General features: G+C 38.2%; 1 protein-coding gene across 1 annotated transcript; it reads left to right on the top strand.

Moving 5' to 3' along the window:
• The first annotated feature begins 10,184 nt into the window (after positions 1-10,184).
• Positions 10,185-50,709, top strand: CLVS2 (clavesin 2). Its single transcript, XM_015819411.1, has 5 exons — positions 10,185-10,573; positions 19,576-19,750; positions 45,854-45,964; positions 47,681-47,901; positions 50,622-50,709. Exons 1-5 carry the CDS (start codon positions 10,185-10,187, stop codon positions 50,707-50,709), a joined length of 984 nt encoding a protein of 327 aa, XP_015674897.1.
• The last annotated feature ends 4,484 nt before the right edge of the window (positions 50,710-55,193 follow it).

The raw sequence follows: 55,193 nt of genomic DNA, 5'->3' as shown, positions 1-55,193 counted from the left end.
GCTTAACATCAAACTTAAAAAAGTACTTTTGCCAAACTCTTAACAAAGCAGCCCTTATTATATGATTTCTAAAAGTTTTATCAATCTTTTTCTGCATAAAAAGATAAGCATGCCACCCAAAGTACAAGTCCCATCCTTCAACGTTCAATATCCTTTTGTTGGACAAGTTAATCCAATCCGTCATCCATGTTAATGCACAGGAATCATAATAGAGTGTCAAGTTTGGTGCTTTAAGTCCTCCACGTTCTCTAATGTCTTGAATAATCTTAAATCTAACTCTGGCCAAATGGCTTCCTTTTATTTCACATTATTTAAAGAAAATGGAGACCATAATTAATCTCAAAATAACAGTGCAAGTAAGTTGAACAAACAGGGAAATAGATTAAGAGCTTTCCAGTTTGTTACAGAAGGTTACAGTTCACAAACTACTCATACTATAGCATTATTTAAGATTTGAAATAACCTTAAAGATCTGAAACAATCCCATTCCATCAACTATAACTTAAGAAGACTATATACATAAAAGAAACATACGGCATCAAAAGAGAAGAGGGGAAAAAGTTTTTTCTTTCTTTCTGAAAGTTAATGCTAATTTCTTTTCCTGACAAATGGGAATGGGAAGAAGCAGCAATAGGGAATTGTTCTTAAAGCAATGGAGTGGACTTTCTACCTATTCACTAAACAAGAAAGCAAATCCCTCCGTATTCAATAAATAGGGCTAAGGAACAGCATCTAATAATTCTCCGTAAAGAATTGTCCCCGTAACTCTCAGTGTTTGTAACAATGTACATTATCATTTCCTTAATTGTTCTTAATATTGGGAATAATAGTCTTGAGAGGTTCTTAGGATCTAATGCAATGATATATGTTGCTGTTATTTTAATTATCTAGTAAAATTATTTCTATATTTATTTTTCATATTTTAAACTCCCCATATCCCTTTTTTATTTATTTACATAGGAAAATACTTTTGAATATACAAACCAGAAGACCGTGAATTCTAGTCCCACCTTAGGCATGAAACCAGCTGGTGATTTTGGGCCAGTCACTCTCTCTCAGCCTTAGGAAGAAGACAAGAACAATCCACTTCTGAAATCTTACCAAGAAAACTACAGGGACTAGTCCAGGCATTTGTCAGGAATCAACAAGGAGTTGAAGGAATTAAAATAATACTAAAGTGTTGCACAGAAAGTAGAGATTAAGGCTTTCTCGGGAAATAAAATCCTAAACCTACAAGTGAACACCATTTTCTTTTCATGCACAAAGATGCGCCTGACCACATGAAAACATGTTGACAATGTTTAAATGTTCTGTCTTATGAAAAATAGATCTTGCAATTAAAGAATGCCATGTGCGTTGTACTGTTCTGTGTACTTTCAGAAAATGTTTCAACAACTGAGTGTTAAGAATAATAATATAGACAACTGGAACTGGATCAAAGGCATCCTGGCTCAGATGCAGATGGGAAATAGGTTAAGGAATCATATTGGTGCAACAGCTGATAAAAATGTAAATAAAAGAGAATTTGGGAAAACTGATTGCCAACAAATGCAGGTCTTGCTATTCTGCCTTGATAGCATTAAAAACAGTTACAGGTTTTACTTGTAAGTTTGGACCAGTTTAGTAACCAGGACTGTAAATGAAGCAAGTTATTCAAAAGGTAATATAGGCTACAAAGCTCTCCAGAAGATTTATATTGTAATGTTGGTAAAAGGACAAAGAGAGGCTCTTTATAAAATAAGTGTAAAGTATGCATATTGGAATAAAAATACTAAAACCATATGTGCATTGATGGAATCTGAACTGTAGGGACTACAAAGAAAAAATATTTTTGAGATAGTGGCACGTAGCTTACTGAAAATGTCACATCATTTGGAAAGGGAGAATGAAAACAGAAAGGCTGTGCTAGGATGTGTTCTGAGAACAACTGAAAGTAAATGCAAATATAAATTGTAGTGTGGCTGCATTTGTAATAGATGTAGAAATTGGAATGACTAGACTCAGGAAGAGGACTAAGATGTTAAAAAGAACATCCAAAATTATAAAAGGAGTGGACACCTGTCCTCTAAATAAAGGTCATAAAGCCTTCAAGACATTTCAGTTATCAGTTTGACAATATTAATCTGCAATGTTATAAAAACAGATTTTTTTCCCAACTTAATCACTAAGGTTTCAACAGGCAGGAATGCCTAAATGATGCTGGCTGTTAAAGTAGCAAAATGCTGTTGTATGGGAAACCACTAAGAAATTTCATGGCTAGAGACTAAACTGCAATTTAAAAAAAAAATCCAGAAAACAACTCCCTTCTACTTTATTTATGTATTCATTCATTCATTCATTTTCTATAGCTATCTACTGTATCTCAGTAAATGACTCTGGGTGGCTTATAATTAAAAAAATAGATTATAATTAAGACACTAAATCATTTTAAAATAATAAAAAAACAAAAACAATAACAACATCCAAAATAAATATATACTATATTGTTGCGAAGAAAATGGCGTGAACTTGACTATAGATACATCAGAAATAGAGTTTGATTTAAGGAAAATGTTACTTTACTGTAGATATTATTATAATTAGGTTCCTCAATAACATTTCTTTTTTCTGGATTCAGGTTTCAACTTTATAGAGAAACCATGGTCTGCCTATTATCTAATCAAAATTAGATATTTTGAAGATTACTACATCTGAAAGCAATTGAATATCCAGACATATTTTTATCTGAAATGTACTTGAATTAATTTTTACTGAATGCAGTGATATTTGTTCCCTGACAATTAATCTATGACTGCAGCCTAATTACAAATATGTTTCCATAAGGAAGATTTCCTTTATCTGATGTCAAATCAAGTTTTGAGATTCTTACTTTCCTCTATTTAAGTTCTACTTCATAATTGTAGTTCTGAATGAAGAATATAGTTAAACAAAATGCATAATTCAGAGTTTGACAGACAGCCAATTCATTATTAAGGTCCAACCTAAAGATATTGAAATATTGAACATATACAAGAATCGGCTATGAAATTCCTGTAGTTTTAAAAATTTGTAGAATCTTGTAAGAAGTTCAAATGGATATATATGTGTGTGTGTGTGTGTCTCTGTGTGTGTGTGTACACACACACATACATACACATGGAATTTTGATTATGGAATTCATTTATATAATCAATCATTGGTTGGATTTGTTTTTAGCTTTGGACTTTAAATGACAAGGTTAGATATCACAAAAAGAGTTTAACAACTTGGCCACCAATAACAAAAATGACAGCAGGCTGCGTTTCAATTACATTATAAACATGTACAAGTAAAGGTCAGCAAGAACTGGTGACATTTAGATATATATATATATTTATTATGGAATCTGTCCTTTGACATTACATGAATGTATGTCCATGTTTGAAGATATATTCATTATGTTTTGAGGAGTGGGACAAATTTGTGAAACCAACAGTTACCTTCTTTTCTGAAGTTATGTAACAAAACACTAGTTTTTCTAGCACATTAAGGAATGGGTGTTGGTTTTTAAAGTTTTTGAACTATTTGAACTATTCAGAAATGTATGCATCATCAATAAACATTCCGGGAAAACATAGTTCTTAAAGTCACTGTATAAATGTTGGACATTAACTAGAAATTTTGGTTTAGCACTTTTCTGAAAGAGCGGGGTTTTTTTTAAGATGGATTTAGCCTCTGTGAGCTGGGAGTCAGATTAGCAGGTGCAGAGGAAGGGTGTAGGAGAAAGGAGAAGATGCACTGGCTGGCTCCATTCCATTTACTCCATGCCCTTCCCCTATACCTGAAACCGGTTAATTTGATTAATAGTTCCCTGTACCTCAGGGATCCCCAACCCACGATCCGTGGATCGGCACCGAGCCGCAGCATGCCAAAAACCGGGCCGCAGAAACAAGCCCCATCTGCGAGATGCAGGCAGCATGCAAAACCATGCCCCTTTCAGTCCACGGAAAAACATCTCCCTATGGAACCGGTCCCTGGTGCCCAAAAGGTTGGGGGCCACTGCTCTACCCCACTTCCTGTCTCTGATTTGCTTTCTGTCGTTCTTGCTTGTAGCCTCTTGGCTTCTCAGTTGTATTCCACCTTGCTAATATCTGCCTTTCACTTGCCTTTCTCACCCTCTCTCACTTTCGTCCATCTTGTCTTTTGTCTTCCTCTCTCTCTCAGCCTTGCTCATCCTTCAAATAATTCAAAAGATCAGCAATTTTATTTTTTAAACACAAAGATAGTGTTCTTTCAAACGAATTAATGTAATATCTGAGGAACACTTCAGAAAGTATGTGTGTTAGACATTACATGAGTAGATGCCTCTGGGCTAGCCAGGTGCCTGGTCAGTTCTTGTGGAGAACAAGGAAGATGACCTTGATGAAGACTGGCCAAATTCATTATCAAAGAGATGAGGGGAAAACATGACTTAAATCCAAAACAAGCAGAAGGAATGGGAAAGCAGATCAGGAGGAGACTTCTCTAATTCACATAACTATAGAGGTGGGGGAGTAAAGCATAACTGGGCTTGCAAAAATAACAGAATAATAGAGTTGGAAGGGAACTTGGAGGTCTTCTAGTCCAATCCTCTGCTCAAGCAGGAGACCCTATACCATTTCAGACAAATGGTTGTCCAATCTCTTCTTAAAAACTTCCAATGATGGAGCACCCACAACTTCTGAAAGCAAGCCATTCGACTGGTCAATTGTTCTAACCGTCAGGAAATTTCTCCTTATTTCTAGGTTGGTTTTCTCTTTGATTAGTTTCCATCTATCGCTCCTTGTTCTGCCTTCCCTTACTATGGCCAATCTTAATACAGGTAATTCTAGCCTTCTTATGTAGTTTATTTCTTAGTCTGGTTTATGCAGTAGGGCAAACAGTTCAGCAGCCTAAGCCAAAATGGCCATGTACAATAAAGTGGAGGGAGGACTTATACAGCTTAAAATGACCAATAAAAGCTGAGCTGTGTCAATGATAGATTCTAGATTGTGTTGATGGCAACAATTGGGTAGGGAGAAGAGGAAAAACACTATTTTTAAATTGGAACAGATGGAAAAGATCTATTCTTCTGCTGTGGATTGGTATCGGAAAGAAGGCAACTTCATGAGGACGTCATTTAAAATTATTACAACTGGAGCCTTTCACAATACTAATTAGGTTGGAACCTTTGCAAGGGTTATTCAAAGGTTTATGTCTTCAAGCTGTCCAAACATGAAATTATACTTAATAATTAATAACCAATCAATACATGTTATTAAATGGTATTTAAAACTAATTATATGCAAGGCAATCAGTAAGCATCTGACAACTTACAGTGAATTTACCACAAAGAATATGTGAGGGAAGCAATCAGGTAAGAAGCAGTAAATAATCTACCGAGAATTTAATACATTCAGTTCAGTGGGAGAAAAACAAAGACTGAATTTAAAAAAAAAAGCTGGTTAACTTTAACGAAGCATGCACAGAGTTCAGCTATAGCTGCAGAAAACAATAAATAAATAAATAAATATGTAATGTTAAAGCTTCTTGCTGCAGCAACTAAGGAGAAAAGGTTTCAAATGTCTTGTCACTCAGATAAGGGTAAAACATTCCCACACACATGCACACCTTTTGAGCAAGTTGTGGGACACAGCTTAACTTGGCAAAGAAAAAAAAGGTTACCTTCTTGGTAACTAAAGTGGAAAAGGATTTCTGGTTTAAGAAGCAGGAAACAGTGGCTTTTCTTTTGCTGCAATGGAATATATTTGCTGGTTTGCGATGGAGACACTTTAGCTCCGTGGTGGCGAACCTATGGCACGTGTGCCACAGGTGACATGCAGAGCCCTCTCTATGGGCATGCGCGCCGTCGCCCCAGTCCTAGGCCTTCAGCTGGGTTTTATAAAACCTTTTCACTTTAGGCCTCCGCTGCTGTGTGCAAAAAAAAAAAAGTTTCAATCAATCAATCAATTTCAACTTCTCGTGGGAAAAAAAAAGATCTCGCAAAGTTGGAATTAATTGAAATTTTTAGTCCCACCCAGTCTGCCGTTACCATCACAGCCACGCCCACCCAATGGGCCACACCCACCCAATGGGCCACACCCACTCGGCACCCAATGATACATAAGTGGATTTTGGGTTGCAGTTTGGACACTCGGTCTTTAAAAGATTCGCCATCACTGCTTTAGCTTCTTTCTGATTCAGAAGGAAATAAAACTAGGAAAAAGAGTTGTTAACTGAGAAGAATTCCTCCTCCTCCACCCTGAATACTATATTTGAGAAACATTTTTACACTTTTCTTGGGCAAATCTTAGCAAATTAAAATAAACCAAAACCAACTTCCCACCTAGGATTTGAAAAATAAACATTAAATGACAAGTTGAAAGGGGAGGGAATGGTTTTTTTCCCCTCCCTTCTTTTGCCTGGACTGAAAGGGAGAGGGAAAAGAATGGAGATTCTTTAAGATGATGATTGGTGAGAGGCAGGAAATTGTTCAGGATGACCCCCAAACAAATGGTACTGTTCGATCAACAGCAGCTGGAGATGATAAATTGAACTACAGGATTATCAATCATCTAATGACTCTATAGACTTTTTTTCATGTTTGGCATCAAAACATTATAACTATCTAGCTAGTTACAGATCTTACTTAGTAACTACAGGGAGTCCTTAACTTACAGCCAACAATTGGGACCAAAATTTCTGTTGCTAAGCAAGGCAGTTATTAAGTGAATCGTGGCCCATTTTATGACCTTTTCTGCCATTTTAAGTGATCACTAAACAAATGGTTGTAAGTTGAGGACTGCCTGTAGTACATTTTTTGCCCTTTGAGCATATCTTCAAATTGACAAATGCCATTCAATGGATAGGAAAAAAAAACTTTCAGGAAAGCAGGTAGGGACAGAGAATCCTGGGAATCCTTGCCAAAGCTTTGTATTTTTTGCCAAGCAAAATGGAGTCTCTCTTTTAAATTGCTGTCAATCTTTACCCAATATATCTGGAAGCTTCCTGTCAAATTCCCTTTCTAAAAATCTCTCTCTACAACAAGAGAGAGCTAATGCTATACCCGAGAAGTAGCTTTCAGCAAGACCTCATTAGTTTGGCTAAAATATGGGCTATCACTGTCTCCATTCCTATTTCTTTAATCTTTTCTTGCTGAAGGAAAGTGCATAAGTAAGGGTAAATAGAAAGTAAACTAACATGCATCAGTTTGGGAATATTAAAGAAATATTGGAAGGATGGTGAAAGACCATCTTTAGAATGAGGTTAAAAAAGGAATCTAAAATTACAGAAGCACAACAAAAAAGACACGTTTAAAAGGCATATGATAGAAGATGCAGGGCTATACATAATATATAATGGAGTCTAGCAGCATCAGCTTTGGTTAAAAACCTTTCCTCTGGGCATGAAGAAAGGATGGGCAGAGAATGTGGATATTTGTTTAATTCCTTATATTTAATGCATGCAAATATCCTTCTGTAGATCTTCCACTGTCTTTTAATACTGTATTTCAACAATCAGCTATGCAAATAGGGAGGTTGAGAGGATATTTAAACAACCTTTGGGAGGGGCTTCAAATTTCTTCCTTTTCATTTTATTCCTGGCTTTGCCACAGTCAAACCCTGAACTGAACTGGGGTACTATCTAGAAAGAGCAAACCATCTTTGTGCTGCAATTAGATGGAGGTGAGGATCAATGCAAAATAAGCCCACATTGCTTAATCTTGTCACTGAACCCAGTGTTTGAATGTACAATATTTATTTCTTAGTATATTCTGTGTTTCATTCAGGAGTTTGAGGCAGCCTACATAATGCTCCCTCTTCTTCTTCTCACAACAAGCCAGTAAGGTAGGATGAGCTGAGAGAGTGAAGAGTAAATTTCATGTGTATCACATGTGTATCTAGTGGAGACAGTAGGAGACAAGGGTGAAGTAGATTTGGCTCAATTTATGGTAGCAGTGTATGGCTTTGCCCCAGATACCATTTCTGAAAGATTACAAACAAGAAGCTGTCAATGAGAATTTCCCTTGTAATATTTCCACATGTGTTGCTGGTTGGAACGGGCTTGAACAATATACCGCCCACTTCACAGTATTGAATGGGGGCGGGGAGGGAGACTTGCTTTCCTTATTAGAAACACCCCGATAAGATTATTCGACCAGGCCTCGCTTCACCCAATGCCCCCAAACAGCTTTGAGCAACTAGATGTCCCGCAGTTGGGGCATCGCAAGCAAATGGGCGACTGGGCGGTGAGAGTCGATGGGGGCGAGGGAGGGGAGGAATCTGGGGTGACTCTGGGGAATGGATTGACGGTATAGATATACAAGTGCTCCGCTGATCGAATAAGAAGAAGTGCCGGAGAAAGCAATGCGGTGGAAGGCCAAGCTGTGGTGGGACTCGGGGGCTATTATTGGAAAACTGCTCTTCCCCCCCCCCCCGCGCTGTTCCGCCGAGGCGTCCTCCTCCCCGCACCACAAACCCAGCCTCTGGAGCCAGAGAGGAAAGATCGGGCTGGGTAACAACAATGCGAGGGGCTCGGGCGGGGGATTTGATCTGAAGTAACTTGCCCCGGCGGCTGCAGCCGCCCAGGGAGCCTTGATTGACGTAGACCTGCTGGAAGCGGCGCATCCATCACCAGGCTGAGCCACAGCAGAAGTCACCGGCCGCTCCTGCAGGAACACAAAGGCGGGCGGGTAGCGGGGAAGCGCTTGGCTACCGCCGGCCGCCCAGCTTCACCTTTCCTCTGGCAGTAGCTCTGCATCCCCCGAAGAGACCGGCGAGGAGGACACGCCGCCTCCACGCCCTGGTGCCTGGACAACCATTGCAGAAGAGGGGAGAGGGGAGGGGACGGGAGAGAGAAGACGGGAGCCCTGAGCCCACAGGCCCGTCCTTGATTCATCGGCTGCTCCTTTCTGACCGCCGCTGCCTCCCATCCAAAGGAGTTGCTGTCTTGGCTGATGGATGCCGGAAGGTGCCGCATTGCCTGGTGTATGTTTGTTGGCTGCTTGGCTGGTAGGCATTACTTGGCTGTTCCTTTTTGTCTCTGAATGCCTTTCTTCCGGCGGATGGCTGGGATCCCTGCGAGGCGAAAAGACCTGCTCCGTCAGTGAGTGAAAAGGACCCAGATTTCACCCCCGGCCTCTCCCCGCTCTCTCTCCCCCCCCTTTTTTTTTCTAGAGGCGACGGAGAGGGACAGACGGCAGCCTTGCTGGTACTAGATGAGGTCACTGTGTAAGTGGGCAGGGGGAGTGAAAGACGCGGTAGAGGAATACATCCCCTGCTCCGGAGATTAAAAAGCTTGGGGGTATCAGAAGCAGCAGCTAATTGATTAAAAAATAATAATAATCCAACTTATCCAGCTGATCAGCACATGCCTCTTGAACCCCTACCACACATTGGTTTTTAAATGCTATACAGGAATTGCTCAGAGAGAGGGAGGGAGGCAGGGAAAACACCTTTATTGAAAGCTTGGCATTAGATCGTATTTATTGAAATTGCAGTTCTTTAGCTATTTCAGCAGCGCCAAGGTGAAGATCTCTAATTTGCAGGGAGAAGTGGGTGGAAATATTAGAGTGTGCCTATGGTGGAGGAATTAATTACCTCAACCTCTTCTGCACTCCCGGCAAAGTCACTGTACGGCTGTTTGGCCTTGTTCTCTCTGGCATCATAATGCTGATCTGTATCTGCTGATCAAGGCATTTTATTTTAGTGCTGTTTTTTTTCCCCCTCGCCCAATTGTTTAAATCACTATTGAATGGGAAGGAGGACGCCCCATTCTCTCTGCTTGGGCCCTGTCAGAGCCATTATTTCTAGTCATCAACAGGCAATTGCTGCAGAAGGAGAATAATTGGGCTCAATTAAACGTGAGTTATAGTTTTCCTGAAGCTTCAAGCTGTGGACAGGTGTTTGAAGGCTGGGATTTGGGGTTCAGAAAGGAGAGCAGAGCAACAGCATTGTGTGTGTCTGTGTAGTTAATTGGGAGATGGAAAGGGCAGATTGGAATTGAGGTGCATATATTAATTGAACTATATTAGGCTTTAGTGTTGGAGAGATTGGTAGCAAAGAATTACCTAACTTGTCGGATACTAGAAATGGAAGGGAGGGTTTCATAAATCAAAACCAAGAGACTGAATTTCAAGCTTTGTGGCAGTTTGGAGGTTCCACCCCTTCTTCTGTGCAAAAAGAACCACTATCGGACCAAGTGGCACAATGACTCATTTGCAGGCAGGCCTGTCTCCAGAGACCCTGGAGAAGGCCCGATTGGAACTGAATGAGAACCCAGACACTCTGCACCAAGACATCCAGGAAGTTCGGGACATGGTGATCACCCGACCCGACATTGGCTTTCTTCGCACAGATGATGCCTTTATTCTTCGCTTCCTGAGGGCCAGAAAGTTCCAGCATTTTGAAGCGTTTCGCTTGTTGGCCCAATACTTTGAGTATCGTCAGCAGAACCTTGATATGTTCAAGAGCTTCAAAGCCACTGATCCAGGCATCAAGCAAGCACTCAAGGATGGCTTCCCTGGAGGGTTGGCCAACCTTGATCATTATGGCAGGAAGATCCTGGTGCTATTTGCTGCCAACTGGGACCAAAGCAGGTAAAGATTTTAACTCATGGGGGGAAGGTGGGATAGGCTAAGTTGCTCATCTGAATCTACCATGGTGCTGCAGTCTATATGTTTGATGTCATCATAATGGGTTCAAATCCCCTTTTGACCTAAGTGATATTCCATTCCAAACTTATGATAGGAATGACATAAGAATCTTTATTCTTATATTGGCTCCTGCTCATTAGAAACTTTGATTCTAATGTGCAGGAGTGAAATTGTTTTTTCAATTCAGCGGAAGGAGCTAGATTAATTTTTAAAAAGTTCTTCCCAAACTTGAAATTCTGTGATGGGAAAAAAAACAATGTGCAGAGATTAGGTGTGCCTATAGAGCAGCGGTCTTCAAACTTGGCCCTTTTATGACTTGTGGACTTCAACTCCCAGAATTCTTCAGCCAGGCATGCTGGCTGAGGAATTCTGGGAGTTGAAGTCCACAAGTCATAAAAGGGCCAAGTTTGAAGACCCCTGCAATAGAGCTTCGATTACAAGATAATGGTGAAAACAATGAATGGAAACAATGAATGGTGAAAACAATGAATGGCTCAAGGTAGCTTGCTACTTGAAATGAAATGGTAAATATCATGTTTTCCCACTAGCTCCCCATCAAGGGGGGGGGGAGATTTGTTTCTCATCAGTGACTAATCAGAAGTTCATTCTCAATTACTCTTTCTTGGACCCTGAACAGAAGGTGCTAATGCAATTAGCAATTTGTCCCCTGACCTGGTTTGCCAACCTATTTATTTATTCAAAATCTTTCTAACTTATCTTAGGTCCAACTGATTCCAGGCTAATAGACAACAACAACAATAACAAAATATTGAAACTAAAGTACAAGTACAAAAAAACCCACAATGGCAATGGCAAATTAAAAGACAACCAAGGATAAAGTTGGCAAGCCAACTAAGGCAATGGACACACTCGAAACCTAATTGTAATTTAAGGTTGTAATGCTGGTGCCAGTTGTGTACCTCTGAGAAGTTCATTTTTGGATTAGTTATTTATATATCATACTTAGAGCTGCCCATCTCCTTCATAGAGTGACTCTGGGTGGTGAATAAATACTCAAAAATATTTTTAAAAAACTATATATAAACATGTTAAAAATAGTTAAAAATAAGAATAAAATAATTAAAAGGCAAAGGAATGACTTCAGAGCACTAACCAGCCCCAAAGGTTGGGTGTTCCTCTGTCATTCCCAAGCAAGTTGGCAGAAGTAGCTCTTCAAGCATTTCCAAAAGGCCAAGAGAGGGGGGGGGCACCTCGCCTCTGGGGGAAGAATGTTCCAAAGGGCAGGGGCAATGGCAGAGAAGGCCATTCTTGAAATTTTTAAATCGGTGGGATCTGCAGCATACCTTCCTTGCCTAACTGAGTGGGATGAGCCAAAGTAATGGGCCAAAGATGACTTGTTAGGTAATCTGGCCTGTAGGGCTTTAAAGGCCCTAACCAACATCTTGAATTGGATCTGGAAGCAAACTGGCACCCAATGCAGCTTTCACAGCAGAGGTGTTACATGCACCATCCTTGGGAAGCCCAACATTGCTGATGTGGTCCTGATCTGTATCAACTAAAGTCTCCAGATACTTTTCAAGGGTAGACCCATGTAGAGCACATTGCAGTATTCCAGACAGGAATTAACCAGGGTGTGAATGACAGAGCAAAGGGCCTCTTTATTGAGGAAGGGCCATAACGGATGCACAACATGCAGTTGAGCAAAGGCCCCCCAAGCCACAATTGCCATCTGCTCTTCAAGCAAGAGCTGTGAGTACAGGAGGACCCCGAGATTATGCATCAGGTCTGTCTGTGTAGTGCAATCCCATCTAAGACCAAAGATGATAAACTCCCAGATGCAGAGGGCTCCTCATCCACAGCCACTCCATCTTACCAGGGTTCTGCTGAAGTCTCTGGTTCCCTATCCAGGTCGCCATAGCTTCCAGGCACCCCAGTTTAGGCCTCGGCCACTGAGGCAAGAATAATGCAAGAGAAATAATATTTTGGCAATGTTGTTACCCATGTTGCTGTTTTCTACTTTTCCAAATGAACTAGGTTTCCCAAGGTTTAGCAACACCTATAAAATTTAAAGGCAAATTTATGTTTCTTCTTTCTTGGCAGATTCAGCATCCGTTTCTTTACCAGAAGCAGTAATATTAATATAAAAGAACTTATCTATGAAACAGGAAAGTGATATGTTCAAACCTGCTTTGACAAAATTTCTATTAATTTTAATGTCCCTCCAGTTTATCCTAGTAACATGATGTCTTTTGTGAATGTTATAAAGCCTAAGATCTGTCCAATATTGAGTTAAAGAGTTCTGATTCATGAAGAAGACTTTTATGCCATCCTATTCTCACTTCTTATTGATATATTTTATTTTATTTTCATTGACAGTTCCTTGAAGGAGTTCAAGGCAGTAGACATGGTTCTCCTCTTTTATCTTTTACAATAGTCTCTTGAAGTGGGTAAGCACTTGAGGATAGCTCAAGGTAGCTTCCTACTTGAAATGAAATGGTAAATATCATGTTTTCCCACTAGCTCCCCATCAAGGAACACAGCAACCCAGAGTGATTGAGTTAATTGGGTATTTGTGAGCCACAATGGCTTGTTTCTTTCTTCTGAGAGGTCAATACAATCATAATAAATTAAATGCAGTAACTAACAAACCATATGCTGTCTTTCTTATAAAAAAAAGTCATTACCTGAAAGGATTGCCTGGAGTACCTACAATAGATACAGTCTTGGAAGACTGAAAGAAAACAAATGCCACACTTAGGGGTTTCAATATTGGACAGAGAAGCAAGGAAAATTTGAATGATGCAGTGAGATAACCTGCCCTTTTTGGACTGTATTGTGATGTCACATGCACAGACAGTAGGGGCAGAGCTTATGGCACAAGGCCATGATGTTGCTTTCATAATTCTGACACCCCTTGGCCTCATATCCAGTGAAGAAAGTTTCATCATTCTAGTGAAAATACCAAGGTCCAGTGGGTGTGGCTATGACTGGAGTAGTGATTTGAAACTAGGACGTTCTGATCTTATAGTGTTTACACTGCTCATATTAAAATTTGTTCTACTGTATCTGCACACAATCCAGATGCTTCTTTATAGAACAGTTGTTCTTTTCTTTTGACTATGCCTTATTTTATATCAGCATAGCATGGCCACTGGGTGACCCGAATAGTGTATGAGTTCAAAAATAGGGTTCCACCTCCTCTGAGCTCCACTGAAGTTGGAATCAGAATTAATTACCCAGAGTGATGCTCAACTTCAGACGCTGCAATTCCTACACGGTAACAGGGTAAAACACATGGTATAAAATTAACTGTTGAATTGAACCTTTTCCTAATGTAATCATTTTGCTCAATGTAATATGATTGGAATATGATTGGGAATATGATTGTATAAAGGGCAAGAAACCATTGCTGACAGAATGTTAGTAGTTTGCACAAGTGTTGCACTCCCTTTGTATTCTGGACCATATAGCTCTATGTAACCTCGTGTAGCTCTATGTGGCCCTAACTGGAGAGCATGTGTCCAGTTCCTGGACACAAGCCAGATTGATTTGATTTAAAATGCCTTATAAATCAAATCAGATAGATAAACTCAATAGAAATGATTTCATAACAAAAAAAAACATATTTTAATCAGAAAGATTACTTGCATTCATGCTGTGGTTGTTACTTCTGGAAAATACATCTTTTGTCCATTCCTATAGGTGAAAGAATGATGCTCTCTTCCATACCATCTTTATAGCGGCACAGGCTCATCGGGTAACATCTGATGGCCCATGCTTCTTTCAGACAAAGACATTCCAATCTGGCTTGTGTCCAGGAAGTCTCCCAATGCCCTTTAGAAACTCCTCCCACTGACCCACTACCAACACACTGACACATGCTCCCCAGTTAGGGCCACATAGAGCTACACGAGGTTACATGGAGCTATACGGTCCAGAATACTTTGTACTTTTGATCTAGTTTCTTAAAAAAAACAAGAACCATGTCTCAGAGGCATAGAGTCTGCCAATGAAGTATCTTAAAACTGATTAAGTGCCATCAAGTTGGTGTTGACCCTAAGTGACCACATGGATCATCCATTATGATCTATCCCTGGCCTGGTCTTTCATATTTTCCAATGATGTACACATTGCAACTGTAACTATCTTAAAATATATTGATACATTCCAATGGTGGGATTCAGCCAGTTTGCACCAGTTCAGCAGAACCGGTAGCTAATTTTGTGTTGCCCAGGCCCAGAATGGACTTCCAGAAGCGGCATCCACACAGAGAACCAGTTGTTCACATATTTGAATCCCACCACTGATGCATTCCCACTAAAACAGTCTGCTAAAACATAGTTTAGTCAGGATCAAGAAAAAGGATTAAAGGATTAAAAACAGGAAAAAACCAAAAACAAAACAAATAAACAAAAAGCTCATAGCAGGGAACTGAACTATCAACTCCAAGCAATGTCATTAGACCTGTAGTCCTGCCAACATTAGTCTGATTTCTACAGCATTTAGATTTCTTCCTCATGCTGATCCTATATCTGTTTTGGAATATTAGATGGGTTAAATCAGAGAATGTATCATGTTGGCTTATTCTTCTGGAACGTCTCCTTTGCTGTGGATGGATATGCTTTAGTAATGCATTTTCAAAGAAGAGGTCTGGTCTATATATGTTAGAGCTTTGCCTCTTATCTTACCTGCTTGCACTGACATAACTCCCTCCTTTTTTCTGCATAAGTTAGGATAGCTCAGATGTTTCGATTCCATCAGTTAACTTTTCCCAGACTTTTCATGTGTAAGATAAAAGAAATGTGCTTGTCTGTAAATTTATTATGCATGCATAATTATCTGTTGGGTCATAATTATATTAAAGTAACAGTTGATTGTAAAAGGAATAAGAACCACGATATAGACAATCTACCGCTGCCACTAACAGCTTCTCATTTGAATAAGTCCAATTAGCAAATTCCTATTCCAATTAAGTGGAAAATAGATTTTGTAGAATTTTGTATATCTCTCATACATACATACAAAAATTGCAGAACATGTCCTCGTGCTAAACATTTAAAATTCATGTTGAGTGGTGGAAAAAAAATGGACCCTTATCATGGAAATCTATAAAAATGACACAAGGAATAGAATTCAACAGATTCCGTTTCTCTCATCAATACATCTCTATGCTCAAAAAGCATAGCAGGGAATCTTCTAGGCTAAACAAAAATCTTAGAGAAGTCCTTGTTGCTTTCTGAGCTTTGTTGTTTGCTTGGAAATGTTTTCATAACCCAATGAGGGAACATCATCAGCGCAGATGATATTGCGTAGTCAGGTAATAAAATATCTGCAAGGAAACAATCAAGCTCATCAAGAACTCCATAGTTCAACACTGAGCTACATATATTTTCTTCTAAAGAAATCTAAGTAGAAATCCTCACTTACCAAGACTTATGTGCATAATAGTCACACGGCAGTGCTGTGTGCAAAGCTTTGAAGAGATGCTTTGCTCTAATCTAAACCTCTATAAGGTTATCATTACATTCTTCCTCTAACTAGCAGGTTTGAGCAATCCCATCGTTTGGACTGTCGGAATATTCCTAAGCAAGGCAGGCAGTTCGGGCAGAATAGCCCTTTCTTGAGTTTTCTCATGGGGTCAGATGAATGTTGTTTCTGCAGTGCTAAGTGCCTAAGTGCCTGAGATAGAACACACCTTCTTCACACAGCCCTATTGCAAAACCCTGAGATGTGATACATCTAGAGGTTTCTCTTAACCACTTGTCCCACATGGTTGGAAAGGTCTATGCTTGTTTGTGCTATGTTTGCTTAGTTCTTATAGCAAAACTATCAATGCATGGTGCGACAAGAAATTTTGTTTATCAGTTGGTTTGTTGCAGAGAGTGACACTGATTTAGGGACGGAGGAGGAACAATTGGCCCAAAGTCACTCAGCTGACTTCAATGTTTAAGGGAAGACTAGAAACTGGTCTCCCTTGCTCCTACTGTATCGCTTTAACCACCATACCATGTTGGCTGTCAGCTATCTACATCTATATACAGTAGATAGAACATAGAGAGGATAACTTAAGTTAATTGAGATAAATGGTTCGGCTGATGGGTAGCTGTAGCCCTGATGCTATTTTTGAAGAGTGCTACTCAGGATAATTTCTTTCACTCGTTTTCTAACCTCTTCAACTTCAGTTAAAAGTTCTATGGAAAAGTTGGCACAGGAATAGACTGTATATGGTTTAGTGCAGGGGTAGGCAACCTTGGCTCTTTTATGACTCGTGGACTTCAACTCCCAGAATTCCTGAGCCAGCATGGCTGACTCAGGAATTCTGGGAGTTGAAGTCCACGAGTCATAAAAGAGCCAAGGTTGCCTACCCCTGGTTTAGTGGGATCAGTATCTAACTCAAAAGCCTTGCTGTTTTATGCCCTCCATGTAAAGATTTCATTCACTGATAAGATGAATAATAAGTTCAATGAAGAATAATAATAAGGATCACTGTCTTTAGCCCCATTTCTCCACACTCCAGGAGTTCAGTGAGAAGTATGAAAGGGGCTTCTGTGTGCCTAAAGTTGTAGATGAGCACACCATTCAGACTCATGGTGCAAATCCATAAAGTTCTCCTTTCCTCTTGCTGCTGAAAGCAGGAATGCTCCTGCCTCCTATTTTCCCCACAACAATCCTGTGAGGTAGGTTGGGCTGAGACTTGATAGGAAATAAGTACTCGCTACTCCATTCCCAAGATTACAGTTAAATAACACCAACACTACTAAAGGTGATTGATTTAAAGAAGTAAGATAATGACATTCTAAACCATCTAGATTCTGTGTTTAATCCCAGTTTGGAGCTTTTTCTGCAATTGAACCTAACTATGAAATCTAACAAACGCTATCTGTTAAATGTTCTCATTTTTCCATTTGTATTGACATAACCTCATACTCCATCAATATGAGTAATTCATAGCATAGTTACAGAGTTCTCTACATGCCTTTTCTGGAGTAACTCCTGCTGTTTTCAATAAGACTTATTGTAACAAATGTCTGTAAGATTGTCCTTTGATTGTATGAAATTTCATTTAAATCCACTTTGAATTTTGGAACCGAAAGAGGAACATTTTGCTTATTACTACATTTCCAGTTGGGTAATTGTATCTGTTTTCTTAAGGCATAAAGACTTTTAGAAATGGCATAAACAGAGGTTTTCTAACAGTACGCATAAATAGGGACATTAGACGCTGTAGAATAAATCACAAATCCTAGATTATTCTTTAGACATTAGTGATACACCATCGGGTTTACAATGTGACCCAGGAGACGCTCTATGAAAGCTAAGTTTCATTGAAGTCAGCCGGGTTTAACTTAGAGATTAATTTTGTTGATTGTTAATACTAATCTTCTACATATTACTGCAGAGTCATGGTTCCCACTTTATCTCTTCACCACTGGATATCTGCTACCACTTCCCTGATCAGATCTGAAGGAGGCAAAAACAGAATATAGCTCTTCTATAACTATGAACATTGTGTTTTATCTAGCAATTTGTGGAGCCCACCTAGTGAGAACCTTTATGGCAACATTTTCATATGATCAGATATGGAAAAACACTGAATGCTTATTTTCAACATGCTGAAACGTAGTTGAGAAATGCAGATGAAAGAATCTTGAACCTATTTCTTAGTAAAGGAAAGCATCCCTAATGTAAAAAAATGTTTTTAAGGATGTGAAACTGGTTAGTTTCCTAATAGGTTCCTTGTCAATATTCTCCTTTGTATTTTGTTAGGCATGGTACATGATATTTCTGAATTATAAATCTGATTGCTAATTAAAATAAATAACTGATTGACATTTTTGCAGGTGGGTAGAACTGTCAACAATCTTTATTAAGCTCGGTTTAAGGACCTGGATAAGTACGGTAGCTGGGATATATTGTGAAATAACTGTAATATCGTATGAAGAAAGAATGGAATATTAAAACGTGAGAATGGAAACATCAGATTTCTTTAGATTTTAGAATCTGAAAACTACATAAAATGAATTAAAATTTCAGCAATTTTTAATTAGAGCTGAACTGAGCTCTGTAGAAAATATTTTAAGAACATTTACCTAATTCCTGTTGGCTTGCAATACGCTAAATAAATGTGCTTTTTTCCCCAAATTTCTGCTCCTTCCTTCTATCTAGCTTACTGTAACTGATCTTGCAATTCCTTTATGACAAATTCTGATGTGGATTACTTTTTTCAATGCATAGAAAAATCTTGTTTATTGTTTAAGAACACTTTCTCTCTCCCCCTCTTCCTCCTAGCAATGACTGAGCTAATTATTCAAAGGCTGATTCATACAACCACTGAAAATGTAGTTTGTCACATTTTGGAGACTCCACAGGTTTTTGCATTAGCATGTTCAGTGATGCTGAAGGTAACAAAAAGACAAAGGAGAGAAGAAATCAGATTTCAAGGGAAAAAAATAAAGCAGAGTTGCACTTAGTCATATAACTTGGTTGAGAATTTCATCCATGTTTCATTCCGGTCATGTTCAATGCAAAATATTCTGTTTGTATTATGGTTTTTCCCAAAGACATTCTCATAATTTATCTAATCCTCTCCATCAACCTTCTCCACAGACTTGTTAGTTCTAAATTCCGTGTTATTCTGGGTGGATATTGATTCTGTTTATTGAACAAAATGTAATGCAGTTTGAAAGAAAGAGGTATTGAGTTGCTCGGATGATATTAGAGCTAGACTATCTGGAACAATTATTATTATTATGATATGGTCTTATCTGAATAGCTGCTGTTTAACTTTCCCAATCTTAACTCTATTAAACTTAAAGAAGGCTTATATGTGTGTACTTAAATAGCTATGGTAATCATATTTCATGAAATCTTTACCACTTGAAATCTTGAAATGTTGCCGAATAATAACAAAATAATGGCTTATCTTCTGTCATCTGAACATTATTGGTTATCTTAAGGCCATCTTTGCTTTTATTTGTTGACAGATACACACTGGTGGATATTTTACGTGCCATACTTCTTTCATTAGAAGCCATGATTGAGGACCCAGAACTTCAAGTAAATGGATTTATTTTGATTATAGACTGGAGCAATTTCACTTTCAAACAGGCTTCTAAACTGACACCAAGTATGCTTCGATTAGCCATAGAAGGCCTTCAGGTAAAATGATTTTAAGCATTATTCATATTTTTTTTACTCTTCTCGCTCCAGGCATCTCTCTCAGTTCTTCCTGACTGTCTTTAGCAATCTAACAATCTTTTTTTGCAGTCTAACAATTGAGATTTTAGATGTCTATGTATGTTTTGGAAGTTGTGAATAAGCTATAAAGAATGAATTTGATATCTTCAACTTACAGTGCTCAAGGTTTGAAGGTCTTATTTGATTTCTCAAATTTAGGAGCTCTAAGTTGTTATTAAGAGCTTGAATATAACAAAGCAATCCAAGAAAGCAGATATACTATTGGGTCATATATCTTACGTTATTATTCTGAAGTGAGGTTCTTTGTTCAGTGAGAGCTACCATCAAGTGCTATACACCGTGGAACAGTGAAACATTAAAAGACATTTATACATTGCTAATACTCCTATTTAGGCAATACACTCATGTATAGATCTAGAAATACAAGGAGCAATGATCAACCTTTCTTAAGTCAGAAAGAATAGTATAACTATAAGACAAATTTTATGTGTTCATGTATGCAGCCTTAGATCCACAGGGCAGCCCTGGAACCAGCAAGGAACTGCCCTGCTACCTCTGTCCTGCCCACCGGGTGTGCACACAGGATATGGCCAGTGCCGGTGTCCTGGGTGAAGTCAGCCTGCAGGGCAAGACAGCCAGCAGGGATGCCAGATTCCACTTGCACACGCACCCAGGGGGCAGGGCGGAGCTGCCCCGTGGATCTAAGTCTGAGCATGTTCTGGTTTTGATGGACGCAAATGATCTACAAAAGGTTGTAGATCATTCCCAGTCAGCCTGGGCCGGGCTGAGGTGCGGCAGACCGGACCTTCGCTGTTTCCAGAGCAGGTCCCCGGACCGTACGGAACCACATAGAGGGCCGGCCACGGCCCCTGGGCCTTGTGTTTGACATGTCTGCACTAGAATATAAATTGAACACAAATCCCATTCCTTACTAGCACTGATGATGTTACCTAGTTTGGGTAATGAAATGTCTACAAGAAAACAACCAAGGTCACAGAGCACCAAGGATCTATCAGATATTTGTTAACTATTTTTCATTGCAACTTTCCGTGCATGATGTATTTCTGAGGGCAACTTGTAACATTGGGTGATGTACAGAAGAGCGGGAATGACCTTGAGTAAGACCCACTCTCAAGACAACCTTCAGATAAAAAGCACCTCTGTTCAGGATAGGAATGTAATCTGAGAAAATGTCTCAGAAAAGCCCCTCCCTAGTTCTTATGAAGATAAAGGGAAGGAGAAGGAAACATTATTGCAAGATTTGTTACTATGGCTTTACAAAAAAAGTTGTACTAGATGATATTGGATTCCTAATCTAATCTACCCTGAAGGGATGACAGGTCTTCAGTCCATGGATAACTGAAGCCATAAACAATTTCCCTCCTTGTTGAAAAACTAATCTCTTGGCAATGATAAAGACAAGCTATCAGAGGAAGGTTAGTTGTTCATAACTAGAGTGTGGTTGCCCTTTAATGAAATGTGTCTCAGTCGTTAAAATTGCTCTGAACAATATGGTTCTAAATGATGAAGGTTTAACATGTTATTTAAAAACTAAAATGTAATGATGCCAGATGACTACATTGTACATTTTATTTTGGCATGATATAGTGTGAAAAAACTGATTTCCTCAACTTGGTATTCTCTAGATGTGTTGCATTACGTTTGGATTATTCCCACACAGCAGTGGGATGATGGGAATTATAGTTCTTTGACAGACTACCTACCCCTGGTAGAAGAAAAACCTCCATGGTGAAACTGCAACCTTAATACACTATCCAAATATTGTAGTTTTACTGCAAGCTGCTTTTAAGGAAGAAAATGCTTCCTTCACATTTGAAGTAATGAAATATTTTAGAACTTCTGTGAAGCAAATTTAAAAACCATCTGGGTGAGCATTTATGTGTTCTGATACGGACCGTTTGAAGAGGATTTGCCAAAAATTTGCTCTGTACTTCTACAGAGCTCTGATGTAAAAAGCACTTTCACAAACATGTTTTGCGGACAGTACCCAGCAGAAAGTTACTGGATTCTGTTGATAGTGTCCTTTTTTTTTTTTTTTTTGGCAAGGAAATCAGTTTTGCCTTTTGCAGCAAAGATGTGCACAAATGTGTTTGATGCAATTTCTCTTTAAGTATAAAAAGAATTGTTTTGCTGAGCATGGGTGTGTACACGACTCATGATTATTCTTTTGTTTTGTGTGCCATGGAGGTAAATGAAAGCTGCTGATTGGGAGGGATCATTTCTACTTTCCAGGGTGGGGTTATCTTTTCTGGACAACAGCTCCTTCTGCCCCCCACTCCACATTTCTGGAATATTTAAATACTAGGGTGGAAGGAGATAGTCTGTCTTCTGACTGTCTGCGAAGTTAAGTGCAGGTATAGACAACATAGAATTAGAAGAAGAGACTTATTATGAAACTTTAAAAAAAAGAAAACTAACCCTTTAATGGACTGACTAGAGTTGATTTAACATTTCCTGTCAGAATGACCTCTTACTCCAGGTGAGATATTCAATGGAATGGGTTTTGTCTTGTGTGAGGAATCAAAAACAGAGCCATTCAGCTTGAATACTTATATCCTTGGGGTAAATTGTTGCTTTAATTCGACGATTAGTGTTAAAGCTAACAGATCTGGGCTATAAAAGTTTGTTTGGTCACTAAATGGATGGGCGGAAAGACTCAGAATTTAATGCAACCATTGTTGCCCTCTAGTAGTCAAACAAATTTTTGCAGCTTGTTTGTAATCTCATGGTTTTCTAGCACTGGAACATCCAAAACTGTTCTGGATTTTGTTTTGTTCTGACTGAATCTGGTATTGTTTCATCCAGGTGAAGGCCAGTCTTGAATGGGTGACTGGAACTTTGGAAATGCAAAATTTTGTTTTGAATTTTCAGCAAAATATATTTTCATGGAGATTTTAGCTATTAGCTCCTGTGGGGTGGTGATATGACTGGGGCCAGATGGAGCTAAGTTCAAGTAGTCCATCAGTTGTCACACTCCCAGCCTAACAACGTCGTTATTGTAAGGGTAAATATGAAGAGCGATGTCTCACACACTGCCTTTAACTTTTTAGAGTTAAAGCAGAATACATTAATAACAAAATAAAAATATTTGTAAATGTACAAAGATTCTAGAAATAAATACTTCAAATACTGTAATAGTATGAAACATTTCCCTCAAATATTGAACAATTGAAATAAACTATCTCTAAGACATTGAAGCACCATCAGTGACACAACATTAATAACAGTTAAGATAGTGAAGTCTTCTATTTCATTGTACATTAGTTATGTTTAAATCCCTGCCTCAAAAATACCTCCAAAGATAATTATGAGTCCTTTCATTTCCTACATTTTTTTTTTAAAAAAGAAATAATTTCCACTATCAAATATTAATGAATCCTTTCAAAAAATGTTTTAGTATTGATAACTACTGATAGGTGAATCCAACTGATTTCATTTATGATGTCTTCTCATCACTAGCATATTGTGAAACTATGACCTTACATCTTAAAAGCCACTTGCTGAATCTGAGCAAAACACTGATGACAGGCAGAAAACAGAGGGAATGTTTTATGTTGTTTCTTTGACACAGTGTTCAATATGTACACCAGACGTTTGTCTCTATTAACAGGGCATGTTAGATAAATATTGCTGCATAAAACGTAATGTTATCTTGATAAACTCATGTACTGTTTCATCAGTTAATTTGAATTTGATTTGCCTCACAAGACTTTGCAAAGCTCAAAATGGCTGGCTGCATACAAAATACTACCATTCCCGGAAATTAATTGCTTTTATAGGAAAAGGAAAAGGAACCAGAAATTTATAACTGCCTTGGGATTATAAGAGGGAGGGACAGATAGCTCTCTCCAGAGAAATTGCAGAGCCTGCAGAATAATGCAAACTGTTCAAGGATTGGTATCAAAATATCTTGAAGCTTCAGAGGAAAAATGCAATGTTTTTATGAAGTGTTGTGAATTGCCTAGGATCAGTATTTGAAATAGGTGACCATATAGACTCTGGAAGTAACCGTCAGACTCAAAAAGAAAGACATGTGTTGATTCTTTCAAGTTCTTTATTGTTGCATACCTTCAGACAGAATCTTGCCAAACTGAAGCAGTCTGCTATCTGCATGTTATATACCATCTGTAAGAATCTGAACTATTAATGGTTAGAGCAAATTGGTGGTAGATAAGAGCCAATGGAATTCAAGGTGGGCTGGACTTAGATCTTTTGTGGGTGCAAAGGGATTTGAGATTGATGATGCACTTGATCCTTCCCTCGGGCTCCACCTGGTCATCTATTACATCGGGTTCCTTAGGTTTTTCATTCCTTTTTCAGAGCTTGGTGCATGAAACTGAAGAGAGGAGTTTTCCCTGAGACAGGTAGAAGTCAGAAGCCCTCCCTTCTCTTAGTTCCTTTTTCCAGGGATCAAAAAGCTGCTTCATAGGTTTTACTGTTCCAGACTGAAAGTGCTCACACAACTTGAACCTCCCAAGTTCTTGGATGTCCTCCGTATATCAAGAAGGCCAATAGGAAGAAAAGTGAGGAATGAAAAGGCTAAGTAGAATGCGTATGAAAGACAGAGGCAAGCTGTGGAGTGGTGGGTGGGCACAGGAGAGAGACAGATAAGGGGCTACACCAATCATCCTGGTAAGCTATTCAGCATGTGACCACAAAACTCCTTTTTAGCATTCCAGCTGAAGAGTTAGTCCTTTTTAATCGCAACATAAAATAGTGATTCTTGGTTACCAATTTTCGTTAGTCAATAGCTCAAATAAACTTTGGTTTTGTTATCGGACTTCTTTCTAAGCTGAGTTGGTAGATGAACTAGGGGAAAATAAGGCCTGCAGAACAAATGTTTACCACTTTTCATAACACCAGGCTGCTGAGAACATGTTAAGGGAACAAATATACAGGTGACTGGTACAGTAGAACTTCAAAACAATCCCTTTAATACATTTATTTTGAGCACGTTAAAGTGGCTAGTATTATGTTTTTGCTCTGTGGGTCACGCAAAAGACTTTGTAGAGGTAAATGGTGATGCCAAAAGTCTCTCGCTGACATTGTTGCACTAATGAAAAGACAAAGACACAATGGAACATGGTGCGATTCTTCTTCAAACTGCCATCAAGAGCAGACACATCAGACAGAAGGCGAAAAAAGGAAAACAGCTGGGGACCAGCTTCTTTGTTTCTCTCTTCAAGAGGAAGAAAAGCAACACAGCAGAAATTTCAGGTCAAATTGGGCTGCTTCAAGGCATTACATGGTTCTCCCGTGTGAAACAGGATTTCCCCATCATCGACAACTAAAACTGAATTCAAACCTCCCAGAAGCTTTGGGAATGCTACAGTGTGTATTAAGAGCTGAGAAAGTCATAGCTTAGCTCCACTACTTTAGGTTTGATTTTCCATATGTACAAAACCAGATTGGGAGAGAAGCAGAGAAGACAAAGAGAAAGGAACTGACAGAGAACATTTTCTCTATGCTTCCCAGATCAGAGGCTTGACTCTTGAGAGAGCCTTACTGTTTCTTCTGCTGTTTGCTAGATTGATACAACAAGCAGAAATGTGCAGAAAAGAGTATGTAGGTCCTTAGTGCTCTCTGGACTTGGTGGTTTTCTTACAGACGTTTCTTTACCAAACTATGTAACATCATCAGTGCAACATCATCAGAAAATATGTTAGAGAGAGGAAGATTTCTTCTTGTATGCCATCAATTCTTTCTCACTCCAAACCTTGTCTTAACCCTTCTTATAATTATAATATGCCAGTTCTTCTAAATATTTTTTATCCATTTTCCAAGTTTCTTTATTCTCCTCTTGAAACTTCCTCATCACAAGCATTGGTTTGTCTTTGACATATAGAGTTTAGTTATGTAGGCAGAGGCAATTTGTCTCCCCCTATTTCAGTCTGTTATTTTAAATCATATTTTATTGCTTATATAGTCTGAGCTGTCAGACAACTAGAACTTAATGTGCAATGAAACATGGATGTGTGCGTTATGCTTTCTATATAAGGTAATTTCGTCTCCTCAAAGGAAGAGTAAATAAAAAAATAGAATATAGGCAAAAGACATCTTTACCTTGTCATCCCCATCTGAAGCCAATCCTAAAGATAGACTTATACCCTTATATCTATTCTCATATTTATATTCCTATATCCTGAGTATATGTCGGACAGAAGCTACACTGCAAAAAAGAGCAAACCAGGAAAAAAAGCAGAATAAATTTATGTTATTGAATTTGTTACTAATTGGAATTAATTGCTAATAAAATAATGTACTCCATTTATAACATTGATTCTTTATCTGCCAGCTCCAGCCCTTCTCTTTCACCACAGATAGAGAAACCGTTTTCTCTCAGACACACAAACACACCATTCCTTTCTCCCTGCAAAAAATGATGAAAAGCAAAAGCAAATGAAATGAGAAGGAGAGGAGAAGGAGTAGCTGCATGGGGGGGGGGAGAGAAGGGGGAGCGAGAAAGAAAGAGAAAGGAGGAAATCAAACGAGGATAAAGATGAGATGAGAAGAAGGGAATTGGACCAAGAAAGAATGAAAGAAAAAGGCTAAATTCACCAGACACTCTATTATCTCCCCCAAACCTCTATGCTTTTCATAAGCAATATGTGCAAATCATTTCCATGCCCTGCTGATTTCTTTGCTTACAATAGCTTCTATTTAGTGACGGTAAGATGAATCTCTCCTTCTCACTCTTAATTTGGGGGGGGGTAGATGGGGAATTCATGCTTCTATCAGGTAAAGAGAGTGTTTTGATTCCCAGAAAGTCCTGTTATATTCTTTTAAAATGGCCACGTATACTCTTTCCCCATTGACGATCAAAGCAGGCTTACAATGTGAACACATTCAAGTGCTGCAATTCTTTGGAGCTTCAGCATAAGAAAGCAAAGAATGGGTAAGGGTGTGGAACAGCCTGTGCAGCTTCCCAGACTTTGACTCGTTTTGATGAGTTCTCTCCTTGGGGCTAGACATATGTTGTCATGTCAGCGGTTGGAATGGAATCATCAATCAGCCTATAGGGCAGCTTTGGTGGCAGTAGCAGTGTGGAGAAAAAAACATGGCCACCTGTGGAATGAAAATTAAATAAAAGCATTTGTAATTTACTTCCTTTTCTGCCAACTGAAACAGTAATCTTAAAATTCCTGCAAAGGAATAGGGGTCACTCAGGATAGTAGCATTCTCTTTTGCATTTTAAAAGGAGATTAAAATTGTTCTACCTCACCACCACTCCAGCAAAAGAAAAAGAAAAAAAAAAGAAACACAGAATAATCTCATTACAGGTGGTCCTTGACTTACAACAATTCATTTAGTGGCCGTTTGAAATTACAATTTGAAAAAAAGTGACTTATGACCGTTTTCCACACTTACGACCATTGAGGCATCCCCATAGTCATGAGATCAAAATTAATATGCTTGGAAATTGACTCATATTTATGACAGTTGCAGTGTCCTGGGGTCATGTGATCACACTAACTTAACAACTGCACTGATTCACTTAATGAATCTGGGAAGAAAGGTCATAAAATGGGGCAAAATTCACTTAACAAATCTCTTACTTAGCAACAAAAATGTTTGCCTCAACTGTGGTCGTAAATCGAAGACTACCTGTACTATAAAACAAAATAATTTGGATAACCATTTGTAAAGTCTATCTAAGTGAACATTATGATTTTAATACCTAGCTAGCCCTGAAGAGAAATATGACAATAGCAATAGCACTTAGACTTATATACCACTTCACAGTGCTTTACAGCCCTCTCTAAGCGGTTTACAGAGTCAGCATATTGCCCCCAACAATCTGGGTCCTCATTTTACCGACTCGGAAGGATGGAAGGCTGAGTCAACCTTGAGTCTGGTGAGACTCGAACTGCCAAACTACTGTCAGCTGGCAGTCAGCAGAAGTAGCATGCAGTACTGCATTCTAACCACTGCACCACAAGGACAAAGGAGTAGAAAGGCCACATTCTCAACTCTTTGATGGAAATATCTATTTGACCATCAATAAGGAGCTACTTGATACAATTATGGTCATTTTTGACTTGGATTGTTTTCTCAAACACTAAGGCATATGTAATGGAATTCTCAGAGGATGAGAATGGAAATGGTAGTTCGCAAGGATGAAACATTTATATATTCCCACATTACAGGCAAATGGTAGCACCATCTCTCTTGCATCAAAGAATTAGAACCTTGGCAACTCTTAAGATGTGTGAACTTCAACTCCCAGAATTCCCCAGCTAGTTTCATAGCTCTGATGAAAGTTTGATTCTGTGTAAATCTGGAGGTCCTCCAGTGTAAGACTCTGATGGGAATTATTCTTTGATCAGAAGACAGGCTCTCAAATAGAAACCTTCAACTGATTTTTTTTATTATTATTACATTATAGTAGCTGCCCATTTAGCTGCCCAACAAAGTGACTCTGGGCAGCTAACAATAATTAAAAACAACACATAAACAGCAAAATAAATGGACTTTTGCTGAGTGGTAGCTGAGATAGAACAGCAAACAGTACAACTTCCTCAACAACTTTAACTGATACTCCAATCCCCATGCTTGGGACACAGCCAGGTTTTCAAGGCCTTGTGAGAGGCCAATGGGATTGAGGCCAATCTAATCTCTAGGAGGGAGGGAAATCACATTCCATAGGATCCTGAAAGTATTTCTGCATAATTCCATATTTGATCTCATATCGTGTAGTTCAGATAATAATTCCTCTATAAATCCCATTCTCTCTTCCCTCTTATTAGAAGGCTGGCAGGAAGGACATATTAGTAAATAAATAGTAAATCCCAATGTAGGTAGCTATCCATAGAGAGTAGTCACAAAGCTGCCCCTATAGAATCCTTTCCCCCAAATTTTTTTTGTCTGTCCAATCTTCAACAGATGTAGTCTGAGAATGTATGTCCATGAGTGGTGGTTGCTGTTTCCGATGATAAGGAGGCAAATTCTCAGTGACTCAACTACTATTGATGGATTTAAATTCTTGGTTTTTCTAATATAAAAGCTTTCTGGTTTCTTTGTTTTGCTCAGTCTGAAGACCTAGGACGTAAAAGATGGATATATATAATAAACCTCTTCCAGGGTTTGGGATATAGGCATTGATGCATTCATGCATGTATTTCTCCATCCTTTTCTATGTATATACCTATATAATCAGGTTAAAATTGATAATGAAATAATGCTTTCAAGTTAAGGTCGCATCAAATCATTTTTAATAATAATAACAGTAATAGTAATAATAGTAATAATAATAATAGTAGTAGTAGTAGTAGTAGTAGTAGTAATAATAATAATAATAATAATAATAATAATAATAATAATAATAATAATAATAATAATAATAATAATAAAGTTGGAAGGAATCTTGGAGGTCATCTAGTCCAACCCCCTGCTCAGGCAGGAAACCCTATACCATTTCGGACAAATGGCTGTCCAGTCTCTTCTTAAAAACTTCCAGTGTTGGAGCATTCACCGCTTCTGGAGGCAGGTTGTTCCACTGGTTAATTGTTCTAACTGTCAGGAAGTTTCTCCTTAGTTCTGGGTTGCTTCTCTCCTTGATTTGTTTCCATCCATTGCTTCTTATCCTGCCTTCAGGTGCTTTGGAAAATAGCTTGACTCCCTCTTCTTTGTGGCAGCCCCAGAGATATTGGAACACTGCTATCATGTCCCCCCTCATCCTTCTCTTCATTAAACTCGACATACCCAATTCCAGCAACCGTTCCTTATATGTTTTAGCCTCCAGTCCCCTAATTATCTTTGTTGCTCTTCTCTGTACTCTTTCTAGAGTTTCAACATCTTTTTTACATCGTGATGACCAAAACTGGATGCAGTATTCCAAGTGTGGCCTTACCAAGGCATTGTAGAGTGGTATTAATACTTTGCGTGATCTTGACTCTATCCCTCTGTTAATGCAGCCTAGCACTGTGTTGGCTTTTTTGGCAGCTGCAGCACACTGCTGGTTCATATTTAAGTGATTGTCCACTAGGACTCCGAGATCCCTCTCACAGTTACTACTATTGAGCAAGGTACCCCCTATACTATACCTATACATTTGGTTTTTCTTGCCTAAATGTAGAACCTTACTTTTTCCCCAATTGAATTTCATTTTGTTAGATAGCGCCCAGTGTTCAAGTCTGTGGTTTTATTTTTAAATCTGTTTGTAGGCCAGGTAGGCAAATGTGACTATCACAATATTAAGTTGGAATCACATGGATATCTTACATAGAAAAAAAACCTAAAAGAAAAACTTAAGAGCAGCTGCTCTTTATGTTTTTGAAGCAATTCATTTTGGGGGACACTAATTTTTCATTTTAGAATTCAATATGCCTGAAAGAGGAAGATGACCTTTAAGGCAAAAATATATGCAGTAAAATTTAGAAGTCTTTTTTTTCCCATCAAGGAAAAAGAAAATAAACCTACAAAATAAGAGGCTTCCTTCATTACCTACTTGGTCTAGACTAGGATAGAAATTAATTTAGGTTCATCTTTTACAGAGAAATATCCTGAATTATCACTAGGAAAGTCAGTACAGTATAGGAAAGATGTTACCCCTGATATCTCCAACTTCATGAATCTTGCAATTTGTGGTTGAGTTTATGGCTGCTTTCCTTCCAGAATAATCTGATCTTATCCTGCACTCTACTCAAGATACCACAGTATTTTGTGTTTGCATGTTTTTCAACTATTTCTTGGTTGTTTTACTTCTTTGGAGGGCTACATTTTAAGTATATTTTACTTCTCCCCTAGAAAATACACATTTCTATTTGGCAGATTTCTGTTTTAAGTTTAAATTTCAACTCATCTGATTTAGTTATTTCTACAGATAATTGTCCATGTATGAAAAAAAATTCTTTTAAGAATCTGCCCTTGCCATGCATTGATGTTGCAGATGCCAAATGTACCGTATAGGTCAGTGCCATCTATTCATTTTGAAAGGAACTAAATTGGCTGAAGAAATTAAATCTACACCTCTGAGTCAGATGCTGTAATTAGGAATACAGTTTTTCATGCATGCATAATTCTTACAAGTCCTTCATTCATCTATTGTGTACTTTAAAAAAAACCAAGTTGACTGAAGTAACCCACTTGGTACTAAAGAATTGAAAACTATGTGGGGTACTTTACTCATTAATTTCTTCTGGGATTATTTAATCCATATTATATTATATCAGGCTTTATTTTATGGCTTCATCTGTATCAGCTTTTGATCACTGTGATCAACTTTTGATCAACTTTTCCATCTCTCTCTCTCTCTCTCTCTCTCTCTCTCTCTCTCTCTCTCTCTCTCTCTGTGTGTGTGTGTGTGTGTGTGTGTTCTCTCTCTCTCTCTCTCTCTCTCTCTCTCTCTCTCTCTCTCTCTCTCTCTCTGTGTGTGTGTGTGTGTGTGTGTGTGTGTGTATGTGTGTGTGTGTGTGTGTGCTCTCTCTCTCTCTCTCTCTCTCTCTCTCTCTCTCTCTCTCTCTCTCTCTCTCTCTCTCTGTGTGTGTGTGTGTGTGTGCATGCACAGATATTAGGGGACAATGAAACAATATGGTGGGGAGGCAGAGTCTGTGCTTTTCTTCCAAACTCATCTTTGACATAGACCTTTAACTTGACATGTCCCCTTCATCAGTAATTTCAAAGATGTCCCTGTCTTGAATAGTACTTTGGAAGGTCTACTGTTATTTATATGTCTTTTACTGGCTTTGAGAAATGAGCACAGATTTTTTTTTAAAAAAAATAAAATTAAAATACATCCATGAAAGGCATAATGTACATCAAACTCAGCAACAAACCAGCTTATATACCAATGGGCTGCCTTTTTTAAAATGCTGCTGCTGAAAAGATTGTAGAAGAGAATTTTTGTAACCTCTGGCAGAGAATCTCATGCTTGGGAGAAACCATTCAAAAGGGCTCTGACCTCTGACCAAATTAAGTTCCAAAGAGCTCAAAATGTTCCATAGCACATTTAGAATATTATTGGTAGAATCATGCAACTAAGACTGATTTTCAGATTTTTGGCTTAAGGAAAAAAAAAAATAGAGGCCCTCAAACTTGTTTTGCATGCTGGTTTTGTTAAGTTCCACCAATACAATTTCCACTTAGTCTGTTGTCAACAATGCATTATAGCAAATCAATAACAACTTTTGAGAGTTTAATTTCTTTGAGAAAAACAGCTGCCTTTTCTTATAACTATATGTGCAATACAGTACTCCTTAATGTGTAGTCGGTTTTTGCTCCATGTAAACCCATCGAAGGAACTGTGCTGAACAACTTCTTGCAAAAATGATCTGTTTCTTCTGAGGGAAAATAATTTTGTTTATTTTGTTTGGTGGGATGAATGCACTGAACTAGTGAAAGCAAAATCAACACTTCTATCAGAGTAAAGTATCAGTGTTTTCAGCAAAGATAAATTTAATCTATTTAATAGATCATATGCCAAAAGACCTAAATAGGTGGAGGGGGGGAATGATGTTCATCTGGTAGAGTTTTGGTACTCACTATATTGGGTTTTTTGGGGGGGGGTACTGTTGAAGGAAAAGTCCTCATCATGGTTCAGTCCAAGCCGGGAATGAACAACATGGTGACTGCTTTAGAAAGAAGGTTGCAGTTTATTGGAGAGGAGAGCCAGACAGAAAGATGGCTCTGGAAGAAAAGAGGAAGAGCACATGTAGGGAGTGGGATTTTATACCCTCTGGGGCTCTTGAGGTTGTTTCCTGTTCCTGTATTTCCTGTGTCATGTATTTTGACCTGTGTCCCTTTGGCATCTCTGTTTTAATCCTATTATGTCCTGTCTTAGAGTTTGGGTGGGGTATGTAGATTTTAGGTGTCTTTGTCTTCTTAATCTTCTAGCTTCAACCTTCCTGAATGGTTTACATCTGCATTTCTACAAAGCTGGTTTCTGCTTGGGGGAGGGAGACTTGGGGCTATTAAGAAAACTGGGCATGCTTTTCTGCCTCTTTAAGATCCTTTGANAGAAAAGATAGCAAAGGCAATGTGTTGGAAAGAACAAATCAATGGAAAGATATATTTTGTACTTTATATTCACGTTTTGACTTTTACTTGCCTAGATTTTTTTAAGAAACACTCTCTAAAATACATAATTTTGAAAAGCTTTGCTGCCTCTTCGCTTTTGTCCAAATGACAAGCTGTCATCAAACATTTACCTCCTCAGGTTTCACACGCATTGCATGTCTACCGAATGGAAAGATAAGTAATCACTGCTCTTGTCTGTGGAGGGTTCACTGCTGGTGCTTGTTCCTCACTCACAGCATGAGGGAACCACGCTAAAGGCATTCACATCTGCAATTCAAGGCAGATCAGTTAAGGATGCTGTTTTTAGGTACTAGAGAGCAGGAATAAAAATTACTTCAGAGGTGTCCCTGAAAAATGGTGAGTTATCAATGTAATTTTCTTTGTACTTGAATGCAAACCAGTTCCCTAGTAATTTGACAATTACCATGGTGAACCTGGTTCAACATGCAAGCATGCATTAAATTGTATAACGACACGCAAATCTTAGATATTTAGGTGAGGGGCAAACGTAGACTGTGCCAAGATTTCTTTTAACCTGTAATGATTTTGAAGAGCAGTAGGTATGTTTTTAAATGTAATAGAAACCATGAAAATAGAAATGGAACTACCTGCAAAGCAGACCAGGTTTTCATTAGGTATAAAGAAAAGTAGAATTCTTCTCTTGGTCAGTGGCTTCCATATAACTATCTCTGTACTGATAAAAGAGAATATTTGTAACTCAGGGTTGAATTGTGGATCCTTGGTGCTCTCTGATCTTGGTGGTTTTCTTGCAGACATTTCATTACCCAACTAGGTAACATCATCAGTGATCTCTGTCTCTGTCTGTCTGTCTCTGTCTGTCTCTCTGTCTCTCTGTCTCTGTCTCTCTCTGTCTCTCTCTGTGTGTGTCTCTCTCTCTCTGTCTGTCTCTGTCTCTTTCTCTCTCTCTTTCTCTCTCTCTCTGACAAACACACATATGTATGAACTTCACAGTTTTGTGACATAGAGTCTCTGCTCAACAATCTGCTTTAGCTAGGAGAATTTTTGCCATAAGTCAGACTGCTGTGACATGACCATTTTGTTGCTACTGGAATTTTTATCATTAGTATTTATCAGTAATTTTAACTGATACTTTATTTTAATGTTCTTATTGTGTGTCTCAACATTACCATTACACTATCCTGCATTATCCAGCACCTATTTTGGGCACCTCTCACTCTGAATAACCTAGTTTTTCTGTATCAGAGATGGACACAAAATTATGGGAATATCTACTACAGTCATGATAAACTGCATCCCAAATATGTAGGGATCTAACACAGAACTGAAAATTAGCAAAATCCAATGAGTATCTTATGCACGTGGAAAAACGCATACAAAGCACCAATGCAGTTAACAAGGAAAAGGAAAAGGACTCTAATATAATCACAATCCAAAGTTATTAAAATAAGTGTCTCAAAAGTATATTTAAAATATGTTTTTAAAAGCTGCCAGTGAAACACAGCTCCAGAGAGAACCAAGACTAAGCAATCAGTTCTACCAGTTAAAGACTGTAAAGAAGATCTTCATGAAAAGGATGTTAGAACATTATTTCTCAAAAGAGAATTTTAAATTGAGACATAGCCATGCAAAAACCCCTCACACGTTCATCAAATGCACCCTGAAGTTTATGAGATGCAAAAGAAAAAAGCCTCTTAAGTCAGGGAAAGCTTAAAAAAAACATGAACAGAAATGTTACTTAAGTCTAGACAGTGATTAGAAACTCTCACACAGATATCAGAGTATTTATCAAGGTTCTCTTAAGAATTGACAATAGTTAAAAGCCATAACATTCTGGAGTATCTATAACTTCTGAACATTTTCAGATATTAGGTAGAGCATATTTACAACAATCTAGTCAAGATATCTTGGTTAGGATAAAACTGCACCTGGTCACTAGTAACACCTTTCCCCAAAGGAAAAGGTAGCTAGTAAGGCATTGCCAACAAACAAAGTGTTTATAAATATTGCTCCAACAATTGTTCTGAACTTTGGACTTTGGAATTTTGACCCTCAGAGACTTAATCAAAGGTCAGTTATATGTAAGATTATTACAGTAAGTCATAAATGGATTGTATTGGTAATCCAGAAGGAATTTCTTGGCATCTGATACTCCCAAGTATTGTCTCATCTGGAAGACCTGTCTCAGAGTTGGATGCCTCTGTCCTCCAAGGGTCTTTCCGTTTCACTTCAGAGTGTCCAGGAGTAACTGCTGCTTCATAATTTTATAATTCAGGAACTTCATAATTTTTCTTTAAGAGGAGATGTCTGAGGAGAAGGCATGGCACAAAGTATACTAAAACAGTTGGCCATCAGTGAATCATTTCCACTCCTTTGCTTTCAAAGATTTTTCACACAGCAAAGCATATGAGCTTTATATTAGAATGGGGCTTCTGTCAGGTGTATGTGTAAGAAATTATATGCCTTAATTATAGGGAGCATGCAAAGGTGAAAAGCTTCATTGATTATAGATTTTCATAATATGTATCCAAACTCTTCATGGGTCTCCATGTCATCAGAATTAAGTTCAGTCTGGTTATGAGAATATACTATATGTGTAATTCAGGGTGCAATATTAGCATAAGCTTCTTTTATGCCACTGATACGTTGACTTCATCATACTTAACATAAGGGTGACAACTAATTAAAAAGCTTGGGTGTCATATTAATTGACTGACTGCTGGGATGTCTTCGGCATTATTCTTTGTGAAGTTATCTTTCAATGGGTAGGTTTATTGCTTGATAAATTTGCCTACATTACATTACAGTGCTACATTACATTACACCTGGATTTATTAGTCATGGCTGTTTTATGTTTGACATTTCCAAAATTAAGCATCTTATATGACACGTATAGTGGCACATTATGCATATTTTGTACATGAATGGTGCTTGAGAGACAAATAGAATTATGAATGTTCACTAGGTTAAATTCACATTTACACTCTCCATGGTAAGTAATTTGTTCCAATTGTAAACATTACAATTTCACTGGTGAAGTTGACACCGGCGCAAAGCACTGCTGCATACATTTCCATAGGTCAAAGATTTTCTTTTGTGTCTTGTCATGCAAATCTCAATACATGTTTTTATAGTAGATAATAAATCATCTTGAATAATGTTATGTAACATGTTATTATTATTTATCAGAATTTTCATGGTAGACTGGAACAGCAATCAAACACTATAAAATTACAAATTTAAGCGGCAGGCTAAAATAGTTCCAAAATGGCCATTAAAGGCTGTCTAATCAATATTGTGTAAGTTTTAAAATTTTTACTGAAAGAAAGCTAATAATTTGAAGCATTATGATAGAAAGGATAGTCTTTGGAGCATTTTAATTAAGACATGCAGCTGTATATAAATTAAAGCATACGCTAGTCTTCTAGCAACTGGGAAGCCCAGTTTTGGCTGAGCCAAAGTTGTTCAAAAATTAGTTGAGGACCTCTGGGTTAGTGTAATACATTGCCACCAAATATTTTTCCAGGAAGAAAGAGATCTGTAGTACAGGGGTCTTCAAACTTGGCCCTTTTATGACTTGTAGACTTCAACTCCCAGAACTCCTCAGCCAGGCACACTGGCTGAGGAATTCTGGGAGTTGAAGTCTACAAGTCATAAAAGGGCCAAGTTTGAAGACCCCTGCTGTAGTAGAATGCTACAGAAGAATGTTTGGGTCAGAAGCCACATCCACAATCACAGAAAAACAAAGTCAGTGAAGCAAGATTCATTAACTTAAAATGTACATTGTATGCTCATCATATTTTATATCGAGGTTTTAGCTCAATCTTTTCCCACAACACATCAAGATTAAGGGATTTATGCCAGGGCATTCCTTTTGCTGTGTTTTCACAAACATTCTGTGAAATCCTCTGTATATGCAGTGCGCCATTGTACATTAGAATGGCCTCTTTCTCTTGTCTTCATAGTCTCAAGCAGAACCATTTCCCAGCCTTGATACCTGAAATCATTTAAATTGGATCCTCAATATCAAGACTTAAGCCTGGGACTTACTTTGTGTAAATCACATGTTCTACAGATTTTCTAAATCTTTATATTATGCATTCATTTAGGAAATCTGTAGAACATGTGATTTACACAAAGTAAAGAGCCATTGCCTGCTAGAGATGACAGGTCAATGATCAGAACTGGATAAAGCAAATGTTTATAGTGTGGTCTTACTTAAAAAGAGGGATCTAACTTAATAAAAGCCAGTTTTCAATGATTCATATGTGTTGTAATTGCTGTGGCACACAAAGCTCAGCTGCACAGTAAGAGCTGAGCTTTGTGTGCCACAGCAGTTACTACCCAGATGAATCATAGAAAACTGGCTTTTATTAAGTTAGATGTTTTTAGTCCTACCAACTCAGTATTATGTATGCTGATCAGCATTCACTTTCTAGAGTTTCAGATGAGACTCATCTGAATATCTAGATATTCAGCAAGCAGAACATTTGCTCTGCTGTTGATATCTGGTCTCCCATTGATCATTTGACTTCTCACAAAATACCTCCCAAAATGGAGGTTGGGTTTGGCTTCAGCTTGGATTTATTCAGTTAACTTGAAAGCAATTTTCTGGGATTTTTGAGAGCCCTATTTTGTCAACAGGGACAGATTTGATGCATGAACTACATATTATTGCGTTTCAGCACCTTGAGGCCTCTGGACAGCAATAGCATAACTGAAGTTAAGAGGAATCTATTAGATTAGAACGTAACACAATTGTTCCCCACAGTTTTGTAAGCAAATCATTTCCCCTAAATATATTATACCCATGTTAAGTGCAATAGGTTTTCCTGAGACTTTAAGGAATACTTTAAGGTCTTCCCTTTATTTTTTAGAGGTTATTCTATTTTCTGTGCTGGTGATCAAGGGAGCAAACATAGCACTACCTCTTTTCATTTTGTTTTTTCACCATAATAACTTTGTGAGGAAAGATAGACTGAGAAATAGTGCCTGGTCCAAAGGCATCCACTGAACTTCCATGGCTGAGAACGAACACTGAATTCCTAATGTTGAACAGGAGGTCCCAATCCTGTGCTTATCATAAGGCTTGTGTGGTATACTGATTAAGATGTTAGGCTAGGAGTGAGAAGACCCCTATTCCTGTCCATTCTCAGATATAAAAAAATTCATCAGGTAACCTTGAACTAGTCATCCTCTCTTAGTGCAACTTACCAACTTGGTTGTTGTTATGGGAAAAATAGGAGGAACCTCTATGTATGCCTCTAACAGCCTTCCCAGATCGACCAGACAGGAAACACAACTAGATGATTGAATTCTACTTTATTGTAAAGCTATATTAGTCATCCCCAGATGACTGTTATATGCTGCCTAGAATCATTTCTCATGAAATGACTGGCTATATAAATTTAATTAATTAATAAATATTAAATAATCCTTAAAGTCTGAAAGTACAAATCTCCTATCATCTTCTTTAAGCTCTGAACTTCCTCCTCCACCCAGTTCTAGGCTATGGTCTCTTATCTCACATTTCCTAGGCATTCCCCCCCATTTCTCAAATTTATTCTCATGTAGCATTACAGCCTACTTATGCTCTGAAATGAAAGGCAGGAAGTACACGTAATACATAAAGAATAAATAATCAATAACTTTATTGTTAAAACATTCCAGATCTTTTTTTCTGCCAAATGCTCTAAAAACAGACCTTGAATAAAAATAATTCAAATAAAACTGCAAATGCCCAGAAAGCAACAGAGAGATGCTCCCATGGAGAAGCATCAGACAAGAATGGAGGAAGAACAATTATATGCACATACAGGAAAAGTACACTCTCAGCCCCATCCCCACAGTTTTATTAAATGAGGCGTATAAACAGATGGTAACTCTGAGAGAAGATACATATACATTGTTATGCATTTCTAAAGAGCAGTGACAGATGGATAACAGACTATGTTTCTGTTTGTATGCCAAAGGCCATCTTTTTGCACATTGGTATCCCTTTTTAAATTTGAACACAGGTCATATGAAAGTAATCTCCCATCACAGTTGCTACAAAACAGTAAAGTGAAAATGATTGAAAACGATAGTCGGGTTCACCAGATGCAAATATAGTCATTTTACAGATATGCCAAATTGCAGCTGATGGATGTTCAACATGATTTACTCAGAATAAAATCCAATACTTAATGAAAGTTACTTCTCAATAAGTTTGCATGGGATTTCACCATTCCACAACTACAGGAGATAGGATTTCCTTTCCAGAGCTCACCATTCAACCTCCCACCTCTCCTTTCTTTATTCCTTTAAATTAAAGGCCTAATGGGTTGGAGTCCAAAGAGCTGAAATCTATATGGTTTTGCCAGGGTATTAAGATACTCACTGTACCTTCCATGATATATTATGGGTTTGAAAACAATAAGGATTTTGGTGCTGTCCTGATTTCTATTCACAAAAAATCAGATGTTTGGAGTACATATCAACAATCTCAAAATCTCTCTCTGTTCTCGAGAGAATGTTGGCAGTCTGGATCTCTCATCCAGCTTCCTTTTCAGCCATAATGCTTTGAAAATCCACACATTGGGCAAAAATTCAGGCATGTTCTCAGTCTGTCAAGAAAAGAGTAGTTCAGTATTGACTATCGCAATGTTAACCCAAAGTAGTGGGAAACCTCTGCACAAATGCCAACTTCAGGGTGTTCTGCTGCTGTTTTGGGGATTGCTGGCATGCTAAATGTATAAAGATTGGTATATTTTTCTCTGTTAACTCTCTGAACATTTATTCAATAAAATCCTCTTTGGCATTTTACTCTGACCTAACTTTACTGCCTTTGAATCCTAAAGAAACCTATTGGTTTCAGGCTACTCACTGGGTTGCCGACACACAGACTCTGTAACTATGAGTTTGTTTCTTATCTTGCATAACTGCTTCTGAAAGAAAGTTACTCTATCTTGTTCTCTACTTTTCCCGTCTTCATGTTTATTCTCTTTGAAATCTAATATTTTATTGCTCTAAACTTTCCATCAGATGCCCTTTCTGCCTTTCTTTCCTTCATTATTTCCTCCTGTTTTCTTAGTGATAGACATTAACTCTTATCTGACTTTCCTTCCGTACTGTGTTAGAAGTCTCTGACTTTCCTTCCATACTGTAATGAAAAGCCTTTAGCAAATCCTGAACTAAAACTTGCTGAAGAAGTGAAAAATGTCTCCCTCATTTCACAAATCTCATAAAATCCCTTCATGTTTGCTGTCTCTTTCTCTCTTTAATATGTATACATCACTTGTCGTCAGCTCATAATACTACTCTTTTTGTCATTTGACCTATCCTGCAGACATCTCTGGTCTAGTAGTTCTCTTTCCTAGCAACCTGTTCTGTGGTTTAATGGGCAGAAATTTCTCACTTCTTCTATAAGAGGTAGTCCTCAATTTATGACAAGTGAATTGTGCAATTGTTAAGTGAATCCAGCTGCCCCCATTGATTTTACTTGTCAGAATCTGGCTAGGAATGTTGCAGATGGTGATCACATGACCTTGGGTTTCTGCAGCCATTGTAAGTGCCAGTTGCCAAGAGCCCAAATTTTGATCACATGACCATGGCGAAATGGTTGTAAATCACATTTTCAATTCCATTGTAACTTCGAATGTGGGTAAATGAATGGTTGTAAGTTGAAGATTACCTGTAATAGTGTTTCATTTATGACAAGAAAAACTGCAAAGACTTTCCATCCTTGTCTTACTCTCCCTAAGGAAGAATGTTTTTTTCTTCCATTTTTATTCATATCTTTTGCTAGAGTAAGTGTTAGTCTGGCCCCTTGCCAATCAATAATTATTTCTATCATAAGTAACGGGTTCCAATGCCTCTGGAAAATTACTAAAAAGTTTTTCTTCTAGCTTCCTCTGAGGGGATTTTTCTTACTTAAATGGGCTCCTTAAATGTAATCATGCTTCTTGTATTGTCTCTTCTCTTTCATTCAAAACTGTACTCAGAAGGTCAAACTCCCCAAATGATGGAAACTGAGGGAAATATGCAGGCATACCCATAGAAAAATCTGAATTAATTTATTTAGAAAACTTGATTTTCCAATAAACCAACTGGGTTAAAGATTAAAATAAGATATGTTATTCCTTTTACTAATGCTCCTTTTGCTGTCTTGAGGACAGAAAAGATTATGCTTTATGGATTTGTTTATAAATAAGAGATGAGATACGGGATGAAGGGATAAATATTTGTAACTAGAGAGGTGAAGAGTTACTAAATTTTTTATACATGTGATAACGATTGGAAGTCACTATATACATTTCTTTTTATTATATTCTTATTTTTCTTCCTACTTTCTGTCTTTATCTTCTCGTTTGCACTTTTCACTTTCTATTCTTTTCATTCTTTTTTTTGCATTAGATTTTACTATTGTAACACACACACACACGATTTTAGGAAATGAATGAGACTCTCAAAAATGCCCATTTCTTATAGGCTTGTCACTGTCACAATCTCATGCTGCTTTCCAAGCTTCTGTTTCATAGGTAATTAAATGTATTAAACATTTCTTTTGTTCCAAAGCTAATAAAATGTACAACAGCTGTTTGCTGGAGGCAGTCTTGAACTGGTAACAGACCTAATGACCTCAGATATGGGTGCTATCCAGTTAAGTCCTCCTGCTAAGGGAATCAATGTCCTCATTTAAATGGGAAGAGGGTGCCAAGATTGAAAAGTTCTTTAGAACAGATGGTGGGACAGAAGCTATGGAAGATAGGCTATCGTTCATATGATGTTGGGTTTCATCCAGTATTTTTAGTTTATACATTCCTAGATTTCTTTTAAGGATGTGGAATTTATTGATTTGGTTTGATGAGTAATATGTCATCAAACTATAGGGTAAATTTAAATTGTGAAATAACGGGCTGATAACAAGCACACAATTTATTATAGCATAAATAACATTGCATGTGAAAATAATGGCCTTGCATAGTTTTGTATGTGACATAACTAACTAAATGATGTAATTCATCACATTTCCACAATGATGTCACAACATGCTTGATAGCATTGTGGCTTGCAATTGATACCTCTGTGAGGCTGATAATCCTAAAAGCTTGAAAATGATATTTTTGGCTTCAAAATGATAATATTTGCCAGCTACCCTTGCTCTTATTGTATCCATAATACTGACCTTTAATAGATTTCTGAAAAATGTATTTTAATATTGCTTCCTTGCTGGGTGTTAAATTAGATGTATTAATAAATTACAAAAGACTACACTGTAATTCAGAGCAGTTACAAGAAGGACAGCTAGACATTATTGCTCACCCCAACACAATAGCACATCAACTCAATTTTCAACAAAGAAGTTTGATAGCATGCTTTGCCCACCTCTGTAAGTGTGTATAAGTAGACACCAACAGAAAACTCGTCTATATCCACGTTAAAGCCACTACTATAAAATAGCAATATTCTGCCATCAAACTGCTTTGTTCTCCAGGTGAGTAGCTATCAAGGCAGCAAGGGGGAGATAAAAACCTCTCATCTCATTAATGCTAATAGGAAGCATTATACTTTAGTGAATAGAAGGCATATATAGAAAACTACATGATGCTCAGTGTCTAACCCTGTGTTTGTTACTTTACAGCTACATGGAAATGGATGTTTATCTTCTGAGAAATGAAACTAAATTTCTACCAGTTTTCTGAATTGTGCATGTCGATTCAGCTAAGCATCAGTATTCTTAGAACCAAAACTGGATAGTCAGGATTTCTATTGCTAAGCTAGGTGATTGTTAAGTGAGTCCTACCTGATTTTACAGCCTTTTTTGCCACAGTTGTTAAGCAAATCACTACAGTTGTTAAGTAACTGCAGTTACTTTTTTTGCCATGGCCCTTAAGCGAATCCGACTTCCCCCATTGACTTTGCTTGTCGGAATCAATCTGGAAAGGCTGGAAATGGCAATCAAGTAACCTGGAACACTGCGATCATTACAAATATGTGCTGTTTACCAATTACCTAAATTTTGGTCATGTGACTAAGGATGCCACAATGGTCATTAAGTGTGAGGAACCAGTCCTAAGTCACTTTTTTCCGGTGCCATTGTAACTTTGAAAGGTTGTTAAACAGATGATTGTAAGCTGGGGATTACCTATAGCCCCATCAATCAACAGTTTCAAATGGTAACATGGAGTGGAAGCAGATGAGCTAGCCATTAGACTTGCATAAAAAGGCCTATGGGCTCCAGATTTCATCTAGCATTAGGGAGAAAAAGATAGAGATGAAAATAAATCGCTGTTGCCAGACTACTTTCTTGCTAAACTTGTTCTTTTATATTCTTATTGGGTGGCTTTTTCTGTTTTTGCTGAGCATACATCCTACAGCTATTCTATAGCTTTTTTAAAAAAAAAAATAGTAAATTCAGAAACATCAGAAAGGTCATTCTTAATCTATCTTAGCTTCTGCTAAAATGAAAAGGGGAGACATTCCCTGGAATGTTGCAAAATGTCACATATAACAATTTTGTGGAATGTAAGAATTGGAATAAACTTGGAGATCACCCAGGACACTTCTGTCTTATAATTATACTATATATACATATACATACATACATGATCATCATTCAGGAAGACTGTCAAGGGCTATATTTTAGCTCAAGATGGAAAATACCAATGCAATTCAGAGAATTGGAAAAGATTTTTTTCAATAAGTTGATTTAACAATTTTAGATTGACAATGTAAAGAAAACTAAGGATCCCCGGGGCAAAATAATTGGCTGTAAAATGTAATGAATGTTAAGTCTAGTTTCTTTATACCTCAGGATATCTAGCTATGCTGCTAGATATTCTGAGAGTTTAGGTCAGCACTTTTAAGAGTTTTGAAGAAATGGACAACTTACCAGCATATCTGATTCAAGAATATTGATGGAACTCACTGAAATGGGGAGAAATTTCTGTGATGCAAACTGGTAATCTAATATTAGACCTGATTATATATTAGAAAGGAGAGTAGGCCTCAGGGATGAGTGCTCTCTCTTTGTTTCAACATCTACATCAGGCCGGTGTGTTAGTTCATCCATTGCCATGGGGTGAGTTACCATCAGTATGCTAATGATATCCAACTATCTATCTCAGCCTTTGGTGAGTTAAGCAAGGCCATGAACATTTTATTCAGTGTATGGAGGCTGTGAGAATCTGGATGCAGAACAACAGGTTTCAGCTGAATCCTGGAAAGACTGAGTGGCTCTGAATCTTGGGACCTATTGATTCTAGGACTATGCAATCTTTACTGATTCATCTGTATTTGGAGTACTATGTCCAGTTCTTGGTAGGATATTTATTTAAAAGAGAGATGAAGAACTTGTAGTGGAATGGAAAAGATACCTCCAGATGGGGGGCTGGCTATCAAGCTGATTATTGAGGGTTTTAAAAAGCTTTAATTTTTAACTTACAAAACAGAAGACTGTGGTAAGATACAGTGGCAATTTTCAACAATTGAAAAGGTTCTACTTACAATAAAGGACAGCTCTATTCTTAGTTGAAATTTAGAGCAGAAAAAGATTGGAGGGTTGAAATGAAAATGAAGGAAATTCAGGCCAAATATTTAGATTAATTTCTTGACACTCGGAGCCGTTGAACAATGGAACACACTATGCTAAAACCTCACTGGAAGTGTTCAACTAAGAGCTAGAGACATAATAGCAAATAAGCATGCAGTGTTCACACTTTGGTTATTCAACTGAAACCCAACAGTTATACGCATAAATAATTTAACATGGAATAATCAAGCTGCTGTTTTAATTTATTAAAACGTTTAAATCCTCTCCTTCCCACCTCCAATTTTTAATCAATTATTCCTAAGATGCTTAAGAATGTACTGTATGTAAAAACATAATCATAGTTTCAAATAAAAATAAACGCATGTAAATTTGTGTACGTAAAATGGAAAGATTATATGGCGGCAAATAATATAGGCTGAAAATATGTGCATTGCTGCTTGGTAGAAATCATCCTCTCTCTTTATTAGAATTCTTGTCCCAGATTTATAACTGGATACAGAATTACTGTCCTGGAGGGGAAGACAACTTTTGTTTAATAAGCTTGCATAAGAAAATCTCTAGCCTGAAGACAGGATCTTAAACAAACAGCTTATTTGTAATGGTGTGTATCTTAATCTTTATAGTGAAACCTGGCTGCACGTTTATTGTGAGGATGAATTTGCTTAAGTGCAGAGAGTGGTGAGAATGGCCGAAAAGATCATTGGCAGTTCCCTTCCTCCCATCCAGGACATAGCACAGAAGCGCTGCTTGAGCAGGGTCCGTAAGATTATCTGGGACACTACACATCCTCTTCATGACCTGTTTTCCTTGTTACCTTCTGGGAGGAGGCTTCGTGGTATCCGAAACAGAACATCCAGATTCAGCCATAGTTTCATTCCATACAGCATTAACCTTGCAAACTCTCAAGCTTCCTCCTTCCGTTACATATTCAAGATGGACAATATTTAATATTTATTTGCTACGTATATGTAGGGATGTGGATCTATACATATGTTGTTCATAGTATGTTTAGGTGTGTGTCATGTATGTGTTTTACTTTGATGTGTGCCATTGTGCCCACAGTATAAAAATGACAATAAAGGTTATCTTATCTTATCTAACTTACAACAGTTCATTTACTGACCGTTCAAAGTTACAACAACACTAAAAAAGTGACTTATGACCATTTTTTCATGCAAATGTTGCAGCATCTCCATGATCATGTGATCAAAATTCAGACACTTGGCAACCGACTCATTTTGCAGTGTCCCGGGGTCATGTGATCCCCTTTTCTAATCTTTTGACAAGTAACTTCAATGAAGAAGCTGTCAATTTCAGTGATTCACTTAACAACTGTGGTAAGAAAGGTCATAAAATGGGGCAAAACTCATTTAACAACTGTCTTGCTTAGCAACAGAAATGTTGTGCTTAATTGTGGTCATAAGTCGAGGACTACCTGTTTTCACAGTATGCTAAAGATACAGAGAAAGTTGCTAATAAAGTAAAATATCTCATTTTTATTTGATGTTCTCTTCTAGGACAGTTTCCCAGCGCGATTTGGAGGAATTCATTTTGTCAATCAGCCATGGTACATTCATGCCCTTTATACAGTTATACGTCCGTTTTTAAAGGAGAAGACAAGGAAGAGGGTAATTTTATTCATCTTTGTTTCCATCATATTTCCATAACTTTATAAAAGGACCCATAGCCTTGAAAACTAAAGAACAAATACATGTTTCCAGTGTCTTGTTTTGTGACCTTAATTATATACATATGGCAGATAAAATATTAATACAATTAGATTTAGAATATTCTTTATTGGCCAAGTGTGACTGGATACACAAGGAATTTGTCTCTGATGCATAAGCTCTCATTGTACATACAAATACTAACACATTTTAGAATACAGCAAAGGATAAAATGGATTTTCGACTCATTGTTTCTTGAACGGCCCAAGTCAGTCCCATTTACTAAAAGCTGAATAGTTATTTGCACAGCTGCCTAAGCAGACTTGTTGCATCTTAAAATCACTGTTCTGAAATGGGAGAATTAAGCTATGTGTTGGTTGAACTCTAGGGTTCACTTTGTTTCTGTATTTCTCGTCTGATGCTTATCAATGCAGCATGTAAAAATAGTAAAAAAAAAAATCATTATTCTACTTCAAATTGGAAGTACACAAGGTGAAAACACCATTAAACCCATACACAGAATGACATGCATACATTCACCCGAAAACCATACCTCTCACTAAGGTCCCAAGGTGTCCTTTTTTTTAAAGCTGCAGCCAAGTTTCAAAAGCATCTTGAAATAGAGAATTTAATAAGCTTGCTCTTTGGAAGCATAATACCAAATTCTATAGAAGCTAAAGGTAGTTAAGTTCTTCAGTTTTCCAGTTGCTTCTCTTTGTGACCTAGCGGGTACCATTCTAACAGAATTGTCTGTCAGTAACCTCTTTGAATTCTTGTAAGCTGTTGCTTCTATCATCAGTGATATTATCCAGTCACCTTGTCTTCTATTGATCTCCTTTTTAAATTGTTGCTTAGTATTCCCTTCCAATTGTTACTTCTTGATTATCATGTACATTCTTCAAAAGGCAGAGGCAAAAGCCTGGGTGTACTCACGTTTTTAAAGGCTAACCGCAATTTGTTGTGGTCTACCTAGTCAAAACCTTTGGGTAATTAATAAATTAATAAATAGTCATCTTTTTGGACTTTTTGTTATTCAGTGGATCATGGGCATCTGAAGGCTTCAGATCAAAATGGGGAGAGATGCATTACACCATTGGGTCTTAAGCTCTGCTCCTCTTAGATATGCATGTAATTTCATGATGTACTACCCTTGGGGTGGAGCTTGTGTTGTGCCAATGTTATATATTTTCATCGTTCTTCCCTTCTTTTCACTGTATTGTGAACTTGGGTGATCCTAACTCTTCTAAATCAATGGGTGCATAAGCCTCTTTACAAATATGTTAGTAATTCCTGAACGGAGCTGAAGACCTTAAGGATCCATTAAAAATTACTTTAAAAAAGGCACCCTGACATGTCATAGCCCAAAATAGCTTGAACGTTCCCCATAATTTGCCTTGTGCAATTGAGAAGGACATGCTTAGAGCTATTTGGATTATAGAAGAGGATTCATTTTCGTTGGATTCCAAATGTTATTTGGAAGTAGAAATATGAGAATATGACTAATCTTTCAGCAGCCTCTTTAGGTAACCAATTGCATTTTTTTTAATCTTCTGAAAGGTTTGGGAAATCTTCTGTGGTAAAAACTACGTCTTTGAGCTGTCCAGCTTTTCAGATAGCTACATTTATTATTGTAGATTCTGATAACTTTACAGTGTATTATATTCCTCTTTTCCCTAGATATTTCTCCATGGAAACAACCTCAACAGTCTGCACCAGTTGATTCATCCTGAAATTCTTCCTTCTGAATTTGGAGGAATGCTTCCACCTTATGACATGGGCACATGGGCAAGAACACTGCTAGATCACGAGTACGATGATGACAGTGAATATAGTGTGGAGTCCTATAACACATCTGCAAAAGAAGTTGAAAAGGAGCTCTCACCCAAATCCATGAAGAGGTGAGTTCATGATGCCTTCTGAAGCAGGAGATGCCTAGGTGATCTCCCAGGTCAAATAGACAATCGAATAACAGAATTGGAAGGGACCTCATAGGTCATCTAGTCCAACCCCCCTGCTTAAGCAAGAGACCCTGTACCATTTTTTGACAGATGACTGTCTATGCTTTTCTCTTACATTATGGGACCCTAATTAAAAAAAAAAATAGGAATGGGAAACTAAGTAAATCTTTGGATCAGATTGCTCACATGGCAATCTGGAACTCCTTCTCTCCTTTTTGAACACCCTCCTCTGGTGTTCTTTCCTGTGCTTGGAAGGCAGCTCAATTCTCCTCCCAGTCCTTCTCTATATAGAGCAGTGATGGCAAACCTTTTAGAGACCGAGTGCCCCAAAACCACTCTACCTGCCCCTGCCCCACCTGCTCCGCCCCCCCACCCTGCACCCCCACAGGGCCACCCACCACCTCCATGGCCCACCACAGATCTTCCAGGCGGCCCGGACCATGCCCTCCACCCACGCCCCGCAGCATCATCTGCACACAATGGGGTATGAGGGCAGAGTCTTGTCCCTGCTGCCCGGCTGTCATGTCCTTGGCTGTGCTGCTACGTGCGGGACGTGCCTAGGGGCAACTCTCCTCTAGGGGGGCTGCTGTTGAGGAGGGGGCCATGGGGGGAGGCGGGGCTGGGATGACGGCACGCATGCCCACAGAGAGGGCTCTGAGTGCCGCCTCTGGCATGCGTGCCATAGGTTCGCCATCACTGATATAGAGGATTAAAGATTTGCTTCCAATCTTGTTCAGATCAGAAGAGTTGCTTTCAGCTCCCATTTGTAAGCAGAAAACTCCCTTTCTCTACATAGGAGGAGAAACAGAGCCTAGAGGAGGAAATAAAGCAGTATTATGGATGAAGATGCTCCCTCTCTGGACATAGAGATGTACTACTTACAAGGCATCTATGCGTCATTATGCTTGTGCATAATCAGAGAGGAGACCAACTTTTCATTCTTCAGACACTTCCACCAGAAAAAAAAAAAGAGAGAGAGAGAGAGAGAGGGAGAGAAACCACATTTGCAAATTTATCAGACCTGAGAAACTTGCTGTACCTATGCAAGCCACACTGACTGTTTTCCCTAGGAACTAAAGAATGCCCATCCTGGTAAATGTAGCGAAGCATGTGCTCTCCAGGGCCTTGGACTGAGCCCTCTCAGCTGTCCTTGTTGCTTATCCTTTCCCTTTTCCCACCCCCTCATTGTGGATTAGTATTCCCTCTGCATTTGCTGATAGCTGTCACTCATTTCTCACTTCATGATCTCTAGCTTCTGAACATGGAGGCCAGAACATCTGCTAACTGGTTCCCATTGTTAGAACGCCATTATCATTTATTTAAGCAATGAAAATAAAACTGATATAGGGAACCATTTAAGGGTGAGTTGGAGTGGGAAATCAGTTGATTTTAAAGGTCAGCTTTGAAGCTGAGTGTTAGCTTGAAAGCCTTGTAAATAGGCAAGTTTTCTCACACATATGCAGATTTTCCTCACTTTACAGTGGGTGAATTTACTTTAGGCAGGTTTTGCAGGAACATGACCCTAGCACAAAGCAAGTAAAGCCTGTGCTTAGCATGCACAAGGGTATAGTTAGCATGCATTCATCATACCAACTTGTATCTCCCATACTGTTTATCCAGATGCTGCACAATTCTTTCAATACCAAGTTAGATAGTATTACTGGGGAAGGAATTGCATATAGATCTGCACTTCTGTGCTGGGATCTGCATATAGAAGAGCGTTATGGTTCCACAGTGGTTGCAGTTTGTTGCTGAGCTGCTAAGCTGTGCAATATTCCAAGTTGGCTGAGCTGAACTTTGCTGGAGGATAGCACCCATGCCTAATTCTACTTGAACTGCCCACATCGCTTCAGGCAAATGCTGCAACGCCCTCTTTTAGACCTTATTTTGTAACAGAGCCTTTGCCGTCCTTTTCACGTACAATATTCATGGGCAGTTTCATGTGCAATAAGCTGGGGCCTTTCCCTCACAGGAACATTATCCTGTGCAAGCTGTCAATTGCCCATCAACTTTTGATGGAACCCCTCCCCATCCCCCAAAGCCCTCTTTCAGAAGGATGGTATAAAAGGCTGCTCCCTAACCAACCTTTGCCCATTCCTCTGAAGACTTTCAGCTGTAAACTTTCAGATGCACTTTTTTCCAGTTGATCAGCTTATCTTTCTAGCTATAGTGAAGATGTTTGAGTGAAGGGCTCCCGGGAATGAAGAGCGGGACCCATATAAAATAAGAGGCAGCAAAATGCTCCCTAGCAACATGGAATCAAACTTCATTCAGCCTTTACCTCCCCTAATGGCAAAGGCAAGGCGTGAGGGAGGTAACTGGGAAGAAAATCACTCCCACCCATCTGGAAGTGGCAGCCTCAAAGTGAACCAGCTTTTAAAAAAAGAAGGTTGGCATTTAGGTGGAGAATGCATGTCAGCAAAAGCCACAATAGACTGAAAGGAGAGGCCTGCTGGCCAAATCTGACCTTTAAATCACTTTTTCCATTGCTGCTTTAGGAAACATGGTTGATTTCTTTTCAGGAGGGGCCTTGCATCATCCATCCTGTTCCCCAAGCATATTTTATGGTTGTTGATTTGCTTTTTTATAATGCGAAGGAGCTTGCCTTTTTGTTGTTGCTAAAATGAGTCACAATTGGTCGTTGCTTAATATTTTTCTAGGTCTCAATCTGTTGTGGACCCCGGAGTGCTCAAGCGCATGGATAAAAATGAAGAAGAAAACATGCAGCCATTGCTTTCACTTGACTAGCAGTCTGAGCATCAAATATGAATTAGGGTGGAAGCTATTGCTTTTCAGAGCCATCCATCGAGAAAGAATGTACAAGTTGGAATCCTATTTTTCATGTTAACGTAGCATATTCTAATGAGGCAGCAGGTTTTGCCAGGCATCCTAGCTACCACTCAACTGGAAAACAGGGTGGGGGAAAAAATAAACAGGAGAAAATATCAATAATATATTCTCTTAAGTGCCAACCTGTTTGTAAATAGTCTTTTCCTTCTCTGTGCATTTGTAAGTAACGATAGGAATTATACTACGGGAAAAAAGAAAATAAAGTGGCCATTAATGTGTCTGATGAAGGCACTATAAAAGAACGGAATGAACTCAGACAAAAAACAGAAAATCAGACCCTAGATAGATGTCATCCTTTTTATACAAAGCCATATCTCAGCTGCCATACTGCTTTATTCGTTTCTCGCAGTTTCCATTTAGCAAGATAAGATCCATAGACATCGTAACTCAGATTTGCTGGTTTAGAAGATTGCCACAAACCTTGCCAGAGCTCATCACGGAGATTATAAAATAATTCACTGTGGGGGGGGGGGGGAAGAAAGAAAAGAAATAGTTATAGAGACAAGAAGCTAAATACCATTTCTTGGTATATTTTTTGGAGACATCTGATTTTCACAATCTGGATTTTGAGAGCTGTTTGGTTCCTGAACATGGAAGAAGTCTCATCTTGGTTCCGTGTCTGAGAACTTTATCCTTGTGGAACCTATTTCGTAATCCTCTGCTTCTTCTACTTCGCAGATGGATGAATTGTTTCTAAACTGTACGAAACAAAAGTCTGGATACATATCTATATATTTTTACCAGTCTCTATACATATAAAGTGTCATTGGTAGATAAGTATATTTAATCAAGGATTTATAAAAAAATCATACCTATTTGGTGTGTTTAGAGTTTATTATATATTGTATATTAAGGCAATGTCATTGTTAACTTAGTAAAATATTAAGTACATCATCCTCCTTGGAGCAAAACTCAATTGTTAGAAGAATGGTGTGCTGCAATGCCATGCTAAGGCCATCTTTTGTTTGTGATGTAATTGTGTAGATGAGATATGTGCCATATTAGACTGAAATAACATTTTTACCTCAGAAGATCAAACAGTACCTGAAGTGGACTGTAGTTTAGGAGTGTGTCTTCATCTTTGATTGTGCTGATCTGCATGTGTATTTCTGCCGTACATCAAAACAAGAATTGCACCCTACAACTATCTTTCCTTCAGAAAGATTTAATATTACAGTACAGTTGAACAGGAATGACAAGATCTCTTGCTTGCAAAAAAAAAAAAAGTATTATGAATAAGCTTTCAAGGATACTTAAAATCCTTGGCCATGATGGGATTCATTGTAATCCTAATTTTAAAGTCTTTGATTGGAAAAAAAAAAAGCATGAATATGTTCTGATCACTGCTCAATTCAAAGATTATCTCTGCAGGCTTCATGGGTGAACTATTACATCTCATCTTGGCTCTACCATTGTTGTGTGATTCAGATGTTTACTCTTTTCACCAGAAACATGTTTTCTGGTGAGTCGTTTCCATTACTAATTACTATTAATATAATGTGAGGCTGTAGTATATGCAATTGAATGCTAAGATAAGAAAAGCGCATTTGCCTTAATTTCTCTTTACCTTGTGTTGATTTTGACAGTTGTGTTCTTCATAGTCACAGGCATTAACTTGATTGTGTTATTAAATCATCCTTATTTTGGTAGTGTAGGGCTACATACGAAGTTACACCGTAAACTTCCATCTCTCTTGTGGTGTGTCCTCAGGAGGATCCTTGTAGGGGTGAGCATAAGACTTCAGTAGGAAAGTTCCACTAGGAATGTATACTTTTTTTTTCAAACAATTTTTTTATTAATTTAAATATATATATATATATATATACAAATACAGGCATACATTAATATCAATAACAGCTCGTCTGCACCTAGGGTGCCGGCCGAGCGTCTCAAAAGTTTAGCATCAGTACACCTAATTATTTTATATCTATTTCTACCCACCCACCCACCCACTCCCAATCCCCCCCCCCCGGACTTCCCAGAATTGATTATAGGGTTACAAACACCTCATCCCAAGTCAAAATATAAATACCCAAATTTAAGACAAACAAATATAAACATCCTTTAACTCTAAACATTAAAAAACAATCAAATAAAACTCTAAGCATATAACTAATAATAATCTATCCATCTTCCCCAAATCACACTTAAAATTAATCTTACAAATATGCGGAAATCTTTACCATTTCTTCAAAACTTAAACATAATAATATCCTTAATTATAATAAACATTATAAAATTTACTCATAAGCTAAAAAATATTTATCACTTTCAAACTTTCTCTAAATATAATCTACCCATCTTTTCTAAAATTTAAACAACAATAATTTTACCACTATTATAACATCAACATCACATTCGTCTCTTTAAAATTCAAATCCCATAATAAATTACAAATTATATCCCATATATCCAATCAATTATTTTACAATCTTTAACTAATTTTATAAATTCTCATTATATAAACTCTATTCAAAATAAAGCTCCTTGTAACAAACTCCCTTAATCAAATCAATCCTTTAACATAATATAAATTCCTTGCAAACTTTTTCAAATAATGAAATATTCTCTTTCTTTTATACAGCAAATTAACCATCAATATTTAAAATCAAAAGTTTTAAAAATATAAAACTTCTAAAACAGACAAATGTATTGCAAATTAAATCCTTTTTGCTGCATACACATTATAACAAAATCTTCTGAGAAATAAATAACAACATCTCTAGGTAGATTTCTCTGACGTGCGACCCCTAAATTAACTCTATAAATTTTTCTCTCTTGAAATTTCTTCAGGGTTGTATGCCAAAACCATAACCAGATCTATCGCAATCTCTTCTCTCAGCTTTTTCTGCATACCATATTTCAATCCTGTGGAAGTCATGAAGTTTGTTTTGAGAACAGGATTGAAATATGGTATGCAGGAATGTATACTTTTTATATCTAAAATGAGATTTTAGATATAAAAATCTGAGAAAATTCTCAGTGGAAGAATGTTGAATTAGTGCATCAGAATTGATCGCTACTGGTAGAAATGACTTAGCAAGACTGATGCTGATCACATCAGAGTTCAAGGCATGTCTCTGAAACAACACTTGCATCTCTTAGGATATGCTACAGCTTCCTTGGAAGGATTACAAAAAGTAAGCAAAAAGTGAAGTCTTCTTCACATTGAGCTTGACATGGTGATTATTTATGATTTTTTCCTGAATAATCACTGCTACTGCCTTCTTTTTTATTTCTTTATTTTTGCTTCCTAGTCTAGCTTATAGCTGGAGATTTCCTGAGGGTCTGTCATCCAAATATTAAAAAGATCCAATCTTACTTCACTTCCCTGGCCAGCCATGTGTTTCTATGTATGGTCACTTGCTGAGACATTAGAGCAGGAGTCACCAACCTGTGGGCCATGGCCCACTACCACCCCATGGTCTGTTCACAACTGGGCCGTGTGAGTGGCTGGCTGGTGTGAACGTGTATGTGCTCACGCATAGCCCCAGTTGTGTGAGTGCCACGGGTGCTTGCGGCTCCACTCGTGGGCACGCGTGGCTCCACTTGCGCGAGCGTTGTGGGTGCTCGTGGCCTCACTCGCAAAAGCAACAGGTGCTCATGCACACACACATGTCTGCCCCTCCTACACAACCATCACCTCTTTCCCCTCTCCCCCCCTGGGCTGCTAATCCGGAAAGATTGAGGAACTCTGCATTAGACTACATGTCAATGCATTCAGAATTACTGCTGAGAAGATATTGAACTGGCAATAGCAATCAGTCCACTTTCTTTAGTCAAATACTTATATAAATCATGTTTTGAAGCATATTTGTCACATTCACACTTTTCTGTTTTAAGCGCATAGAGAAAAAGAAAATGGCCAGTTTCTTGGCATCTAGTTTTGGCTTTAACCTATCTTCTTGTACCTTCACCATCAGAAGGAAGAACTTGTTCTGTCCCCGTTCCGACCCACACACCCAAACAGCCAGCTGAGGGTTTAAAGACTTCTCCAGACACCACTTCACAGATAAGAAACTTGGCAGCAGCTCCGTAGCTGCCTGCCAAGACCTTTTACTCCAAACACACAGAAACAAAAACAATACACACAGTTTAAAACCACAGCACACTACTTTGCCAGAGATTCAGCTTAATCTCTGGCACGTCTCTTTTTCTGCTGCGCACGCTTGTCGCTCCTACACTGGCGTGGATCCAGCCACAACTTTTCTTCCTCATTATCCGACACACCTGGCTCCTGGCCAATCTGAGAAACACCGGGCTCCTGGCCAATCTCAGAACCACCTGGCTCCTGGTCAATCTCTTCTCCGTCGGAAGACACCTGAGGCATTGCCAAAGAGGAGGGTCCTGGAGAGGGAGGCCTAGCCATCTCCTCTCCTTCA

The sequence above is a fragment of the Protobothrops mucrosquamatus genome, unplaced genomic scaffold, assembly GCF_001527695.2.
Source record: "Protobothrops mucrosquamatus isolate PMUCROS unplaced genomic scaffold, P.Mucros_1.0 scaffold916, whole genome shotgun sequence".
Lineage (NCBI taxonomy): Eukaryota > Metazoa > Chordata > Lepidosauria > Squamata > Viperidae > Protobothrops > Protobothrops mucrosquamatus.
The sequence above is the reverse complement of the archived record's forward strand: the minus strand, read 5'-3'. Positions and strand labels throughout refer to the sequence as shown.

Coding starts and splice junctions, on each gene's coding strand:
- CLVS2 (XM_015819411.1), top strand. CDS start 10,185: ATGACTCATTTGCAGGCAGGCCTGTCTCCAGAGACCCTGGAGAAGGCC. Junction 19,751..45,853: donor TAGCCATAGAAGGCCTTCAG/GTAAAATGATTT, acceptor GTTCTCTTCTAG/GACAGTTTCCCAGCGCGATT. Junction 47,902..50,621: donor TCACCCAAATCCATGAAGAG/GTGAGTTCATGA, acceptor ATATTTTTCTAG/GTCTCAATCTGTTGTGGACC.